General features: G+C 38.2%; 1 protein-coding gene across 1 annotated transcript; it reads right to left on the bottom strand.

Annotated features, from left to right (window-relative positions):
• Positions 1–15,332: 15,332 nt before the first annotated feature.
• LOC139144615 (SH3 domain-containing kinase-binding protein 1-like) lies at positions 15,333–38,445 on the bottom strand. Its single transcript, XM_070715324.1, has 8 exons — positions 38,206–38,445; positions 35,579–35,633; positions 31,435–31,637; positions 28,823–28,877; positions 24,700–24,902; positions 22,110–22,164; positions 17,990–18,192; positions 15,333–15,404 (listed from the first exon to the last, which is right to left on the bottom strand). Exons 1-8 carry the CDS (start codon positions 38,443–38,445, stop codon positions 15,333–15,335), a joined length of 1,086 nt encoding a protein of 361 aa, XP_070571425.1.
• Positions 38,446–72,089: the final 33,644 nt, after the last annotated feature.

The following is a 72,089-nucleotide window of genomic DNA, read 5'->3' as shown; positions in this document are numbered from 1 at the left end:
GTCGAACGCACAACTCGTTTCGGGGTTTACAACAATCTCTGAACAGGTAAACTGAAAGGGTGTTTGGCTTGACACTTGGGTCTCAAATCTATTTATTGGACGGTAGGATGGAAGTACCGGAAACATGGAAAATGGGAAATGGAAAATGAAATCCGCAATATGAAGCATAGTGCAATTTCGGAAAATTTGAAAAAACTCAGTTCTGCATTTGACGTACTGACGTATTCATCCTTTTGATTTCGCTGTCTCCCAGCTTGCTGTCTAAAATGTCACTATCTTTAAACTTTCTCAGTCTTCTCAAAAGAGGAAGATGAAAGACGGAGCGCAGAACAGAAAAAATTGTTATGGTGTTATATAAAAAGCGGTCAAACCATCCACCAAAAACGATAGTAAAAAGTTAAACAAAAGTAAACAAGTATCAGATTATAGGGGCGCTATGAAGGTGTGGTTTGTTATGACAGTGCTCGCTGCATCTCTATCCAGGGATCGTGATCTGTCAAAGTAGAATGAGAGAGAAAACAAAACGGCTTCCAAAAATCATTTTTTTATTCCATTTCTACAAATGCCTATCAAGTCGATTCAAGTATGCATGGTAGCTCGCCCTACAAGACCCTTGGTTCGTGTTTTATTAAAGGAAAGTTGCATTGGCCCTCTGTCATACTTCAACCCTCCTCCTGTAGCTAACCTTGAGAACTTCTGCAACATCTGAGATTTAATGCAGCCGAAGAAAAATCAATAATTTGGTTTAAAATTTGCACATTTGGATAAATTTAACCTCGAAGATATGTAACAAATTATTATGTTTCTCATTATTATGGCAGCTTGAATGAAGAGTTATTCAGCCAAACGTCAAAATGCAAATAAAACCTCGACATGTTATGGGTGTGTCAGTGTGTGATCCCCTGACTGTGAATTATCAATAGCAGGCATAAAGTTCTCGCGCGGAAATTTACAAATTTGCATACGAAGGTGCGAGCGGGAACTTTCGGAAATTTGCACATGCGCGCCAAAAGGAACACATTTACTGACCGTTGACCTGATGAGGTAAGTTATTAAGTATTTGGGCAAGCAAAGGGGTGGAACGCCCACAGATACATAGTATGCGCATCATAATAAACCATCCTTCTTTCCACTAGTCAGGTTTCATGCGACTACTGGACTTGTAAAATAGTGATCAAAATGTAGCACACAGTGTACTTCTTTATTTCAAATACTAAATTCATGAATGAATATAAACAAATGCATGAAAAAATCAACTGATGAAATGTTGTTCAGTGATGTATCATTGACACCAGATATATACTTATGCATATAGAAATACCAAGCCTACAAATATAGCATAAATAAAGTTTGCACCTCTTGAATATTTAGGGCTGCCTAGATATCAGTATTTGATAAATATATCTATTGCTCGGTATATTTTCGCAATACTGGTGCAGAATGAATGAAAGTCAAAGTGAGGAAGTTTTAATATGATTGCTAACCACATTTATATGCGCTCTACTAGTGACTGCAGACACATTAGACACAGAGTGCCTGGGCATTTCAACAATTAATCAAAGATCAAAATGGAATGGAATCGAGAAAAAATTCCATAGTCCCCAAATAGTCCTGTAAATTAAAAAAAATATCAATAACACACAACAATCATAAATGGCTTATTCATATCATGATCTCCAAGCAAATCCTTTCAAAGCGGTTACACTTCAATTGTTGTATCATGAATGTGCGACTTTGTAGTCAACTCGGTGTATATTTCAAGTGGGATACCATTTTGTGAAGTTTTTTGCCGATAAAAGTAACTCGCGAACCAACTTTATAATTTTACAACTTTACATAAAGTAAAGCAAAAGTAGGCTTAGATTTTCTTTTTGGCTATCGATATTGGCGATGACTTTCACCTTTAATCCAAGACACTTAAGCAACTTTGGATCTGACGCTTCTCAATTTGTTGGCAATGCACATATCTTTTAAACAAACACTGCTACTGAAAAATCGGGAACTATTTCATTTAGCAGGGTTCTGCGAATATCTTGTAAATATAAGAAATAAAGGCTACTTCACACATCGGAGGTACCATTGTTAGTGATACAATATAATGAGTCTATCGACGTGGGTTCATTATAATGGGAAACAGTGGGGACACCAGTAAGACTGTAGTGCTTTGACCCTGGTTATGTGATCTGGGTCCCCGGTAACACGGGCTTTATGTTTTGATGCTTCACCGTGAGGTTCATTTATCAGTCGCTATGTTGTTATGAAACTCCTCCATTGGATTGAGTGATAGTCATCTTCCCTCGAAGAGGAGAAGCCAGATTCGTTGTTAAGAGTTAGTCACTGTCGACTGACTCTAAAGTGAACCACCCGGTGTGTAGTATCATAATTAAGCTGACCAGTCTTCAACAAAATTTGTCGACGCTATGACTTCTAGTTTTGAGGTAACTTTGAGCGTAATTAGTGCTCGTTGCGTTAACAGTAAATGTTGTATTAATGATTCAACGATTAGCTTGTTTTAGGCACTTAGATGGATTAACCGAATGTTTGGCTATGTGTTAATTTTTCTGCATTTAATACATTTCTAGTCAAAACTAGCGCCTGCAATCTAGTGTTTGAAAAGTAGGTTGTTAGAGGCTGTTTCGAGAAATACCACATCTTATGTCTCTTTTTTAGCCTTCCCCCGGTTTTGTTGTTCTATTAACATTACCAGCTGTAGACGGCGTTACAAATAAGTTAAGTTAGTGGAGAGTTTCGATTTATTTAGTTCAAGCCGCCAAAATTGATTTGTGAAATTGCAGGTTTTTGGTTTTAATTTTCTTTGCTGAATGAGTTTTTCCTCTGCTCAACAATCTTGTTAGTTTTGGTTGTTTGTAGTACCGAAGGGGTGATAGATTGCATTTGGTATTATACGATGAGTTGTGACAGAAAAATAGGAAAAGGTAAGCAAAATGAATTTGCCGCACAGTCCTTGTAGTTTATGCCACTATCGCGAATTCTTTTGCAGTTTGAGCAATGTGGGCAAAGTATGGTTGAATTTATTCACCAGATTTCAGTTTTCGATCCGGATGACAAACGTATACTTACTTTTTCACAAGTTGTTCAAGATTTATGTAACGAGCAGTGATTTTGTAAGAAGGAATTGTATTAGTTGCTCTTTTTTATCAGACCATGAGAAGTATCGTCAAAAAACCTAATCGACGGTTGATACCTATAATTTTACAGTGTTTTTTTAGCTCACATGTGTAAACACATGGGCTAATGTCATAGCGATGTCTGTCTGTCCGTATGTGTTTAGTGTGTGTGTCTGTCTGTCTGTCTGTTTACACGATAACTCAAAGCGCCTGAACGGATTCAAGTCAGATTTGGTACACAGGTACCATATGCTACTTGCAAGTACTGATTAGATTTTCGTTAGTGTGGCTTGTATAGAAGTTATGCAATATCGTTTTTTTCCATACAATGGTTTCCCTATGGAGACGGTAATGACAGTATAATTAGATATATATCAGATCAATATTTGTTGCAGGTATCATCAAGTTTGGTGTAGGAATTTCAGAATTAAGTCACCAATAACAAAAGTTTATTAAATATGCGAATAAGCAGATAATTGACATGACACTCAAAGTATCTTTTAAATGTTCTGAGATTGTCATCTGTGAAAAGTTTCATGAAATTTGGTGCAGTATTTCTTGATATATATCTACACTGTCATTACCGTCTCCATAGGGAAACCATTGTACGGAAAAAAATGATATTGCATAACTTCATTAATATGCAAGCCACACTAACCAAAATCTAATCAGTACTTGCAAGTAGCATATGGTACCTGTGTACCAAATCTGACTTGAATCTGTTCAGGCGTTTTTGAGTTATCGTGTAAACAGACAGACAGACAGACAGACAGACAGACAGACAGACAAACACACACACACACACACACACACACGGACAGACAGACAGACATCGCTATGTCATTAGCCCATGTATTCACACACGTGAGCTAATTACAGCATTAAATTTAATGAAACGTGCTTCAAATGTTGATTTGATGGATATCTAATTGTCCCATGAAGCATCGAGCAATGTCAAGTTAATTAACAGCTCATTTGCATATTAAATGAAGTTTAGTAATTAGTGATTAAACTCTGAGAGTAGTGTGCGATGTTGAAAAAACCCTGCTAAATATAGTGATAACATATATATTGTTGTTCTGTGAGCGTACTACTATTAATGAACCTGTTGTAAAACACGTGAGCATATTCAGTTCATATCTGGTTGTTTATTCTGCTGTGTAGATACTGTCAGCATTGTACCCTTCTTTACGCGCGTGGTTGATACGATGACTTGCTCGTTCTTAAGTCTCCGCTATCTGTGCTAATCTAAGACTGGTTTCACGAGACATTGAGGCAACAATGCAGTCTACAATGAACTTTCTTAACTACAGTGATAATCCACAAATACTGCCTTAAATTTGATGAAACTTGGTGCAGGTTTTGATCTCATAGTGTTGTAAATACAAATCAATGACATTTAGTGGTATCATTTATACATATACATTAATTGCTAGTTTGCATTTACATAATAGATTTTTGTTTTTAGGGTGAATGTCCAAAGTACTGCATCAAACTTTATGAAATATGATACCGGTGATAATCTGTCAGTGTAAGGAAAGGATGCAAAATGTCTGGCAGCATCCTGTCGATAAAGTACCAATTGATTCAATTTAATGGCATTTTGAAATTAGTATTGCGGCTTACATTGGTTTATATTTTCACCACCATGGAACTCATTTTGGTCATTAAGCCCAATCTGTATCGCAGTATTTTTAATCAGAGACCTAATTAATGAAGAGGACTCTTTCGTCTCAGGGGACTTGTAATTAAAGTGCCCATTGTCCCCATTATCAATGAATTGTTTATCAGTGAACTGAATGTTTATTTGTTTTATTCCATGCTGTGCTCTCCTTAGTTCTTCAAAGTTGTTATTAAATTTATGAATTCGGCTCGAAAAAATAGCACAAATTATGTAATACTTAGGGTCCTCATTATAACAATCACTTCTGGTATTTAATGAATTATTTCAAGAAAACCAACATGATGGATAAATTGGAGAATCAGATAGACAAAAGCAAATGAAAATTCCTTTGTTTGCTTTCAGTTAAAGTATGATTTTTTATTATCACTCGTCACTCAGAATTTGATATGCATTTCCAAAGATCCATCGAATCACAGTGCATCGAAGGTCATGAAAACTTGTAACACCACCCATGTCTTCCTTACTGAGGGATATCCTCTGTTACGAGGAAAGAATTATGTTATCATTATATTTATATTCATTTACTCTTATGCATCATATAATTACGGAATCTTATTAGTTATTTATAGGTCAATTACCTTGGACCTAAACGGACGTCAGTATTAACAGAGCTCTAAGAGTATAAGTGATACAGCAAACTTTAATCTTAGAGGAGATATCTTGCTTTAAATAGAAAGTATGTCTGAAGGAACTGTCAAGGACTGTTACAAAACCGGCTTTAATTAAGTACAAACCAATCACTCTATGTAATTTTGACACCTTAACATTATTTGGAACTATATTTCAATCTCTATCCAATGGATGACCATTTTAGTGAATTCGTACAATTATATAATAATTTATCTCTTTAAGGGAGAATTTAATGAGAAAGAGTAGAACACGATCCTGCTTGGCACATTACTGTATGGTGTAACTACGCCAATAACCGTCCTCATACCAGTCTAACTACTTGTGAGCCTCTGCTTTGTTGATCGCCAAGTACCTCATCGCACGAGTTCCCCAAGTTAAGGATACGTCAGTATCACATGGTGGAAATATCAGACGGGTAACAAGCAAGCTCACAGAAGTATATAAAATCAAGGAGTGGACTACGATATACAAGAATGGCTGGCGAACAAGCATATGCACCAGCAGCAGAAGCGCCAGAACTGACTGAATGGCAACAAGGCATCAATACCCAGCTCAACGGCATCATAAAGAAACCAACGCTTGATCCTGAAATTCTCAAAAACTTCCGTCTAATCTCAAATCTACCATTTCTTTCCAAGGTACTTGAAAAAGTAGTTGCTGCTCAACTGAAAGACTTCTTAAAGAAAAACAATCTATTAGAGCCACTTCAATCTGCTTACAAGCATCACCACAGTACTGAAACAGCACTTCACCTTGTTCACAATGATATTCTGACAGCACTTGACTTCAGTCACATTGTTCTTCTTGTTTTATTGGACCTATCGGCAGCGTTTGACACCATCGATCACCACATGTTATTACAGCGTTCATCAAATCTTGGGATTACATCGACTGCTCTTCATGGCTCCATTCATACCTCACAGACAGATCCCAGTTAGTTTCAATAAATGGAAAATACTCCCCTGCTCAATTGCTACGATTTGGAGTACCCCAGGGATCTGTCCTGGGACCACTATTATTTACGCTGTATATTTCACCTCTTGGTCAGCTTATCCGCCATCATAAAATTCAGTTTCATCTATTTGCCGATGATAACCAACTGTACCTGTCCTTTAAGAAATCTGCTATCACCACTGCTGTTTCCTCTGTCGAAGATGCGGTTAAAGATATAATGAGTTGGATGACACAAAACAAACTCAAGTTGAATGACTCTAAGACAGAAGTCATCTTAATACGTTCCAAATTTGATCGGTCACCGTCTCTACTCACCAACATCAACATCTGTTCAAGTGTTATTAAACTACAACCTCTGCAAGGAACATTGGTGTTGAATTCGATGATAACTATACATTTCAACAACATGTCAGTGCCACCTGCCGTGCTATCCACTTCCACCTCCGCAAATTGGACGCATAAGGAAATACTTGTCTAAAGATTCCTGTGCTACCCTCGTCCAGGCCATTATTCTGCGCATGCAAAGCTGGATTACTGCAATTCCTTACTATATGGTTTGCCTGACGCTCAGCTTCAACGCTTACAACATGCCCAAAACACAGCAGCCAGAATTGTTACACTGACCAGGAAATCTGAACATATTACCCCTGTCCTTAGGCAACTTCACTGGCTTCCGGTATCCTATCGCATTGTCTTCAAGCTTTTGCTCCTAACCTATAAAGCCCTAAATGGACTCTCCCCACTATACATCAGAATTTAATCATGCCTCATTCTTCATCACGCATTCTCCGTTCATCTGATCAATTTCTTCTGCACACACCTAGATGGAAGATGACTTCTTACGGTCGCCGCTCCTTTTCTTCAGCAGCTCCAGTTCTTTGGAATTCTCTACCCATTGACATTAAAACCTCCGCTAACATTAACATTTTCAAAAGACGAGGGCGCTTTTGGTTCTTGTGGAGTGAGCCACGTTTTCACATGGCTCCTGGTTTTTGACGTCGAAACCAGGGATATTTGCTGACTAGAGACCTGTAAGGTAGTCAGAAAGACATGGTTTGGTAATAGTCTACTGACTGCATGTGTTTCCAATGCCGAAACGTTCCAGAAGAAAAAAATTCTCCAAAAGTGTGAGCAGTTCCAGTGACAGTGGTGGTGTGACTCCGAAACGTGTCAAGATGGCTGCAACAGGTGTGAGTAAAACCAGTCCTTCACATTGTTCTGTTTCTGAGAGTCCTGGTAGTCTAGAGCAGTCTCCTTGTTCAAAAAATATGGAAATGTCTCTACAAGATGTATTTACTAGACTAATGGACAAACTTGATTCAGTTTCTACAGAACTTAGCACCGAAATACGGGATTTGAAAAAGAGCCTTCGTATTGGACGACACTGTTACCGCACACGACGTAAAAATCTTGGCCCTAGAAAATGAGGTGAGCAAAGATAAAGAAGAAATTCAACAACTCAAAGAAAGACAGAGAGATTCTGAACAATATCATAGAAGATACTCGTTGGAAATTCATGGATTATACACGGAAAATAAAACGTTTGATGAAATTAGTGCAGCGGTTTGTAAAATAAGCCAAGCAGCTGGTGTCGCTATATCAGTCAACGATATAGACAATTGCCACCCTCTGCCGCGATCCAGTCAAGATTTGCCCGTGTATGTGGTTAAATCAAGTCAAGCCATCTTGCAGCTAAGTTTTACGCAGCTAGAACTAAACTACGTCATGTCAAAAACACTGACATTGGAATTTCGCTACGGTCGAAACAAGTCTACAAACGAGAGTTTAACAAAGGAAAATGCTGGAATTTTTCAGAGAGCTCGAAAGATGAGAAAGGAGAGGAAATGGTTCAGTGTATGGACAAAGTTCGGCACGACCTTCGTGAAAACTGCTAAAAGCGGCAGAGCAGTAAAATTCAATGAACTCAATGTGTAAGGAATCATTGAAAATGAGTATCAGACTATTTCCTTATATCAGTTTTTAGTCATTGGCTACAGTGATTTGAGAATGACGCATGTTAAGAGCATGTTCAGCTAATATCTTGCTTTCTTCTTTGCTTGCGTCCTGTTTTCTGTGTTTCTGTGCCCTCGTCTTTTGTTTTTTATATTTTTCCCCTTGGTTTTTCTTGTTCACTGCGGTTTTTTTGGGTTTTTTTGGCTGTTCGTTTTTCTTGCTTGTTTTTTTCATGTTGGGTTTAAATTTCTTTATTGTCACTAGCATTGTATCAAGAAATAGAAGTTATTTTTCTAGTTCATGCCAATTACAATTACAGTTTAATTGTGATGATCGCAAACAAACTTTAACACATGTAACTTATGAGTCATAACTTGAGTATTATTTCTTTAAATGTACGTGGTTTGCGTGACACGTCCAAGAAAAGACGTGATGAATTGGTTACGTAAAAAAGACGCCTCCATTTTTTGTTTGCAAGAAACCCACTGCTGTTCAGAAAACGATTTTACCAGGTGGCGCCTAGAATGGGGTGCACCTGTTTACTTTAGTGCAGGTGACAGTAATAGCAGAGGTGTGATGATACTGCTCAAAAATAATTTTGAGTTTCAAGTTCATTTTGAAGAGAGTGATCAAAACGGGCGTTATATTCTTCTTGACTTAAAGCTGAAGGATTTCGTTTTACTTTAGTTTGTTTGTATGGTCCCAATGAGGATGACCCTACGTTTTTTGTAAATATCAAAGAGAAGATCGACATGATAGGTAACGATTCAGTTATTGTGGTTGGGGATTGGAATGTTGTCAGAGATTTCGATAGTGATACTGCTGGGCGTACAAAAGATTCCCATCGCGATTCGCGCTGTGAAATTGATCTCCTTTGTGATGAGTACAACTTTACCGACATCTGGCGAATGACACACGAGACCACCTGTCAATTTACATGGCGCAGGCGTAACCCTACTTTTATCCAAAGTAGGTTAGATTATTTTCTTATTTCTCCAGATTTTGTTCATATGACTTATTCAGCCTCTATTCGTGCCGGTTATCGAGTGACCACTCTATGATAAGCTTGACACTGTGTTTAAATCAAATCAGCGTGGTAAGGGCTTTTGGAAATTTAATACTTCGCTCCTTCGCGATGATACGTACGCTGAGTTGGTAAAAAATACTATTCGTGAAACAGTCAATGAGTATAGAGTAGTAGATCTTAATGAAGGCACTTTAGATTTTAGTATTTCCGATGAGTTGCTGCTTGATATGATTAACATGAAAATTCGCGGTGCCACTATCCCGTATGCAGCCAGGAAAAAGGCTGAGCAGATTCAAGCTGAGAAAAAGTTGCAAGCAGAGATTGAGGTTTTAGAAAAGCAGGTTAATTTTTCATCCTTGGTGGCACCGTTAGATGAGCTACATGCAAAACAGGAGCAGTTAATTGAGCTTCGTAGAAGGCAGGTCGAAGGCAGTCGAGTTAGGGCACAGGCTAGATGGTCAACTGAGGGTGAAACCTACCAAGTACTTTTGTTCTTTAGAAAGAGAAATTTTATAACAAAACCATTGGTAAGCTTACTTTAGAAGACGGTAGTACTGTAACAGATGTCCATGCTATAAGTAATGCGCATCCGCGTTCTATAAAAGTCTCTATTCTATGCCTGGGTATTTGGATAATAGTGTCGAAGGTTTGAATAATTTCATGACGCATGGGAACACACTTCCAAAGTTGAGTAAGGAGGATAGGGACAGTTTTGGAAGGGCCTCTTACTATGCAAGAATGCGAATGCGTTTTACGCTCCATTGCCAATAACAAGTCTCCCGGTAGGGATGGTTTTCCTGCTGAATTTTACAAGTTTTTCTGGCAAGATATCGGCGACTATGTCGTTCGTGCACTAAACTCTGCTTACCATACTGGTCAGATGTCCATTTCGCAAAGGAGGGGAATTATTACATGCATTCCGAAACCTAACAAAAATAGGTTCCTTATGGAAAATTGGCGCCCCATCACCTTACTTAATACTGATTACAAAATAGCCTCGGGTGTTATGGCGAATCGCATGAAGAAAATTTTGCCTACCATTATTCATTCTGATCAGAAAGGGTTTTTAAGGGGAGATTCATTGGGAAAATATTAGGTTGATTTACGATGTGTTGCTGACTTCGCAATTGGATAACATTCCTGGTTTACTTGTTTTGTTAGACTTTGAGAAAGCATTTGATACTCTTTCATGGAAATTTATAGATAATGTGCTTAACTATTTTAAGTTTGGGCCGACTTTTCGTAAATGGGTCAACGTTTTCTATTCAAATACTACCAGTTGTGTAATTAATAATGGTAACTTTTCAGATTTTTTTCTTTGGAAAGAGGCGCGTCCGCCAAGGTGATCCGCTATCTCCTTATTTATTCATCACGTATGTAGAAATTCTATCTCATGAAATTAGAGCAAACACGAACATAAAGGGTATCAAGCTGAGAGATGAAGTTTTTCTTCTTGGGCAGTACGCAGACGATACATTTTCATTTTGGATGGGACTGAAAATTCATTGAGAAATTTGTTAAATGTTTTACGTGACTTTTCAGAGTTATCTGGTCTTCGCATCAACTACGAGAAAACAAAACTGGTCTGGATAGGTTCTAAACGCCATTCCAAGGATATTTTGTTACCTGACATGAATTTGCTTTGGGTTGATGAACCCTTAACTGCACTTGGTATCGTTTTCAGTGTTGATTTAGACAAACTTGAGAATTTGCATTTCATACAAAGGATGCAGGAAGTGAAAGTTCTTTTAGATAATTGGGCATGGCGTCCATTGTCGTTATGTGGTAAAATTACTGTAATCAAGACTCTAGCTCTTTCAAAATTAATTCATATTTTTTCGTCTTTACCTCCTTTGTCTAATAGTAATTTAACTATTTTGTCGAGAGTTTTTTATAATTTTATTTGGAATTCAAAACAAGATAAAGTAAATAAGATTATGCCTCTGTTGTGATTACGAACACGGTGGCTTACGAATGACGCATCTCCCTTCTTTTATACAAGCAGTTCATGTGTCATGGGTTCACAGGATGATGTTAATCAAGATTCACAGTGGGCTAAATTGTTTACTATTTGGGGTGGTATCAGTCTCACTTACCTTTCACATTTTTCGGCCGACCAAACTATAGATTTTGCAAAGAAAAGATTTTCGAGACATAATTTCTGGTACTCAGTTTTGCTAAGTTGGTCCAAATACAGTGTAAGAAACTCAAGAATTATGTATCCCCAAAGTGTATTTGGTTTAACCCGGATGTGAAGGTGAATAATGACACGTCTTTTATTCAAGTTGGTATCAGAATGGAGTCAAGTATTTGTCAGATCTGTTAGATGAGACTGGCTCTTTTTTCACATTTCAAAGTTTTTGCGATAAATATAGTTTTACTCCTAACTTTTTAAAATAAATGGGATTAATAAATGCAGTTCCAAGACGTTGGTTAAGGCATTTCCGTCAGTCACGTTTTAATTATGTAAATGATACACTTCCCAATATATTTTTGTCAAGGGGATCATGTAAAAAAAGTTATGCTATGCTTTTTGAGATTTTTTCAATGGAACACTTGAAACCAATGAAATGCAAACAGAAATGGGAACGCCAATTTGGGCACTTTGATTCTAATATATTTTTTTCTTTACCATTTACTATTACAAGTGACTGTACTTTACGCAATTTTCAATATAGAATTATCTGTAGAATTCTGACCACTAACAAATTTTTGAAAATAAGAGGAAAGGTCGATTCAGACAAATGTTCATTTCTGTGGTAATTTAGAGGAAAGCATTCTACATCTTTTTTTGAGTGTGAATATGTATTAGATCTATGGAAACATGTAGAGATTAGATTACAGAATAAGTGCAACATAACGATTGAGATTTCACCTTTTGATGCTTTGTTAGGTATTAGAAAAGATTCTGATCTGTACTTGTCCAAGAAAACTTGGAAATCAATGAATTATTTCTTATTGCTGGTCAAGAAGTTTTTGTTTAATCGCCGCTGTAAAAAAGTGAAGCCAAGTATGAATGGACTGATATCTTTTCTGAATATTGTACAAAGCGCAGACGCTTATCAGGCAAAAGTGATGGGAAATGACATCCATCTGAAATACTGGAGTGATTTCACGCATTTTCTTGATTTAATTAAGTATTATATATTCAGTAATGTAACGGTTTTGAGTAAGTGACAATAAAGGGGAAAAAAAAAAACATTTTCAAAAGACGCTTAAAAGTTACATGTTTCAGAGAGCCTTCTTTATGAACTCTTAGCGCCACTGAGCATTGATATTTACCTTTGATATTTGGCGCTTTATAAATTTGTTAGATAGATAGATAGATAGACAATCGAGCAATGATAGCATCTCCGATATAGGACCCGGAATTTTCAGATTGGAGGAAAAACAGAATGCTCGAAGATGATGGAATCAGTACTCTGATTTTGTACAGCTCCATGGCTGGCCCGAGGAGAAACGGCTCCAAGGCATTTGGTTTATATCTAAAAGGTGAGGCCGAAAGATGGTATAGGAGTCAACCTGATGAGACCAAGACCAATATAAAGACATTTGGAGAAGCCTTTATGTTATATTAATGACATCATTATTTATTTGGCGACAAGTTTGAATCACACCTCAAACACATCGGCGATGCCTTATCCAGATAACGGTATGTAGGGAATGCCAATTCATGCGCAAGACCGTTAAATTTTGGGGCACATAATTAATAGGGAGGGAGTGTCTGTTGACTTGAGTAAAGAAGAAGTTGTTCAGAATTATCCCCGTCCTCACACTGTCACCCAACTTTAAGCGTTTTGGGGACTGTCTAAATTATTTCCGTAAATTTGTAAGACATTTCTCAATCATTGCCACGCCCCTAAACAAATTATTTACAATGTGAAGAGGCTTTTAAGGAATTGCAAAAGGTCTTGTCTTAATTTGACAGATAACTTTGTAATATATAGTGATAGTTCCACACCTGGTCTGGGGCTTTTGTTAGCCAGCGGCAATGACGTGGAGCGAGTGATTTTGATTTTGATCCCTGAGTTAGAGACGCTTGCTGTTATACATGCAACTAGATATTGTGCTCCATACATAAGGAGCAATGATATAATCACAGTAGGTGATCATAATAACCTCACCTAAATGATAGAACATAAATTCCTAAAGGTCGAATTGCGCCCCAAAGCCCCCTTTCATTTCAGCAGTAATCGAAACTCAGATCTCTGTTGGCCTTCCCTCTCAAAGTTCGCCTTTTGACAGGGTATCAAAATTCCGAAATATTTTCCAAAGTTCAGTCGATGAATTACCAGGATGAAGTTGCCCAGTTATGCAAACTATCAACTGAATTGGTAGATTCTGCGCAGCGAGATCTTAAAGTTCAATTCAACTTGAGAGTAAGTCCTATTGAAGGGGACCCTGATGCAATAGATAAGAAAGTCCCTTCTGAATCAGGAACCATTAAAAAGGCCAAGAAATGGGGATCAACTCTAAGCCGACAATGATCCTTTGCGACAAAATTTGGTTTCATGAATCCCTTCGCCACGATAGACGAAAACTCCGATGCAGTGGTTATTTGGAAGTATGGAACATGAAACTCCGAAGTTTAGTAGGCGTTAGTGCAACAGACCGGCCAGGACGGCCCTCAAAGAATCCAAAAAGATACAAAGAGAAAAAGCGCTTAGTGAAAATCGAAAAAGCAAGTGAATTCTCGTCTCCCTTAGTTTGACAGAGTGGCCATTGAGCAGTACGGCACGCCCCTTAACCTGTGAACTTTGAATTGATGTTATGGTATGGTTAAAGAAGTTTAGTATTAAGCTGACGTCTCATTTATCATATTATGTAGTTATTTGAACTTCGATTTCACTTACTTAAAGTATTATGTCACCTGTGTTCATTACCATATACCTCGAGCCAAGTTCCTGTGGGAAAAGACGCCCTTACAGTTGTGCATTACGTTGCCGTATCACGCCATGGAAAATTTTGCTTAAATACTGGCAAGTGCTTGCATTTAGAACTAGCTTAATTCTGGTCACCACGTGCGTTGCTATCAGAAAGTTCCATTCGTAAAAAAACGCCAGCTTAAGATTCTAACGTCTCCTTTGTTCTGATCGTACGGCGAAAGTGAAGTTATCGAAATCTGATGATATTTCTCATGGTTTCATATTAAAATCAAGTGACGACTAAGCACATAATCGATAATATCTGAGTGTTTCAAAGATTTGAAAGTGAACTGAGTGTGAACTTAATCGCGTGCGATCATTTGACAGGTAAGCTAAGCCTAGCCGTGACCCATCGCCCAGCTTCAAGTACGTAGTCATTTCATCACGAAATCCAATAAAATTGAAGGTACAATATTTCTTTCAATCGAGCTTTCCGTTGATGATTGCATCTCGCTGCAGGTGCAAAGTACTTGTCTGTGAGAAAACATGAATGCAAAGCAGTCATTCCGTAATATAAAAGAAGTATATTATTTAGATGTTCTTCACGTCGAGTAAAAAAACTGATGCTTATATCTGTACCGAAATATTTGAATACAGAGCAAGGCAGACAAACCGTACACAAATCCTTACGCATACAAAGTAAAACTACATAGATGCCACTTCAACATAATTTCCAACACTATTCTTCAACGTATATGAACACAAAAGTCTTCACTTAATTTCACAAAAATGACATTAACAGGAACAACTGAGGAACACTTTCTTTGCATAATCAGAGATGTTGCTCTCTGGGAAAAATCAGCTGGGACCAAAAGATTCAGGTTCTAAAAGCTGGAATACTTTGATGATAAAGGGAAGCGCTGTAGAGACTGTCAGAGAAATAAATGCATGCTTGCCACAGGCAAGAGGTACATGTGTGCTTGCATGAAAGAAATCACTGCATGAAAGCAGGTTATGATTGGTGTTAAGAAAGCATATGGCTGAAGGAGAAATATGACTGCAAGGCAGTGGCAAATTGACATATTTACATATTAAGAGCGGGGCTCACCTGATGCTGGCTTAGATTTTGATAGAGGTGGTGGCTTCTGTGGTTGGTCCGGATGCTGAAACTTAATGGAACAGAACTTATTCAGTAGAACGAAACACAATGGTAGAATTCACGAAATATCTGTGGAATTTTCACTGTTTTGACGTTAATAGACATTCAGCTAAAGGGTCATAGGTCAGACTTCACTGTAAATCTGTATCAAGCCACCGTCCCTCCAGGACGGTGATCAAGCATAAACACGTTTCCTGTAAAACCTTGAAGAACAATTTCTATAATTTTGAACTGGAACGACACTAAAATTCCATTGTTTTTTATATCAAGATTTATTCTTGAGTTTCTCATTTACAAAAATCATTTTAGTCATCACAGATAGACCAGTATGCAGGGGTTGCACTAGCGCTCGCCACATTCGCAAAATGCGAAAGAAAGTGCTGGGTGGCGAATAAAATGCCTTCTCGCTTTGCTACGCTCATGAAAAGTGTGGCGAACTGGCCTCAAACTCAAGACCCCGGTCAAATTCACGGTGGACGATGCGATACTATCAGGTGATGAAATCAATGTGACTATACTCTCGCTCTCAGCGCCACTTCATTTTACAATACCCGACAGTGGTTGCGTACATATGCGTTCTGTCCAGCTTAGGTACGCATCAGGCCTGGGTACGCATCACCGAACTCGGCAAGCCATAAAGCTTTTTCTTTACCCTTTGAACCCAGTTTAGTACCATATAAGGACTAAAATAAAGACATCATCCACCCTAACAATAGAGAGTTCCAGTAATTTATGCGAACTTTCAGAGAAGGGGTCAGTGGTTTACGTGAATATTCAATCAGGTCGGCTGCCCCGCTGCCTTCCACTCAACAAGAGTCGAGAGACCTTATGATAACTTTCCGCAACTCAGACACAGAAGATAATCATATCATGTACAGCTATTGCTCTCTGAGTGATAGAAACGGTAGACTTTACCACTTTTTTGATAATATTCTATGGAAAAATGGAGCGATTTGCCAGAAAAGTTGATTCCGATTGAACTTAGCGTTTGATGGCAGCATGGCCATCATTGAGTGACGCTGAACGCTCCAGATGGTCCCCGCGTGGTTAAGGTTTTCTTTGAATGTGCATGATGAAGAAATTAGTAAGATTTTAGTCAAACTGAAGTGTATTTCGTTGATTTTCAAGCGACCTACAATCGATAAGCTCATGCAAACTGTTGATATCGTTGCCCTTTCCAGCCTGTAGCGAGAGAGCCATGACAGTCGACCTAGTTTGTTTACAAATTTATGTGTTGCTACTGTTGACATTGTGACATAGTTCCTACATCGCGTCGCGTCTGACATGTGTCTGTTGCATCTCCACAAGGTGACAGGAAACCGTATTTTGTGAGTTCGAAGCCAATTGAAAACACTGTATTTTTTAACTGAAATCGGGCATGAAACTTTTATCTCAATACTTTGTGGTTTCCTTCTATCTAAAGACCGCTTAGGCGACTGATGCCGTATGTTGTGGGTTCGAACCCGATTGAAAACTTGCCGTATTTGGTATGCTTGTCAAAATACGTGATCCAACTTTGAAAACAGATTGACTAACACAGTATGACTACAGACACAATTAAACAAAGGAAAGTTATCGAAAGCATATGTTGAACGTACGTGAATCAAACTAATGTCAGTTGGTCCAAACACCAAATTTAATCAATAAAAAAATAGTTAACTGTTTTGTCTTCAGCTCTTGATTCTATTATACTTGCATTTCAAACGAAGGGGAAAGGAATGGTATATTGTGTGTATGTGTTGCACAATAGTTACCTCTTTAAGTTGTACTAATTGAATCATATGGGTTGCTAGGATTCCTTATAACATAACAGAAAATGAACTGCGCCAGTCTTTTTGAAGAAGTGTAACAAGCAGTTGCGTTCAAAAAGTCCTTGTCTGAGAAGAGGGGGGAAGGGGGTTAGGGCTGGATTGCATGTGAAGTCTATGGCACTTCAAACAGGATGAGACCTTAAATATTTTTGTTTTGATTTTATTGTACAAAAGTTTTGTGTGGCTAAAGAAAGTTGTGTGTGGCTAACAAGATGTATGACCATTTCGCCATGCAAGGAATCTGTGGCAAACAACTTGGAAATCCTGGCGCTACCCCTAAGTATGGAATAACACAAATCATACACATATGGTAACAAAATGTCTCGAGAGAACTGGAATGAATTAATGAAATTTAAGCTGATATTCACATTAGATATATATATATATATATAATATATATATATATATATATATATATATATATATATATATATAATATATATATATATATATATATATATATATATATATATATATATATATATATATATATATATATATATATATAATCGAATGCGCAGTATCATGGCCCAGCAATTACTGTACCAGACTCACCACCAAAAGATGGTGAGCTGGAGACCTGGTTATGACAAAAGTAGCAAACTCACTTCAGAGGTTGGTGAGTTCAAGACTCTAGCCTTACGGTAGAGCCCTTGCAAGTTAGTCTATTCCTAATTGCTCAGACAGAATACTGGGTAATGGATATCTGATCCTGCACATGGGCTTTCGGTCCATTGGGCGACTGAGTGGATAAATCACACAATGAAATAATACTTACATGTACGAGGCCTCTTTCGGGTTCGTCTTCGATGAGTTTGACAAAGTTATCAGGGAAGACGCCAACCTTGCCCTTAAGTTCGCCTTTCCACCAGCCATGGTCGCCTCCGTCCTCTGACAAGACTGTGACGATGTCACCTTCATTAATACCTAGCTCATCCGGTTTCTCTGGTGTGTATTGGAATAACGCTTTTGCACGTTTCACTGCGTTCGCAAGAAAGAAAGACGTTGATAAGTGCATCAACTAGATTGTACAGCACATGACTTGAGGTATTCGCCAATATTTATGATATCTTTTCATTCTGGTTTTGCACCAGGTCACTGTCACTGTTACAAATGGTTCTAATCCCAAATAAAAAGGATCACAACACGCTGTGCTATCACACTCCGATATTGTACGCCTCATTGTTGTGGTATGTACGTAGATTGCCCTTCAAATTTTTCAGTAAACAAATGACATCATTATGTATATCAGTGGGCGATAGGATACGGCCATCCCTGTTCCCAAAAAAAATACAAAAATGGCGATCAATGGTTGACATTACACGACTTTCTACCTCCTCATCTTTGCATATTCATCATTGCCTAACGTATTTGATAAAAGGTTTATGGCTCTGATAAGTGTTTTTTTTGAAAACCGGTCGTATGGCATAAGGACTCTGGCACGCTCAGGCCCTTTCGCTGTACAATCTAGGTCTGCAAAAACCGTATTTAGGGCAGTAAAGATTAACATTTTACGACATGTCTTGTAATATATTTCCTTCTTCTTTCCTGCTTTTTCTTAAAATATCTATGCTCTGTATAATTTTTTTCTTTTCAAATTTTAACAAGTAAACATCTAAAAAAGACCACTAACAATTTTTGAAAATAAGAGGAAAGGTCGATTCAGACAAATGTTCATTCTGTGGTAATTTTGAGGAAAGCATTCTACATCTTTTGTTTGAGTGGGAATATGTATTAGATCTATGGAAACATGTAGAGATTAGATTACAGAATAAGTGCAACATAACGATTGAGATTCTCCTTTTGATACTTTATTAGGTATTAGAAAAGATTCTGATCTGTACTTGTCTGTACTTGAATTATTTCTTATTGCTGGTCAAGAAGTTTTTGTTTAATCGCCGCTGTAAAAAAGTGAAGCCAAGTATGAATGGACTGATATCTTTTCTGAATATTGTACAAAACGCAGACGCTTATCAGGCAAAAGTGATGGGAAATGACATCCATCTGAAATACTGGAGTGATTTCACGCATTTTCTTGATTTAATTAAGTATTATATATTCAGTAATGTAACGGTTTTGAGTAAGTGACAATAAAGGGAAAAAAAAACATTTCAAAAGACGCTTAAAAAGTTACATGTTTCAGAGAGCCTTTTTTATGAACTCTTAGCGCCACTGAGCATTGGTATTTACCTTTGGATATTTGGCGCTTTATAAATTTGTTAGATAGATAGATAGATAGACAATCGAGCAATGATAGCATCTCCGATATAGGACCCGGAATTTCAGATTGGAGGAAAACAGAATGCTCGAAGATGATGGAATCAGTACTCTGATTTTGTACAGCTCCATGGCTGGCCCGAGGAGAAACGGCTCCAAGGCATTGGTTTATATCTAAAAGGTGAGGCCGAAAGATGGTATAGGAGTCAACCTGATGAGACCAAGACCAATATGAAGACATTTGGAGAAGCCTTTATGTTATATTAATGACATCATTATTTATTGGCGACAAGTTTGAATCACACCTCAAACACATCGGCGATGCCTTATCCAGATAACGGTATGTAGGGAATGCCAATTCATGCGCAAGACCGTTAAATTTTGGGGCACATAATTAATAGGGAGGGAGTGTCTGTTGACTTGAGTAAAGAAGAAGTTGTTCAGAATTATCCCCGTCCTCACACTGTCACCCAACTTTAAGCGTTTTGGGGACTGTCTAAATTATTTCCGTAAATTTGTAAGACATTTCTCAATCATTGCCACGCCCCTAAACAAATTATTTACAATGTGAAGAGGCTTTTAAGGAATTGCAAAAGGTCTTGTCTTAATTTGACAGATAACTTTGTAATATATAGTGATAGTTCCACACCTGGTCTGGGGCTTTTGTTAGCCCAGCGGCAAGATGACGTGGAGCGAGTGATTTGTATGGGAACGTAGCTTGAATTGCTATGAGAGAAATTGTTCCATCCCTGAGTTAGAGACGCTTGCTGTTATATATGCAACTAGATATTGTGCTCCATACATAAGGAGCAATGATATAATCACAGTAGGTGATCATAATAACCTCACCTAAATAATAGAACATAAATTCCTAAAGGTCGAATTGCGCCCCAAAGCCCCCTTTCATTTTCGTAGTATTTGAAACTCAGATGCATGTTAGCCTCCCCTCTCCGATTTCGCCTTTTGACAGGGTATCAAAATTCCGCCATATTTTCTGAAGTTAAATCTATGAATTACCCGGATGAAGTTGCCTAGTTACACAATATATCCTCTGAATTAGTAGATATGCGCAGCGAGATCTTAAAGTTCAATTGAACTTGAGAGTAAGTCCTATTGAAGGGGACCCTGATGCAATAGATAAGAAAGTCCCTTCTGAATCAGGAACCATTAAAAAAGTCCAAGAAAGGGGGATCAACTCTAAGCCGACAATGATCCTTTGCGACAAAATTTGGTTTCATGAATCCCTTCGCCACGATAGACGAAAACTCCGATGCAGTGGTTATTTGGAAGTATGGAACATGAAACTCCGAAGTCTTCTAAAGTAGGCGTTAGTGCAACAGACCGGCCAGGACGGCCCTCAAAGAATCCAAAAAGATACAAAGAGAAAAAGCGCTTAGTGAAAATCGAGAAAGCAAGTGAATTCTCGTCTCCCTTAGTTTGATAGGGTGGCCATTGAGCAGTACGGCACGCCCCTTAACCTGTGAACTTTGAATTGATGTTATGGTATGGTTAAAGACGTTTAGTATTAAGCTGACGTCTCATTTATCATATTATGTAGTTATTTGAACTTATGTCACCTGTGTTCATTACCATATACCTCGAGCCAAGTTCCTGTGGGAAAGACGCCCTTACAGTTGTGCATTACGTTGCCGTATCACGCCATGGAAAATTTTGCTTAAATACTGGCAAGTGCTTGCATTTAAGAACTAGCTTAATTCTGGTCACCACGTGCGTTGCTATCAGAAAGTTCCATTCGTAAAAAAACGCCAGCTTAAGATTCTAACGTCTCCTTTGTTGTGATCGTACGGCGAAAGTGAAGTTATCGAAATCTGATGATATTTCTCATGGTTTCATATTAAAATCAAGTGACGAATAAGCACATAATCGATAATATCTGAGTGTTTCAAAGATTTGAAAGTGAACTGAGTGTGAACTTAATCGCGTGCGATCATTTGACAGGTAAGCTAAGCCTAGCCGTGACCCATCGCCCAGCTTCAAGTACGTAGTCATTTCATCACGAAATCCAATAAAATTGAAGGTACAATATTTCTTTCAATCGAGCTTTCCGTTGATGATTGCATCTCGCTGCACGTGCAAAGTACTTGTCTGTGAGAAAACATGAATGCAAAGCAGTCATTCCGTAATATGAAAGAAGTATATTATTTAGATGTTCTTCACGTCGAGTAAAAAAACTGATGCTTATATCTGTACCGAAATATTTGAATACAGAGCAAGGCAGACAAACCGTACACAAATCCTTACGCATACAAAGTAAAACTACATAGATGCCACTTCAACATAATTTCCAACACTATTCTTCAACGTATATGAACACAAAAGTCTTCACTTAATTTCACAAAAATGACATTAACAGGAACAACTGAGGAACACTTTCTTTGCATAATCAGAGATGTTGCTCTCTGGGAAAAATCAGCTGGGACCCAAAAGATTCAGGTTCTAAAAGCTGGAATACTTTGATGATAAAGGGAAGCGCTGTAGAGACTGTCAGAGAAATAAATGCATGCTTGCCACAGGCAAGAGGTACATGTGTGCTTGCATGAAAGAAATCACTGCATGAAAGCAGGTTATGATTGGTGTTAAGAAAGCATATGGCTGAAGGAGAAATATGACTGCAAGGCAGTGGCAAATTGACATATTTACATATTAAGAGCGGGGCTCACCTGATGCTGGCTTAGATTTTGATAGAGGTGGTGGCTTCTGTGGTTGGTCCGGATGCTGAAACTTAATGGAACAGAACTTATTCAGTAGAACGAAACACAATGGTAGAATTCACGAAATATCTGTGGAATTTTCACTGTTTTGACGTTAATAGACATTCAGCTAAAGGGTCATAGGTCAGACTTTACTGTAAATCTGTATCAAGCCACCGTCCCTCCAGGACGGTGATCAAGCATAAACACGTTCCTGTAAAACCTTTGAAGAACAATTTCTATAATTTTGAACTGGAACGACACTAAAATTCCATTGATTTTTATATCAAGATTTATTCTTGAGTTTCTCATTTACAAAAATCATTTTAGTCATCACAGATAGACCAGTATGCAGGGGTTGCACTAGCGCTCGCCACATTCGCAAAATGCGAAAGAAAGTGCTGGGTGGCGAATAAAATGCCTTCTCGCTTGCTACGCTCATGAAAGTGTGGCGAACTGGCCTCAAACTCAAAGACCCCGGTCAAATTCACGGTGGACGATGCGATACTATCAGGTGATGAAATCAATGTGACTATACTCTCGCTCTCAGCGCCACTTCATTTTACAATACCCGACAGTGGTTGCGTACATATGCGTTCTGTCCAGCTTAGGTACGCATCAGGCCTGGGTACGCATCACCGAACTCGGCAAGCCATAAAGCTTTTTCTTTACCCTTTGAACCCAGTTTAGTACCATATAAGGACTAAAATAATGACATCATCCACCCTAACAATAGAGAGTTCCAGTAATTTATGCGAACTTTCAGAGAAGGGGTCAGTGGTTTACGTGAATATTCAATCAGGTCGGCTGCCCCGCTGCCTTCCACTCAACAAGAGTCGAGAGACCTTATGATAACTTTTCCGCAACTCAGACACAGAAGATAATCATATCATGTACAGCTATTGCTCTCTGAGTGATAGAAACGGTAGACTTTACCACTTTTTTGATAATATTCTATGGAAAAATGGAGCGATTTGCCAGAAAAGTTGATTCCGATTGAACTTAGCGTTTGATGGCAGCATGGCCATCATTGAGTGACGCTGAACGCTCCAGATGGTCCCCGCGTGGTTAAGGTTTTCTTTGAATGTGCATGATGAAGAAATTAGTAAGATTTTAGTCAAACTGAAGTGTATTTCGTTGATTTTCAAGCGACCTACAATCGATAAGCTCATGCAAACTGTTGATATCGTTGCCCTTTCCAGCCTGTAGCGAGAGAGCCATGACAGTCGACCTAGTTTGTTTACAAATTTATGTGTTGCTACTGTTGACATTGTGACATAGTTCCTACATCGCGTCGCGTCTGACATGTGTCTGTTGCATCTCCACAAGGTGACAGGAAACCGTATTTTGTGAGTTCGAAGCCAATTGAAAACACTGTATTTTTTAACTGAAATCGGGCATGAAACTTTTATCTCAATACTTTGTGGTTTCCTTCTATCTAAAGACCGCTTAGGCGACTGATGCCGTATGTTGTGGGTTCGAACCCGATTGAAAACTTGCCGTATTTGGTATGCTTGTCAAAATACGTGATCCAACTTTGAAAACAGATTGACTAACACAGTATGACTACGAGACACAATTAAACAAAGGAAAGTTATCGAAAGCATATGTTGAACGTACGTGAATCAAACTAATGTCAGTTGGTCCAAACACCAAATTTAATCAATAAAAAAATAGTTAACTGTTTTTGTCTTCAGCTCTTGATTCTATTATACTTGCATTTCAAACGAAGGGGAAAGGAATGGTATATTGTGTGTATGTGTTGCACAATAGTTTACCTCTTTAAGTTGTACTAATTGAATCATATGGGTTGCTAGGATTCCTTATAACATAACAGAAAATGAACTGCGCCAGTCTTTTTGAAGAAGTGTAACAAGCAGTTGCGTTCAAAAAGTCTTGTCTGAGAAGAGGGGGGAAGGGGGTTAGGGCTGGATTGCACGTGAAGTCTATGGCATTTCAAACAGGATGAGACCTTAAATATTTTGTTTGATTTTATTGTACAAAAGTTTTGTGTGGCTAAAGAAAGTTGTGTGTGGCTAACAAGATGTATGACCATTTCGCCATGCAAGGAATCTGTGGCAAACAACTTGGAAATCCTGGCGCTACCCCTAAGTATGGAATAACACAAATCATACACATATGGTAACAAAATGTCTCGAGAGAACTGGAATGAATTAATGAAATTTAAGCTGATATTCACATTAGATATATATATTATATATATATTATATATATATATATATATATATATATATATATATATATATATATATATATATATATATATAATCGAATGCGCAGTATCATGGCCCAGCAATTACTGTACCAGACTCACCACCAAAAGATGGTGAGCTGGAGACCTGGTTATGACAAAAGTAGCAAACTCACTTCAGAGGTTGGTGAGTTCAAGACTCTAGCCTTACGGTAGAGCCCTTGCAAGTTAGTCTATTCCTAATTGCTCAGACAGAATACTGGGTTAATGGATATCTGATCCTGCACATGGGCTTTCGGTCCATTGGGCGACTGAGTGGATAAATCACACAATGAAATAAATACTTACATGTACGAGGCCTCTTTCGGGTTCGTCTTCGATGAGTTTGACAAAGTTATCAGGGAAGACGCCAACCTTGCCCTTAAGTTCGCCTTTCCACCAGCCATGGTCGCCTCCGTCCTCTGACAAGACTGTGACGATGTCACCTTCATTAATACCTAGCTCATCCGGTTTCTCTGGTGTGTATTGGAATAACGCTTTTGCACGTTTCACTGCGTTCGCAAGAAAGAAAGACGTTGATAAGTGCATCAACTAGATTGTACAGCACATGACTTGAGGTATTCGCCAATATTTATGATATCTTTTCATTCTGGTTTTGCACCAGGTCACTGTCACTGTTACAAATGGTTCTAATCCCAAATAAAAAGGATCACAACACGCTGTGCTATCAACACTCCGATATTGTACGCCTCAATTGTTGTGGTATGTACGTAGATTGCCCTTCAAATTTTTCAGTAAACAAATGACATCATTATGTATATCAGTGGGCGATAGGATACGGCCATCCCTGTTCCCAAAAAAATACAAAAATGGCGATCAATGGTTGACATTACACGACTTTCTACCTCCTCATCTTTGCATATTCATCATTGCCTAACGTATTTGATAAAAGGTTTATGGCTCTGATAAGTGTTTTTTTGAAAACCGGTCGTATGGCATAAGGACTCTGGCACGCTCAGGCCCTTTCGCTGTACAATCTAGGTCTGCAAAAACCGTATTAGGGCAGTAAAGATTAACATTTTACGACATGTCTTGTAATATATTTCCTTCTTCTTTCCTGCTTTTTCTTAAAATATCTATGCTCTGTATAATTTTTTTCTTTTCAAATTTTAACAAGTAAACACCTAAAAAAGACCACTAACAAATTTTTGAAAATAAGAGGAAAGGTCGATTCAGACAAATGTTCATTCTGTGGTAATTTTGAGGAAAGCATTCTACATCTTTTGTTTGAGTGTGAATATGTATTAGATCTATGGAAACATGTAGAGATTAGATTACAGAATAAGTGCAACATAACGATTGAGATTTCTCCTTTTGATACTTTATTAGGTATTAGAAAAGATTCTGATCTGTACTTGTCTGTACTTGAATTATTTCTTATTGCTGGTCAAGAAGTTTTTGTTTAATCGCCGCTGTAAAAAAGTGAAGCCAAGTATGAATGGACTGATATCTTTTCTGAATATTGTACAAAACGCAGACGCTTATCAGGCAAAAGTGATGGGAAATGACATCCATCTGAAATACTGGAGTGATTTCACGCATTTTCTTGATTTAATTAAGTATTATATATTCAGTAATGTAACGGTTTTGAGTAAGTGACAATAAAGGAAAAAAAAACATTTTCAAAAGACGCTTAAAAAGTTACATGTTTCAGAGAGCCTTTTTTATGAACTCTTAGCGCCACTGAGCATTGGTATTTACCTTTGGATATTTGGCGCTTTATAAATTTGTTAGATAGATAGATAGATAGACAATCGAGCAATGATAGCATCTCCGATATAGGACCCGGAATTTTCAGATTGGAGGAAAAACAGAATGCTCGAAGATGATGGAATCAGTACTCTGATTTTGTACAGCTCCATGGCTGGCCCGAGGAGAAACGGCTCCAAGGCATTGGTTTATATCTAAAAGGTGAGGCCGAAAGATGGTATAGGAGTCAACCTGATGAGACCAAGACCAATATGAAGACATTTGGAGAAGCCTTTATGTTATATTAATGACATCATTATTTATTTGGCGACAAGTTTGAATCACACCTCAAACACATCGGCGATGCCTTATCCAGATAACGGTATGTAGGGAATGCCAATTCATGCGCAAGACCGTTAAATTTTGGGGCACATAATTAATAGGGAGGGAGTGTCTGTTGACTTGAGTAAAGAAGAAGTTGTTCAGAATTATCCCCGTCCTCACACTGTCACCCAACTTTAAGCGTTTTGGGGACTGTCTAAATTATTTCCGTAAATTTGTAAGACATTTCTCAATCATTGCCACGCCCCTAAACAAATTATTTACAATGTGAAGAGGCTTTTAAGGAATTGCAAAAGGTCTTGTCTTAATTTGACAGATAACTTTGTAATATATAGTGATAGTTCCACACCTGGTCTGGGGCTTTTGTTAGCCCAGCGGCAAGATGACGTGGAGCGAGTGATTTTGTATGGGAACGTAGCTTGAATTGCTATGAGAGAAATTGTTCCATCCCTGAGTTAGAGACGCTTGCTGTTATATATGCAACTAGATATTGTGCTCCATACATAAGGAGCAATGATATAATCACAGTAGGTGATCATAATAACCTCACCTAAATAATAGAACATAAATTCCTAAAGGTCGAATTGCGCCCCAAAGCCCCCTTTCATTTTCGTAGTATTTGAAACTCAGATGCATGTTAGCCTCCCCTCTCCGATTTCGCCTTTTGACAGGGTATCAAAATTCCGCCATATTTTCTGAAGTTAAATCTATGAATTACCCGGATGAAGTTGCCTAGTTACACAATATATCCTCTGAATTAGTAGATATGCGCAGCGAGATCTTAAAGTTCAATTGAACTTGAGAGTAAGTCCTATTGAAGGGGACCCTGATGCAATAGATAAGAAAGTCCCTTCTGAATCAGGAACCATTAAAAAGTCCAGAAAGGGGGATCAACTCTAAGCCGACAATGATCCTTTGCGACAAAATTTGGTTTCATGAATCCCTTCGCCACGATAGACGAAAACTCCGATGCAGTGGTTATTTGGAAGTATGGAACATGAAACTCCGAAGTCTTCTAAAGTAGGCGTTAGTGCAACAGACCGGCCAGGACGGCCCTCAAAGAATCCAAAAAGATACAAAGAGAAAAAGCGCTTAGTGAAAATCGAGAAAGCAAGTGAATTCTCGTCTCCCTTAGTTTGATAGGGTGGCCATTGAGCAGTACGGCACGCCCCTTAACCTGTGAACTTTGAATTGATGTTATGGTATGGTTAAAGACGTTTAGTATTAAGCTGACGTCTCATTTATCATATTATGTAGTTATTTGAACTTATGTCACCTGTGTTCATTACCATATACCTCGAGCCAAGTTCCTGTGGGAAAAGACGCCCTTACAGTTGTGCATTACGTTGCCGTATCACGCCATGGAAAATTTTGCTTAAATACTGGCAAGTGCTTGCATTTAAGAACTAGCTTAATTCTGGTCACCACGTGCGTTGCTATCAGAAAGTTCCATTCGTAAAAAAACGCCAGCTTAAAATTCTAACGTCTCCTTTGTTCTGATCGTACGGCGAAAGTGAAGTTATCGAAATCTGATGATATTTCTCATGGTTTCATATTAAAATCAAGTGACGACTAAGCACATAATCGATAATATCTGAGTGTTTCAAAGATTTGAAAGTGAACTGAGTGTGAACTTAATCGCGTGCGATCATTTGACAGGTAAGCTAAGCCTAGCCGTGACCCATCGCCCAGCTTCAAGTACGTAGTCATTTCATCACGAAATCCAATAAAATTGAAGGTACAATATTTCTTTCAATCGAGCTTTCCGTTGATGATTGCATCTCGCTGCAGGTGCAAAGTACTTGTCTGTGAGAAAACATGAATGCAAAGCAGTCATTCCGTAATATAAAAGAAGTATATTATTTAGATGTTCTTCACGTCGAGTAAAAAAACTGATGCTTATATCTGTACCGAAATATTTGAATACAGAGCAAGGCAGACAAACCGTACACAAATCCTTACGCATACAAAGTAAAACTACATAGATGCCACTTCAACATAATTTCCAATACTATTCTTCAGAGTATATGAACACAAAAGTCTTCACTTAATTTCACAAAATGACATTAACAGGAACAACTGAGGAACACTTTCTTTGCATAATCAGAGATGTTGCTCTCTGGGAAAAATCAGCTGGGACCCAAAAGATTCAGGTTCTAAAAGCTGGAATACTTTGATGATAAAGGGAAGCGCTGTAGAGACTGTCAGAGAAATAAATGCATGCTTGCCACAGGCAAGAGGTACATGTGTGCTTGCATGAAAGAAATCACTGCATGAAAGCAGGTTATGATTGGTGTTAAGAAAGCATATGGCTGAAGGAGAAATATGACTGCAAGGCAGTGGCAAATTGACATATTTACATATTAAGAGCGGGGCTCACCTGATGCTGGCTTAGATTTTGATAGAGGTGGTGGCTTCTGTGGTTGGTCCGGATGCTGAAACTTAATGGAACAGAACTTATTCAGTAGAACGAAACACAATGGTAGAATTCACGAAATATCTGTGGAATTTTCACTGTTTTGACGTTAATAGACATTCAGCTAAAGGGTCATAGGTCAGACTTCACTGTAAATCTGTATCAAGCCACCGTCCCTCCAGGACGGTGATCAAGCATAAACACGTTTCCTGTAAAACCTTTGAAGAACAATTTCTATAATTTTGAACTGGAACGACACTAAAATTCCATTGTTTTTTATATCAAGATTTATTCTTGAGTTTCTCATTTACAAAAATCATTTTAGTCATCACAGATAGACCAGTATGCAGGGGTTGCACTAGCGCTCGCCACATTCGCAAAATGCGAAAGAAAGTGCTGGGTGGCGAATAAAATGCCTTCTCGCTTCGCTACGCTCATGAAAGTGTGGCGAACTGGCCTCAAACTCAAAGACCCCGGTCAAATTCACGGTGGACGATGCGATACTATCAGGTGATGAAATCAATGTGACTATACTCTCGCTCTCAGCGCCACTTCATTTTACAATACCCGACAGTGGTTGCGTACATATGCGTTCTGTCCAGCTTAGGTACGCATCAGGCCTGGGTACGCATCACCGAACTCGGCAAGCCATAAAGCTTTTTCTTTACCCTTTGAACCCAGTTTAGTACCATATAAGGACTAAAATAATGACATCATCCACCCTAACAATAGAGAGTTCCAGTAATTTATGCGAACTTTCAGAGAAGGGGTCAGTGGTTTACGTGAATATTCAATCAGGTCGGCTGCCCCGCTGCCTTCCACTCAACAAGAGTCGAGAGACCTTATGATAACTTTTCCGCAACTCAGACACAGAAGATAATCATATCATGTACAGCTATTGCTCTCTGAGTGATAGAAACGGTAGACTTTACCACTTTTTTGATAATATTCTATGGAAAAATGGAGCGATTTGCAAGAAAAGTTGATTCCGATTGAACTTAGCGTTTGATGGCAGCATGGCCATCATTGAGTGACGCTGAACGCTCCAGATGGTCCCCGCGTGGTTAAGGTTTTCTTTGAATGTGCATGATGAAGAATTAGTAAGATTTTAGTCAAACTGAAGTGTATTTCGTTGATTTTCAAGCGACCTACAATCGATAAGCTCATGCAAACTGTTGATATCGTTGCCCTTTCCAGCCTGTAGCGAGAGAGCCATGACAGTCGACCTAGTTTGTTTACAAATTTATGTGTTGCTACTGTTGACATTGTGACATAGTTCCTACATCGCGTCGCGTCTGACATGTGTCTGTTGCATCTCCACAAGGTGACAGGAAACCGTATTTTGTGAGTTCGAAGCCAATTGAAAACACTGTATTTTTTAACTGAAATCGGGCATGAAACTTTTATCTCAATACTTTGTGGTTTCCTTCTATCTAAAGACCGCTTAGGCGACTGATGCCGTATGTTGTGGGTTCGAACCCGATTGAAAACTTGCCGTATTTGGTATGCTTGTCAAAATACGTGATCCAACTTTGAAAACAGATTGACTAACACAGTATGACTACGAGACACAATTAAACAAAGGAAAGTTATCGAAAGCATATGTTGAACGTACGTGAATCAAACTAATGTCAGTTGGTCCAAACACCAAATTTAATCAATAAAAAAATAGTTAACTGTTTTTGTCTTCAGCTCTTGATTCTATTATACTTGCATTTCAAACGAAGGGGAAAGGAATGGTATATTGTGTGTATGTGTTGCACAATAGTTTACCTCTTTAAGTTGTACTAATTGAATCATATGGGTTGCTAGGATTCCTTATAACATAACAGAAAATGAACTGCGCCAGTCTTTTTGAAGAAGTGTAACAAGCAGTTGCGTTCAAAAAGTCCTTGTCTGAGAAGAGGGGGGAAGGGGGTTAGGGCTGGATTGCATGTGAAGTCTATGGCACTTCAAACAGGATGAGACCTTAAATATTTTGTTTTGATTTTATTGTACAAAAGTTTTGTGTGGCTAAAGAAGTTGTGTGTGGCTAACAAGATGTATGACCATTTCGCCATGCAAGGAATCTGTGGCAAACAACTTGGAAATCCTGGCGCTACCCCTAAGTATGGAATAACACAAATCATACACATATGGTAACAAAATGTCTCGAGAGAACTGGAATGAATTAATGAAATTTAAGCTGATATTCACATTAGATATATATATATATATATATATATATATATATATATATATATATATATATATTATATATATATATATATATATATATATATATATATATATATATATATATATAATCGAATGCGCAGTATCATGGCCCAGCAATTACTGTACCAGACTCACCACCAAAAGATGGTGAGCTGGAGACCTGGTTATGACAAAAGTAGCAAACTCACTTCAGAGGTTGGTGAGTTCAAGACTCTAGCCTTACGGTAGAGCCCTTGCAAGTTAGTCTATTCCTAATTGCTCAGACAGAATACTGGGTAATGGATATCTGATCCTGCACATGGGCTTTCGGTCCATTGGGCGACTGAGTGGATAAATCACACAATGAAATAAATACTTACATGTACGAGGCCTCTTTCGGGTTCGTCTTCGATGAGTTTGACAAAGTTATCAGGGAAGACGCCAACCTTGCCCTTAAGTTCGCCTTTCCACCAGCCATGGTCGCCTCCGTCCTCTGACAAGACTGTGACGATGTCACCTTCATTAATACCTAGCTCATCCGGTTTCTCTGGTGTGTATTGGAATAACGCTTTTGCACGTTTCACTGCGTTCGCAAGAAAGAAAGACGTTGATAAGTGCATCAACTAGATTGTACAGCACATGACTTGAGGTATTCGCCAATATTTATGATATCTTTTCATTCTGGTTTTGCACCAGGTCACTGTCACTGTTACAAATGGTTCTAATCCCAAATAAAAAGGATCACAACACGCTGTGCTATCAACACTCCGATATTGTACGCCTCAATTGTTGTGGTATGTACGTAGATTGCCCTTCAAATTTTTCAGTAAACAAATGACATCATTATGTATATCAGTGGGCGATAGGATACGGCCATCCCTGTTCCCAAAAAATTACAAAATGGCGATCAATGGTTGACATTACACGACTTTCTACCTCCTCATCTTTGCATATTCATCATTGCCTAACGTATTTGATAAAAGGTTTATGGCTCTGATAAGTGTTTTTTTGAAAACCGGTCGTATGGCATAAGGACTCTGGCACGCTCAGGCCCTTTCGCTGTACAATCTAGGTCTGCAAAAACCGTATTAGGGCAGTAAAGATTAACATTTTACGACATATCTTGTAATATATTTCCTTCTTCTTTCCTGCTTTTTCTAAAACATCTATGCTCTGTATAATTTTTTCTTTTCAAATTTTAACAAGTAAACACCCAAAATGACCACTAACAAATTTTTGAAAATAAGAGGAAAGGTCGATTCAGACAAATGTTCATTCTGTGGTAATTTTGAGGAGGCATTCTACATCTTTTGTTTGAGTGTGAATATGTGTTAGATCTATGGAAACATGTAGAGATTAGATTACAGAATAAGTGCAACATAACGATTGAGATTTCTCCTTTTGATACTTTATTAGGTATTAGAAAAGATTCTGATCTGTACTTGTCTGTACTTGAATTATTTCTTATTGCTGGTCAAGAAGTTTTTGTTTAATCGCCGCTGTAAAAGAGTGAAGCCAAGTATGAATGGACTGATATCTTTTCTGAATATTGTACAAAACGCAGACGCTTATCAGGCAAAAGTGATGGGAAATGACATCCATCTGAAATACTGGAGTGATTTCACGCATTTTCTTGATTTAATTTAGTATTATATATTCAGTTATGTAACGGTTTTGAGTAAGTGACAATAAAGGGAAAAAAAAAAACATTTTCAAAAGACGCTTAAAAAGTTACATGTTTCAGAGAGCCTTTTTTATGAACTCTTAGCGCCACTGAGCATTGGTATTTACCTTTGGATATTTGGCGCTTTATAAATTTGTTAGATATATAGATAGATAGACAATCGAACAATGATAGCATCTCCGATATAGGACCCGGAATTTTCAGATTGGAGGAAAAACAGAATGCTCGAAGATGATGGAATCAGTACTCTGATTTTGTACAGCTCCATGGCTGGCCCGAGGAGAAACGGCTCCAAGGCATTGGTTTATATCTAAAAGGTGAGGCCGAAAGATGGTATAGGAGTCAACCTGATGAGACCAAGACCAATATGAAGACATTTGGAGAAGCCTTTATGTTATATTAATGACATCATTATTTATTTGGCGACAAGTTTGAATCACACCTCAAACACATCGGCGATGCCTTATCCAGATAACGGTATGTAGGGAATGCCAATTCATGTGCAAGACCGTTAGATTTTGGGGCACATAATTAATAGGGAGGGAGTGTCTGTTGACTTGAGTAAAGAAGAAGTTGTTCAGAATTATCCCCGTCCTCACACTGTCACCCAACTTTAAGCGTTTTGGGACTGTCTAAATTATTTCCGTAAATTTGTAAGACATTCTCAATCATTGCCACGCCCCTAAACAAATTATTTACAATGTGAAGAGGCTTTTAAGGAATTGCAAAAGGTCTTGTCTTAATTGACGGATAACTTTGTAATATATAGTGATAGTTCAACACCTGGTCTGGGGCTTTTGTTAGCCCAGCGGCAAGATGACGTGGAGCGAGTGATTTTGTATGGGAACGTAGCTTGAATTGCTGTGAGAGAAATTGTTCCATCCCTGAGTTAGAGATGCTTGCTGTTATACATGCAACTAGATGTTGTGCTCCATACACAAGGAGCAATGATATAATCACAGTAGGTGATCATAATAACCTCACCTAAATAATAGAACATAAATTCCTAAAGGTCGAATTGCGCCCCAAAGCCCCCTTTCATTTTCGTAGTATTTGAAACTCAGATGCATGTTTGCCTCCCCTCTCCGATTTCGCCTTTTGACAATGTATCAAAATTCCGCCATATTTTCCGAAGTTAAATCTATGAATTACCCGGATGAAGTTGCCTAGTTACACAATATATGCTCTGAATTAGTAGATATGCGCAGCGAGATCTTAAAGTTCAATTGAACTTGAGAGTAAGTCCTATTGAAGGGGACCCTGATGCAATAGATAAGAAAGTCCCTTCTGAATCAGGAACCATTAAAAAAGTCCAAGAAAGGGGGATCAACTCTAAGCCGACAATGATCCTTTGCGACAAAATTTGGTTTCATGAATCCCTTCGCCACGATAGACGAAAACTCCGATGCAGTGGTTATTTGGAAGTATGGAACATGAAACTCCGAAGTCTTCTAAAGTAGGCGTTAGTGCAACAGACCGGCCAGGACGGCCCTCAAAGAATCCAAAAGATACAAAGAGAAAAAGCGCTTAGTGAAAATCGAGAAAGCAAGTGAATTCTCGTCTCCCTTAGTTTGATAGGGTGGCCATTGAGCAGCACGGCACGCCCCTTAACCTGTGAACTTTGAATTGATGTTATGGTATGGTTAAAGAAGTTTAGTATTAAGCTGACGTCTCATTTATCATATTATGTAGTTATTTGAACTTCGATTTCACTTACTTAAAGTATTATGTCACCTGTGTTCATTACCATATACCTCGAGCCAAGTTCCTGTGGGAAAAGACGCCCTTACAGTTGTGCATTACGTTGCCGTATCACGCTATGGAAAATTTTGCTTAAATACTGGCAAGTGCTTGCATTTAAGAACTAGCTTAATTCTGGTCACCACGTGCGTTGCTATCAGAAAGTTCCATTCGTAAAAAAAACGCCAGCTTGAGATTCTAACGTCTCCTTTGTTCAAATCGTACGGGCGAAAGTGAAGTTATCGAAATCTGATGATATTTCTCATGGTTTCATATTAAAATCAAGTGTTGACTAAGCACAAATCGATAATATCTGAGTGTTTCAAAGATTTGAAAGTGAACTGAGTGTGAACTTAATCGCGTGCGATCATTTGACAGGTAAGCTAAGCCTAGCCGTGACCCATCGCCCAGCTTCAAGTACGTAGTCATTTCATCACGAAATCCAATAAAATTGAAGGTACAATATTTCTTTCAATCGAGCTTTCCGTTGATGATTGCATCTCGCTGCAGGTGAAATGTACTTGTCTGAGAGAAAACATGAATGCAAAGCAGTCATTCCGTAATATACAAGAAGTATATTATTTAGATGTTCTTCACGTCGAGTAAAAAAACTGATGCTTATATCTGTACCGAAATATTTGAATACAGAGCAAGGCAGACAAACCGTACACAAATCCTTACGCATACAAAGAAAAACTACATAGATGCCACTTCAACATAATTTCCAACACTATTCTTCAGAGTATATGAACACAAAAGTCTTCACTTAATTTCACAAAGATGACATTAACATGAACAACTGAGGAACACTTTCTTTGCATAATCAGAGATGTTGCTCTCTGGGAAAAAATCAGCTGGGACCCAAAAGATTCAGGTTCTAAAAGCTGGAATACTTTGATGATAAAGGGAAGCGCTGTAGAGACTGTCAGAGAAATAAATGCCTGCTTGCCACAGGCAAGAGGTACATGTGTGCTTGCATGAAGAAAATCACTGCATGAAAGCAGGTTATGATTGGTGTTAAGAAAGCATATGGCTGAAGGAGAAATATGACTGCAAGGCAGTGGCAAATTGACATATTTACATATTAGAGCGGGGCTCACCTGATGCTTGCTTAGATTTTGATAGAGGTGGTGGCTTCTGTGGTTGGTCCGGATGCTGAAACTTAATGGAACAGAACTTATTCAGTAGAATGAAACACAATGGTAGAATTCACGAAATATCTGTGGAATTTTCACTGTTTTGACGTTAATAGACATTCAGCTAAAGGGTCATAGGTCAGACTTCACTGTAAATCTGTATCAAGCCACCGTCCTCCAGGACGGTGATCAAGCATAAACACGTTTCCTGTAAAACCTTTGAAGAACAATTTCTATAATTTTGAACTGGAACGACACTAAAATTCCATTGTTTTTTATATCAAGATTTATTCTTGAGTTTCTCATTTACAAAAATCATTTTAGTCATCACAGATAGACCAGTATGCAGGGGTTGCACTAGCGCTCGCCACATTCGCAAAATGCGAAAGAAAGTGCTGGGTGGCGAATAAAATGCCTTCTCGCTTCGCTACGCTCATGAAAGTGTGGCGAACTGGCCTCAAACTCAAAGACCCCGGTCAAATTCACGGTGACGATGCGATACTATCAGGTGATGAAATCAATGTGACTATACTCTCGCTCTCAGCGCCACTTCATTTTACAATACCCGACAGTGGTTGCGTACATATGCGTTCTGTCCAGCTTAGGTACGCATCAGGCCTGGGTACGCATCACCGAACTCGGCAAGCCATAAAGCTTTTTCTTTACCCTTTGAACCCAGTTTAGTACCATATAAGGACTAAAATAAAGACATCATCCACCCTAACAATAGAGAGTTCCAGTAATTTATGCGAACTTTCAGAGAAGGGGTCAGTGGTTTACGTGAATATTCAATCAGGTCGGTTGCCCCGCTGCCTTCCACTCAACAAGAGTCGAGAGACCTTATGATAACTTTTCCGCGACTTAGACACATAAGATAATCATATCATGTACAGCTATTGCTCTCTGAGTGATAGAAACGGTAGACTTTACCACTTTTTTGATAATATTCTATGGAAAAATGGAGCGATTTGCCAGCCAAGTTGATTCCGATTGAACTTAGCGTTTGATGGCAGCATGGCCATCATTGAGTGACGCTGAACGCTCCAGATGGTCCCCGCGTGGTTGAGGTTTTCTTTGAATGTGCATGATGAAGAAATTAGTAAGATTTTAGTCAAACTGAAGTGTATTTCGTTGACTTTCAAGCGACCTACAATCGATAAGCTCATGCAAACTGTTGATATCGTTGCCCTTTCCAGCCTGTAGCGAGAGAGCCATGACAGTCGACCTAGTTTGTTTACAAATTTATGTGTTGCTACTGTTGACATTGTGACATAGTTCCTACGTCGCGTCGCGTCTGACATGTGTCTGTTGCATCTCCACAAGGTGACAGGAAACCGTATTTTGTGAGTTCGAAGCCAATTGAAAACACTGTATTTTTTAACTGAAATCGGGCATGAAACTTTTATCTCAATACTTTGTGGTTTCCTTCTATCTAAAGACCGCTTAGGCGACTGATGCCGTATGTTGTGGGTTCGAACCCGATTGAAAACTTGCCGTATTTGGTATGCTTGTCAAAATACGTGATCCAACTTTGAAAACAGATTGACTAACACAGTATGACTACGAGACACAATTAAACAAAGGAAAGTTATCGAAAGCATATGTTGAACGTACGTGAATCAAACTAATGTCAGTTGGTCCAAACACCAAATTTAATCAATAAAAAAATAGTTAACTGTTTTTGTCTTCAGCTCTTGATTCTATTATACTTGCATTTCAAACGAAGGGGAAAGGAATGGTATATTGTGTGTATGTGTTGCACAATAGTTTACCTCTTTAAGTTGTACTAATTGAATCATATGGGTTGCTAGGATTCCTTATAACATAACAGAAAATGAACTGCACCAGTCTTTTTGAAGAAGTGTAACAAGCAGTTGCGTTCAAAAAGTCCTTGTCTGAGAAGAGGGGGGAAGGGGGTTCGGGCTGGATTGCATGTGAAGTCTATGGCACTTCAAACAAGATGAGACCTTAAAATATTTTGTTTTGATTTTATTGTACAAAAGTTTTGTGTGGCTAAAGAAAGTTGTGTGTGGCTAACAAGATGTATGACCATTTCGCCATGCAAGGAATCTGTGGCAAACAACTTGGAAATCCTGGCGCTACCCCTAAGTATGGAATAACACAAATCATACACATATGGTAACAAAATGTCTCGAGAGAACTGGAATGAATTAATGAAATTTAAGTAAAATATATAATATATATATATATTATATATATATATATATATATATATATATATATATATATATATATATATATATATATATATATATATATATATATATATATATATATAATATATATATATATATATATAATCGAATGCGCAGTATCATGGCCCAGCAATTACTGTACCCGACTCACCATCAAAAGATGGTGAGCTGGAGACCTGGTTATGACAAAAGTAGCAAACTCACTTCAGAGGTTGATGAGTTCAAGACTCTAGCCTTACGGTAGAGCCCTTGCAAGTTAGTCTATTCCTAATTGCTCAGACAGAATACTGGGTAATGGATATCTGATCCTGCATATGGGCTTTCTGTCCATTGGGCGACTGAGTGGATAAATCACACAATGAAATAAATACTTACATGTACGAGGCCTCTTTCGGGTTCGTCTTCGATGAGTTTGACAAAGTTATCAGGGAAGACGCCAACCTTGCCCTTAAGTTCGCCTTTCCACCAGCCATGGTCGCCTCCGTCCTCTGACAAGACTGTGACGATGTCACCTTCATTAATACCTAGCTCATCCGGTTTCTCTGGTGTGTATTGGAATAACGCTTTTGCACGTTTCACTGCGTTCGCAAGAAAGAAAGACGTTGATAAGTGCATCAACTAGATGTACAGCACATGACTTGAGGTATTCGCCAATATTTATGATATCTTTTCATTCTGGTTTTGCACCAGGTCACTGTCACTGTTACAAATGGTTCTAATCCCAAATAAAAAGGATCACAACACGCTGTGCTATCAACACTCCGATATTGTACGCCTCAATTGTTGTGGTATGTACGTAGATTGCCCTTCAAATTTTTCAGTAAACAAATGACATCATTATGTATATCAGTGGGCGATAGGATACGGCCATCCCTGTTCCCAAAAAATTACAAAAATGGCGATCAATGGTTGACATTACACGACTTTCTACCTCCTCATCTTTGCATATTCATCATTGCCTAACGTATTTGATAAAAGGTTTATGGTTCTGATAAGTGTTTTTTTTGAAAACCGGTCGTATGGCATAAGGACTCTGGCACGCTCAGGCCCTTTCGCTGTACAATCTAGGTCTGCAAAAACCGTATTAGGGCAGTAAAGATTAACATTTTACGACATATCTTGTAATATATTTCCTTCTTCTTTCCTGCTTTTTCTTAAAATATCTATGCTCTGTATAATTTTTTTCTTTTCAAATTTTAACAAGTAAACACCCAAAAATGTTTTTCCGCGAGGTAGAACTAAACTAATCCTCATTGTCGTTGCTACATTTCTGTCCTGTAATTTCCGTTTTTGTCCCAAAGCAGGACACATTCCTTAAAAAGGGGAAGTGTTACAAGGCAATTATTATTTACTATCATTCAGAATTTGATATGCATTTCCAAAGATCCATTGCATCACAGTGCATCGTAGGTCATGAATACTTGTAACACCACCCATGGCTTCCTTACTGAGGGATATCCTCTGTTACGAGGAAAGAATTATGTTATCATTATATTTATATTCATTTACTCTTATGCATCATATAATTACGGAATCTTATTAGTTATTTATAGGTCAATTACCTTGGACCTAAACGGACGTCAGTATTAACAGAGCTCTAAGAGTATAAGTGATACAGCAAACTTTAATCTTAGAGGAGATATCTTGCTTTAAATAGAAAGTATGTCTGAAGGAACTGTCAAGGACTGTTACAAAACCGGCTTTAATTAAGTACAAACCAATCACTCTATGTAATTTTGACACCTTAACATTATTTGGAACTATATTTCAATCTCTATCCAATGGATGACCATTTTAGTGAATTCGTTCAATTATATAATAATTTATCTCTTTTAAGGGAGAATTTAATGAGAAAGAGTAGAACACGATCCTGCTTGGCACATTACTGTATGGTGTAACTACGCCAATAAACCGTCCTCATACCAGTCTAACTACTTGTGAGCCTCTGCTTTGTTGATCGCCAAGTACCTCATCGCACGAGTTCCCCAAGTTAAGGATACGTCAGTATCACATGGTGGAAATATCAGACGGGTAACAAGCAAGCTCACAGAAGTATATAAAATCAAGGAGTGGACTACGATATACCAGAATGGCTGGCGAACAAGCATATGCACCAGCACCAGCAGCAGAAGCGCCAGAACTGACTGAATGGCAACAAGGCATCAATACCCAGCTCAACGGCATCATACAGAAACCAACGCTTGATCCTGAAATTCTCAAAAACTTCTGTCCAATCTCAAATCTACCATTTCTTTCCAAGGTACTTGAAAAAGTAGTTGCTGCTCAACTGAAAGACTTCTTAAAGAAAAACAATCTATTAGAGCCACTTCAATCTGCTTACAAGCATCACCACAGTACTGAAACAGCACTTCACCTTGTTCACAATGATATTCTGACAGCACTTGACTTCAGTCACATTGTTCTTCTTGTTTTATTGGACCTATCGGCAGCGTTTGACACCATCGATCACCACATGTTATTACAGCGTTCATCAAATCTTGGATTACATCGACTGCTCTTCAGTGGCTCCATTCATACCTCACAGACAGATCCCAGTTAGTTTCAATAAATGGAAAATACTCCCCTGCTCAATTGCTACGATTTGGAGTACCCCAAGGATCTGTCCTGGGACCACTATTATTTACGCTGTATATTTCACCTCTTGGTCAGCTTATCCGCCATCATAAAATTCAGTTTCATCTATTTGCCGATGATAACCAACTGTACCTGTCCTTTAAGAAATCTGCTATCACCACTGCTGTTTCCTCTGTCGAAGATGCGGTTAAAGATATAATGAGTTGGATGACACAAAACAAACTCAAGTTGAATGACTCTAAGACAGAAGTCATCTTAATACGTTCCAAATTTGATCGGTCACCGTCTCTACTCACCAACATCAACATCTGTTCAAGTGTTATTAAAACTACAACCTCTGCAAGGAACATTGGTGTTGAATTCGATGATAACTATACATTTCAACAACATGTCAGTGCCACCTGCCGTGCTATCCACTTCCACCTCCGCAAAATTGGACGCATAAGGAAATACTTGTCTAAAGATTCCTGTGCTACCCTCGTCCAGGCCATTATATCTGCAAAGCTGGATTACTGCAATTCCTTACTATATGGTTTGCCTGACGCTCAGCTTCAACGCTTACAACATGCCCAAAACACAGCAGCCAGAATTGTTACACTGACCAGGAAATCTGAACATATTACCCCTGTCCTTAGGCAACTTCACTGGCTTCCGGTATCCTATCGCATTGTCTTCAAGCTTTTGCTCCTAACCTATAAAGCCCTAAATGGACTCTCCCCACTATACATCAGGAATTTAATCATGCCTCATTCTTCATCACGCATTCTCCGTTCATCTGATCAATTTCTTCTGCACACACCTAGATGGAAGATGACTTCTTACGGTCGCCGCTCCTTTTCTTCAGCAGCTCCAGTTCTTTGGAATTCTCTACCCATTGACATTAAAACCTCCGCTAACATTAACATTTTCAAAAGATGAGGGCGCTTTTGGTTCTAGTGGAGTGAGCCACGTTTTCACATGGCTCCCGGTTTTTGACGTCGAAACCAGGGATATTTGCTGACTAGAGACCTGTAAGGTAGTCAGAAAGACATGGTTTGGTAATAGTCTACTGACTGCATGTGTTTCCAATGCCGAAACGTTCCAGAAGAAAAAAATTCTCCAAAAGTGTGAGCAGTTCTAGTGACAGTGGTGGTGTGACTCCGAAACGTGTCAAGATGGCTGCAACAGGTGTGAGTAAAACCAGTCCTTCACATTGTTCTGTTTCTGAGAGTCCTGGTAGTCTAGAGCAGTCTCCTTGTTCAGAAAATATGGAAATGTCTCTACAAGATGTATTTACCAGACTAATGGACAAACTTGATTCAGTTTCTACAGAACTTAGCACCGAAATACGGGATTTGAAAAAGAGCCTGTCGTATTTGGACGACACTGTTACCGCACACGACGTAAAAATCTTGGCCCTAGAAAATGAGGTGAGCAAAGATAAAGAAGAAATTCAACAACTCAAAGAAAGACAGAGAGATTCTGAACAATATCATAGAAGATACTCGTTGGAAATTCATGGATTATACACGGAAAATAAAACGTTTGATGAAATTAGTGCAGCGGTTTGTAAAAATAAGCCAAGCAGCTGGGTGTCGCTATATCAGTCAACAATATAGACAATTGCCACCCTCTGCCGCGATCCAGTCAAGATTTGCCCGTGTATGTGGTTAAATTCAAGTCAAGCCATCTTGCAGCTAAGTTTACGCAGCTAGAACTAAACTACGTCATGTCAAAAACACTGACATTGGAATTTCGCTACGGTCGAAACAAGTCTACGTAAACGAGAGTTTATTAAAGGAAAATGCTGGAATTTTTCAGAGAGCTTGGAAGATGAGAAAGGAGAGAAAATGGTTCAGTGTATGGACAAAGTTCGGCACGACCTTCGTGAAAACTGCTAAAAGAGGCACAGAGCAGTAAAATTCAATGAACTCAATGTGTAAGGAATCATTGAAAATGAGTATCAGACTATTTCCTTATATCAGTTTTTAGTCATTGGCTACAGTGATTTGAGAATGACGCATGTCAAGAGCATGTTCAGCTAATATCTTGCTTTCTTCTTTGCTTGCGTCCTGTTTTCTGTGTTTCTGTGCCCTCGTCTTTTGTTTTTTATATTTTTCCCCTTGGTTTTTCTTGTTCACTGCGGTTTTTTGGTTTGTTTTTTTTGGCTGTTCGTTTTTTCTTGCTTTTTTTCATGTTGGGTTTAAATTTCTTTATTGTCACTAGCATTGTATCAAGAAATAGAAGTTATTTTTCTAGTTCATGCCAATTACAATTACAGTTTAATTGTGATGATCGCAAACAAACTTTAACACATGTAACTTATGAGTCATAACTTGAGTATTATTTCTTTAAATGTACGTGGTTTGGGTGACACGTCCAAAAGAAAAGACGTGATGAATTGGTTACGTAAAAAGACGCCTCCATTTTTTGTTTGCAAGAAACCCACTGCTGTTCAGAAAACGATTTACCAGGTGGCGCCTAGAATGGGGTGCACCTGTTTACTTTAGTGCAGGTGAGAGTAATAGCAGAGGTGTGATGATACTGCTCAAAAATAATTTTGAGTTTCAAGTTCATTTTGAAGAGAGTGATCAAAACGGGCGTTATATTCTTCTTGACTTAACAGCTGAAGGATTTCGTTTTACTTTAGTTTGTTTGTATGGTCCCAATGAGGATGACCCTACGTTTTTTGTAAATATCAAGAGAAGATCGACATGATAGGTAACGATTCAGTTATTGTGGTTGGGGATTGGAATGTTGTCAGAGATTTCGATAGTGATACTGCTGGGCGTACAAAAGATTCCCATCGCGATTCGCGCTGTGAAATTGATCTTCTTTGTGATGAGTACAACTTGACCGACATCTGGCGAATGACACACGAGACACCTGTCAATTTACATATCACAGGCGTAACCCTACTTTTATCCAAAGTAGGTTAGATTATTTTCTTATTTCTCCAGATTTTGTTCATATGACTTCTTCAGCCTCTATTCGTGCCGGTTATCAAAGTGACCACTCTATGATAAGCTTGGCACTGTGTTTAAATCATAATCAGCGTGGTAAGGGCTTTTGGAAATTTAATACTTCGCTCCTTCGCGATGATACGTACGCTGAGTTGGTAAAAAATACTATTCGTGAAACAGTCAATGAGTATAGAGTAGTAGATCTTAATGAAGGCACTTTAGATTTTAGTATTTCCGATGAGTTGCTGCTTGATATGATTAAAATGAAAATTCGCGGTGCCACTATCCCGTATGCAGCCAGGCTGAGCAGATTCAAGCTGAGAAAAAGTTGCAAGCAGAGATTGAGGTTTTAGAAAAGCAGGTTAATTTTTCATCCTTGGTGGCACCGTTAGATGAGCTACATGCAAAACAGGAGCAGTTAATTGAGCTTCGTAGAAGGCAGGTCGAAGGCAGTCGAGTTAGGGCACAGGTAGATGGTCAACTGAGGGTGAAAAACCTACCAAGTACTTTTGTTCTTTAGAAAAGATAAATTTTATTAACAAAACCATTGGTAAGCTTACTTTAGAAGACGGTAGTACTGTAACAGATGTCCATGCTATAAGTAATGCGCAATCCGCGTTCTATAAAAGTCTCTATTCTATGCCTGGGTATTTGGATAATAGTGTCGAAGGTTTGAATAATTTCATGACGCATGGGAACACACTTCCAAAGTTGAGTAAGGAGGATAGGGACAGTTTGGAAGGGCCTCTTACGGGTTCGAATCCCGTTTGGGTTATGGTAAAAATTTGTATTACTATGCAAGAATGCGAATGCGTTTTACGCTCCATTGCCAAAAACAAGTCTCAAGGATGGTTTTCCCGCTGAATTTTACAAGTTTTTCTGGCAAGATATCGGCGAATATGTCGTTCGTGCACTAAACTCTGCTTACCATACTGGTCAGATGTCCATTTCGCAAAGGAGGGGAATTATTACATGCATTCCGAAACCTAACAAAAATAGGTTCCTTATGAAAAATTGGCGCCCCATCACCTTACTTAATACTGATTACAAAATAGCCTCGGGTGTTATGGCGAATCGCATGAAGAAAGTTTTGCCTACCATTATTCATTCTGATCAGAAAGGGTTTTTAAAGGGGAGATTCGTTGGGGAAAATACTAGGTTGATTTACGATGTGTTGCTGACTTCGCAATTGGATAACATTCCTGGTTTACTTGTTTTGTTAGACTTTGAGAAAGCATTTGATACTCTTTCATGGAAATTTATAGATAATGTGCTTAACTATTTTAAGTTTGGGCCGACTTTTCGTAAATGGGTCAACGTTTTCTATTCAAATACTACCAGTTGTGTAATTAATAATGGTAACTTTTCAGATTTTTTTTTCTTTGGAAAGAGGCGTCCGCCAAGGGGATCCGCTATCTCCTTATTTATTCATCACGTGTGTAGAAATTCTAGCTCATGAAATTAGAGCAAACACGAACATAAAGGGTATCAAGCTTAGAGATGAAGTTTTTCTTCTTGGGCAGTACGCAGACGATACATTTTCATTTTTGGATGGGACTGAAAATTCATTGAGAAATTTGTTAAATGTTTTACGTGACTTTTCAGATTTATCTGGTCTTCGCATCAACTACGAGAAAACAAAACTGGTCTGGATAGGTTCTAAACGCCATTCCAAGGATATTTTGTTACCTGACATGAATTTGCTTTGGTTGATGAACCCTTAACTGCACTTGGTATCGTTTTCAGTGTTGATTTAGACAAACTTGAGAATTGAATTTCATACAAAGGATGCAGGAAGTGAAAGTTCTTTTAGATAATTGGGCATGGCGTCCATTGTCGTTATGTGGTAAAATTACTGTAATCAAGACTCTAGTTCTTTCAAAATTAATTCATATTTTTTCGTCTTTACCTCCTTTGTCTAATAGTAATTTAACTATTTTGTCGAGAGTTTTTATAATTTTATTTGGAATTCAAAACAAGATAAAGTAAATAGATTACGCCTCTGTTGTGATTACGAACACGGTGGCTTACGAATGACGCATCTCCCTTCTTTTATACAAGCAATTCATGTGTCATGGGTTCACAGGTTGATGTTAAATCAAGATTCACAGTGGGCTAAATTGTTTACTATTTGGGGTGGTATCAGTCTCACTTACCTTTCGCATTTTTCGGCCGACCAAACTATAGATTTTGCAAAGAAAAGATTTTCGAGACATAATTTTTGGTACTCAGTTTTGCTAAGTTGGTCCAAAATACAGTGTAAGAAACTCAAGAATTATGTATCCCCAAAGTGTATTTGGTTTAACCCGGATGTGAAGGTGAATAATGACACGGTCTTTTATTCAAGTTGGTATCAGAATGGAGTCAAGTATTTGTCAGATCTTTTAGATGAGACTGGCTCTTTTTTGACATTTCAAAGTTTTTGCGATAAATATAGTTTTACTCCTAACTTTTTAAAATACATGGGATTAATAAATGCAGTTCCAAGACGTTGGTTAAGGCATTTCCGTCAGTCACGTTTTAATTATGTAAATGATACACTTCCCAATATATTTTTGTCAAGGGGATCATGTAAAAAAAGTTATGCTATGCTTTTTGAGATATTTTCAATGGAACACTTGAAACCAATGAAATGCAAACAGAAAAGGGAACGCCAATTTGGCACTTTGATTCTAATATATTTTTTTTTTACTATTTACTATTACAAGTGACTGTACTTTACGCAATTTTCAATATAGAATTATCTGTAGAATTCTGACCACTAACAAATTTTTGAAAAAAAGAGGAAAGGTCGATTCAGACAAATGTTCATTCTGTGGTAATTTTGAGGAAAGCATTCTACATCTTTTTTTTGAGTGTGAATATGTATTAGATCTATGGAAACATGTAGAGATTAGATTACAGAATAAGTGCAACATAACGATTGAGATTTCTCCTTTTGATGCTTATTAGGTATTAGAAAAGATTCTGATCTGTACTTGTCCAAGAAAACTTGGAAATCAATGAATTATTTCTTATTGCTGGTCAAGAAGTTTTTGTTTAATCACCGCTGTAAAAAGTGAAGCCAAGTATGAATGGACTGATATCTTTTCTGAATATTGTACAGAACGCAGACGCTTATCAGGCAAAAGTGATGGGAAATGACATCCATCTGAAATACTGGAGTGATTTCACGCATTTTCTTGATTTAATTTAGTATTATATATTCAGTTATGTAACGGTTTTGAGTAAGTGACAATAAAGGGGAAAAAAAAATAAAAAATTTCAAAAGACGCTTAAAAAGTTACATGTTTCAGAGAGCCTTTTTATGAACTCTTAGCGCCACTGAGCATTGTATTTACCTTTGGATATTTGGCGCTTTATAAATTTGTTAGATAGATAGATAGATAGACAATCGAGCAATGATAGCATCTCCGATATAGGACCCGGAATTTTCAGATTGGAGGAAAAACAGAATGCTCGAAGATGATGGAATCAGTACTCTGATTTTGTACAGCTCCATGGCTGGCCCGAGGAGAAACGGCTCCGAGGCATTGGTTTATATCTAAAAGGTGAGGCCGAAAGATGGTATAGGAGTCAACCTGATGAGACCAAGACCAATATGAAGACATTTGGAGAAGCCTTTATGTTATATTAATGACATCATTATTTATTTGGCGACAAGTTTGAATCACACCTCAAACACATCGGCGATGCCTTATCCAGATAACGGTATGTAGGGAATGCCAATTCATGCGCAAGACCTTATAGGGAGGGAGTGTCTGTTGACTTGAGTAAAGAAGAAGTTGTTCAGAATTATCCCCGTCCTCACACTGTCACCCAACTTTAAGCGTTTTGGGGACTGTCTAAATTATTTCCGTAAATTTGTAAGACATTTCTCAATCATTGCCACGCCCCTAAACAAATTATTTACAATGTGAAGAGGCTTTTAAGGAATTGCAAAAGGTCTTGTCTTAATTGACAGATAACTTTGTAATATATAGTGATAGTTCCACACCTGGTCTGGGGCTTTTGTTAGCCCAGCGGCAAGATGACGTGGAGCGAGTGATTTTGTATGGGAATGTAGCTTGAATTGCTATGAGAGAAATTGTTCCGTCTCTGAGTTAGAGACGCTTGCTGTTATACATGCAACTAGATATTGTGCTCCATACATAAGGAGCAATGATATAATCACAGTAGGTGATCATAATAACCTCACCTAAATAATAGAACATAAATTCTAAAGGTCGAATTGCGCCCAAAGCCCCCTTTCATATCGTAGTATTTGAAACTCAGATGCATGTTTGCCTCCCCTCTCCGATTTCGCCTTTTGACAGGGTATCAAAATTCCGCCATATTTTCGAAGCTAAATCTATGAATTACCCGGATGAAGTTGCCTAGTTACACAATATATCCTCTGAATTAGTAGATTTGCGCAGCGAGATCTTAAAGTTCAATTGAACTTGAGAGTAAGTCCTATTGAAGGGGACCCTGATGCAATAGATAAGAAAGTCCCTTCTGAATCAGGAACCATTAAAAAGTCCAAGAAAGGGGGATCAACTCTAAGCCGACAATGATCCTTTGCGACAAAATTTGGTTTCATGAATCCCTTCGCCACGATTGACGAAAACTCCGATGCAGTGGTTATTTGGAAGTATGGAACATGAAACTCCGAAGTCTTCTAAAGTAGGCGTTAGTGCAACAGACCGGCCAGGACGGCCCTCAAAGAATCCAAAAAGATACAAAGAGAAAAAGCGCTTAGTGAAAATCGAGAAAGCAAGTGAATTCTCGTCTCCCTTAGTTTGACAGGGTGGCCATTGAGCAGTACGGCACGCCCCTTAACCTGTGAACTTTGAATTGATGTTATGGTATGGTTAAAGAAGTTTAGTATTAAGCTGACGTCTCATTTATCATATTATGCAGTTATTTGAACTTCGATTTCACTTACTTAAAGTATTACGTCACCTGTGTTCATTACCATATACCTCGAGCCAAGTTCCTGTGGGAAAAGACGCCCTTACAGTTGTGCATTACGTTGCCGTATCACGCCATGGAAAATTTTGCTTAAATACTGGCAAGTGCTTGCATTTAAGAACTAGCTTAATTCTGGTCACCACGTGCGTTGCTATCAGAAAGTTCCATTCGTAAAAAAACGCCAGCTTGAGATTCTAACGTCTCCTTTGTTCTGATCGTACGGCGAAAGTGAAGTTATCGAAATCTGATGATATTTCTCATGGTTCATATTAAAATCAAGTGTTGACTAAGCACAAAATCGATAATATCTGAGTGTTTCAAAGATTTGAAAGTGAACTGAGTGTGAACTTAATCGCGTGCGATCATTTGACAGGTAAGCTAAGCCTAGCCGTGACCCATCGCCCAGCTTCAAGTACGTAGTCATTTCATCACGAAATCCAATAAAATTGAAGGTACAATATTTCTTTCAATCGAGCTTTCCGTTGATGATCGCATCTCGCTGCAGGTGCAATGTACTTGTCTGTGAGAAACATGAATGCAAAGCAGTCATTCCGTAATATAAAAGAAGTATATTATTTAGATGTTCTTCACGTCGAGTAAAAAAACTGATGCTTATATCTGTACGAAATATTTGAATACAGAGCAAGGCAGACAAACCGTACGCAAATCCTTACGCATACAAAGTAAAACTACATAGATACCACTTCAACATAATTTCCAACACTATTCTTCAACGTATATGAACACAAAAGTCTTCACTTAATTTCACAAAAATGACATTAACAGGAACAACTGAGGAACACTTTCTTTGCATAATCAGAGATGTTGCTCTCTGGGAAAAAATCAGCTGGGACCCAAAAGATTCAGGTTCTTAAAAGCTGGAATACTTTGATGATAAAGGGAAGCGCTGTAGAGACTGTCAGAGAAATAAATGCCTGCTTGCCACAGGCAAGAGGTACATGTGTGCTTGCATGAAAGAAATCACTGCATGAAAGCAGGTTATGATTGGTGTTAAGAAAGCATATGGCTGAAGGAGAAATATGACTGCAAGGCAGTGGCAAATTGACATATTTACATATTAAGAGCGGGGCTCACCTGATGCTGGCTTAGATTTTGAAAGAGGTGGTGGCTTCTGTGGTTGGTCCGGATGCTGAAACTTAATGGAACAGAACTTATTCAGTAGAATTAAACACAATGGTAGAATTCACGAAATATCCGTGGAATTTCACTGTTTTGACGTAATAGACATTCAGCTAAAGGGTCATAGGTCAGACTTCACTGTAAATCTGTATCAAGCCACCGTCCCTCCAGGACGGTGATTAAGCATAAACACGTTTCCTGTAAAACCTTTGAAGAACAATTTCTATAATTTTGAACTGGAACGACACTAAAATTCCATTGTTTTTTATATCAAGATTTATTCTTGAGTTTCTCATTTACAAAAATCATTTTAATCATCACAGATAGATCAGTATGCAGGGGTTGCACTAGCGCTCGTCAAGTTCGCAAAATGCGAAAGAAAGTGCTGGGTGGCGAATAAAATGCCTTGTCGCTTCGCTACGCTCATGAAAGTGTGGCGAACTGGCCTCAAACTCAAAGACCCGGAACAAATTCACGGTGGCCTATGCGTTACTATCAGGTGATGAAATCAATGTGACTATACTCTCGCTCTCAGCGCCACTTCAGTTTACGATACCCGACAGTGGTTGCATACATATGCGTTCTGTCCAGATTAGGTACGCATCAGGCCTGGGTACGCATCACCGAACTCGGCAAGCCATAAAGCTTTTTCTTTACCCTTTGAACCTAGTTTAGTACCATATAAGGACTAAAATAATGACATTATCTACCTTAACAATAGAGAGTTCCAGTAATTTATGCGAACTTTCAGAGAAGGGGTCAGTGGTTTACGTGAATATTCAATCAGGTCGGCTGCCCCGCTGCCTTCCACTCAACGAGAGTCGAGAGACCTTATGATAACTTTCCGCAACTCAGACACAGAAGATAATCATATCATGTACAGCTATTGCTCTCTGAGTGATAGAAACGGTAGACTTTACCACTTTTTTGATAATATTCTATGGAAAAATGGAGCGATTTGCCAGCCAAGTTGATTCCGATTGAACTTAGCGTTTGATGGCAGCATGGCCATCATTGAGTGACGCTGAACGCTCCAGATGGTCCCCGCGTGGTTGAGGTTTTCTTTGAATGTGCATGATGAAGAAATTAGTAAGATTTTAGTCAAACTGAAGTGTATTTGTTGATTTTCAAGCGACCTACAATCGATAAGCTCATGCAAACTGTTGATATCGTTGCCTTTCCAGCCTGTAGCGAGAGAGCCATGACAGTCGACCTAGTTTGTTTACAAATTTATGTGTTGCTACTGTTGACATTGTGACATAGTTCCTACGTCGCGTCGCGCCTGACACGTGTCTGTTGCATCTCCACAAGGTGACTGGAAACCGTATTTTGTGAGTTCAAAGCCAATTGAAAACACTGTATTTTTTAACTGAAATAAACTTTTATCTCAATACTTTGTGGTTTCTTTCTATCTAAAAGACCGCTTTTGTTATGCTTGTCAAAATACGTGATCCAACTTTGAAAACAGATTGACTAACACAGTATGACTACGAGACACAATTAAACCAAGGAAAGTTATCGAAAGCACATGTTTAACGTACGTGAATCAAACTAATGTCAGTTGGTCCAAACACCAAATTTAATCAATAAAAAAAAATTAACTTTTTTGTCTTCAGCTCTTCATTCTATTATACTTGCATTTCAAACGAAGGGGAAAGGAAGCCCTGTAATTGTGTGTATGTGTTCCACAATAGTTTACCTCTTTTGGTTGTACTTATTGAATCATATGGGTTGCTAGGATTCCTTATCACATCGCAGAAAATGAACTGCACTGGTCTTTTTAAAGAAGTGTAACAAGCAGTTGCGTTCAAAAAGTCCTTGTCTGAGAAGAGGGGGGAAGGGGGTAGGGCTGGATTGCATGTGAAGTCTATGGCATTTCAAACAAGATGAGACCTTAAATATTTTTGTTTTGATTTTATTGTACAAAAGTTTTGTTTGGCTAGAGAAAGTTGTGTGTGGCTAACAAGATGTATGACCATTTCGCCATGCAAGGAATCTGTGGCTAACAACTTGAAATCCTGGCGCTACCCCTAAGTATGGAATAACACAAATCATATACATATGGTAACAAAATGTCTCGAGAGAACTGGAATGAATTCATTAAATTAAGCTGATATTCACATTAGATATATATAATATATATATATATAATCGAATGCGGAGTATCATGGCCAAGCAATTACTGTACTCGACTCACCATCAAAAGATGGTGAGCTGGAGACCTGGTTATGACAAAAGTAGCAAACTCACTTCAGAGGTTGGTGAGTTCGAGATCTAGCATTACGGTAGAGCCCTTGCAAGTTAGTCTATTCCTAATTGCTCAGACAGAATACTGGGTAATGGATATTTGATCCTGTACATGGGCTTTCGGTCCATTGGGCGACTGAGTGGATAAATAACACAATGAAATAAATACTTACATGTACGAGGCCTCTTTCGGGTTCGTCTTCGATGAGTTTGACAAAGTTATCAGGGAAGACGCCAACCTTGCCGTTAAGTTCGCCTTTCCACCAGCCATGGTCGCCTACGTCCTCTGACAAGACTGTGACGATGTCACCTTCATTAATACCTAGCTCATCCGGGTTCTCTGGTGTAAATTGGAATAACGCTTTTGCACATTTCACTGCGTTCGCAAGAAAGAAAGACGTTGATAAGTGCATCAACTAGATTGTACAGCACATGACTTGAGGTATTCGCCAATATTTATGATATCTTTTCATTCTGGTTTTGCACCAGGTCACTGTCACTATTACAAATGGTTGTAATCCCAAATAAAAAGGATCACAACACGCTGTGCTATCAACACTCCGATATTGTACGCCTCAATTGTTGTGGTATGTACGTAGATTGCCCTTCAAATTTTTCAGTAAACAAATGACATCATTATGTATATCAGTGGGCGACAGGATACGGCCAACCCTGTTCCGAAAAAAATACAAAAATGGCGATCAATGATTGACATTACACGACTTTCTACCTCCTCATCTTTGCATATTCATCATTGCCTAACGTATTTGATAAAGGTTTATGGTTCTGATAAGTTTTTGTTTTCGAAAACCGGTCGTATGGCATAAGGACTCTGGCACGCTCAGGCCCTTCCGCTGTACAATCTAGGTCTGCAAAAACCGTATTAGGGCAGTAAGATTAACATTTTACGACATGTCTTGTAATATATTTCCCTCTTCTTTCCTTCTTTTTCTTAAAATATCTATGCTCTGTATAATTTTTTTCTTTTCAAATTTTAACAAGTAAACACCCAAAAATGTTTTTCTGCGAGGTAGAACTAAACTCATCCTCATGGTCGTTGCTACATTTCTGTCCTGTAATTTCCATTTTGTCCCAATGCAGGACACATTCCTTAAAGGGGGGAAGTGTTACAAGGCAATTATTATTTACTTTTTATATTCATATTTATTTACTCTTAATGTATCGAATAATTACGAACTCTTATTAGTTATAGTTGTAGGTCAATCGCGTGGTACTTAAACGGACTTTAGTATTAGCAGAGTGAAAGAAGTATAAGTGATTCAGCAAACTTTTGTTTTACAGGAGATATCTTGTTATAATAAAAAGTATATCTAAATGTGGAGCTGCATATTAAGGTACAGCTGCATAAATTAACACTTATTAATCACGCAATTTACGACTGCGTTACAAGCTTAAAGGTGAACCCAACCAATATTTTCATCATTGATAACAAATTAAGTAAATTTTAATGAATATTTGCGAAAACGTTATACTTGAGCAAAATGCGCTGTGTCGGATGCAGCGGTCCCTTAAGGTAGCTTTCCACCTTTATCAGGATATTCATGTCGTAAACGCGAATTTTTTCCCTGAAAAGTATTCCTCTAATATTGATCTTGAAATGTGAAGAATATCTTGGCCTGAAAGTTCCTGTTTCTTTCTAAAATTTCGAGATAAAAATTTACAAGAGGAACAGATGAACGTTTTATCGTTTTGTGACTACTGTAAAGTCTTGATTGATTAGGTATAAGCTATGCAGCAGCGTCTTAGTATTATCGTATGCACTTGAACAACATACGCTGTGAAAATCAAACTGACGTCAACTGTTCACAGCGTGTCAGGACCATAGTGTGCATGACTATGTATGTAGCAATCAGGCGTAGCAAGGTGGATCGTACATTTTTTCACATAGAGTGGCCGCTCCCTAGAGACGGCAACTTATAAGTATTAGCCTGACGGGTGTAGCATGGTAGCAGGGTACGCTTACCCATTGCAGACACCTGGTACCACTTCTAACTATCAGTGGTTCAGGATGATCCTACTTCAATTTGTAATGTATTACCTTGAATGGAAATGATTATTGAACCTGTTTAATGTCACATATAAGTATAGCCACACAACGAGACCAGCATAATCCGAGTCAGACGAGTCCTGTCGGCGAGCCGTGTATTTGTAGTTGCTTTGCCACATATAGAGTGTTTTATTTGAGACATTTTTGCGGTTTTGAAAAAGCACCCGGAGCAGTGGATACATTTCTTAATGTTCAACATCTTTTGGATAAGTCCCAGCCGCCCCATATACATAAATGGTACGTTCCACTAGAGGCCGTAGCGATAGCGAATACCTGAATACCGCAACACACCCGTACATATTCATCATTCAAGGCAGAGACAGAACAGCATTGTGAAAGGTTGAAAACGAAAAGGGGTCCTTAAAAGTCCACAACAACCACATCGATGTCCACAAATATAAAGACAGCCTACGAATATCAGAAAAAGGATCATATAGCAACCAAACGCCGATGCTCGATTATTTGTCGTTCGATTAGAGCATTTGTAGTGATGCCGGTGACACGCATTTTTTAAGATACCCCTCGACGAGAACAGCGGCTCAGATGATATGACGTTCTTGTCTTTATGTTCAAGTTTACTCAAATTCTCTACTTTGACGTGGCTACCACTTACTGGCATTTGGTTATGTCAGGCAAAATGACTCCAAAAGCGATCTTCACCACAGAAATGTTGTAAGCGAAGGCAAACTATTGTCTGAGAAACTGGAAGTTGAGTAGTGTTAATCTGTTTTCAAGGCGCGTGAAGTTCAAAAAAAAAATCAGCTCACTGAAACACACCATTGAGGTGTTTTAACCCCCATGATCACAGACACTGCTAATTTATATCTACCTATACAAATGCAGGTATTTTTGTTGTGTTATCAACCAGTATTTTATTCGCTATGTCACTCATTATCGGGATCGCATGATCAGAACCTTGCGTGGCTATTGTCAACCCTTTCCGAGATCAAATGCTAACATAAAATTACATGTACATTAAATTTACGCTTGTGTAGACGGCATCGAGACGCCGTAGCAGTCCCGACAGTTATGTCGAACAGTTAATAATATACCTTGATATCACAGCTTATCCGTCAACAATTGTGAATGATCCCCATTTGGGCACTCCTCAAGTTTAATTTTGTCATCGGCCAATGTGTCCATTGTGCTCTGAAAGGAAACATTGCTCCCGACACTCACCCTTTTCAGTCTTATTTCAACCGTTGACACTGATTTCAATAAGTGGAAAAGCTACCTTAAGGAACGACCAATGACTGTTGCAAAACAGGCGTTAATTACGTACGAACCAATCACTAGAGGTAATTTTGAGACCTTTACATTCTATGGAAATATATTTTAATCTATGTCCAATGGACTATAATTTTAGTGAATCAGTACGATTAGATAGTGATTTCCCTCTCTTAAGGAAGGATTTAATGAGTATGGCAGCAAAAGCTTACTCGAAGGATGAAGTTGATTTGTATTTTCGGGTGAAAGTCTGAAGTATCGTATTTATATGACAAAAAATTCATTTACGTCAACGACTTGACACTATTTCCTGAAATATTATAGTGTACTTGAGAGAAAGAATATATGTATAAAAAACGACAATTTTATAGTGCGTTATCTAACCTCATTTTAAAATGGCAGGGTTAAAAGACTGACACTCAAAATAGGGATTCAAATCATGATTAGCAAAATAAAATAACCTCTTATTCACAATATAAGAAATTTACTGTTAAACAAAACGGTCTTTTTTACATAGTGTTAAAAGAACATAATCAGTCCGGGTCAGCTCCAAAATTTGAGCGCTATACCACCATATTTCCCCACTCTCATTAGCCAATCAGCGGCCAGCGCGCCATCAGTAAAAATTGTATTTCCTGGCAACCTCCATATGCGTCCTTCATTACGTACGCCATACTGTGTCGAACTCCCGCGCCGTATTCTGTCATAATGTCGAACAGTTGTGTGGCCACTCTGTCAAAACACAATTTCAAAGGCGCGTACCAGTTTTATTCTGGCTAAGACAACCAAACCCCATATATCGCTGTGATTCCTAGACTCTGGCTTGAAGTCCTGCGAAATATAAATCGTGTACCTACACAGATCGTTCAGAATACCCCATTTGTATCGGTGATGGCAGCGATACAAATTCTACCGTATGGGGAACAGTTGTGTGGCCACTCTGTCAACACATTTTCAAAATCGCGTACCATTTTTAGTCTGCGTTTGACAACTACAAAACAGGTATCGTTTTAAAGCTCTGACATTGCTCTTCTTCCTTGCAAAATGTTATACGCGTACCTACACAAATAACCTTTATAACAGTATTTCTAATAGAGATGACGAACATCCACAAAATGATTCTCGGTACTTGAGCGAAATCGATAAACTGGGGGTAGAAATGAATCGTCAATATTTCGAATATTTGTTCACTAATCGGACTCCTTGTTGGACATGACCTTCTGCAGAACACGTGGATTATGTTGACTGTCGAAATTCGTCGAAATTCACAAGACAGGGGCTTAATAAGCGGCCCAAAACTGCCGATCACACTTGGTGGGTAATTTGTGACCCAGCGTGACCTGTACTTTATTAATGATGTAATCTGGTCGATGATTGGCTGAATGCCGGAATACGTTATCATAATGAGTCTCCAATTTTGGAGCTGACCCGCACTGATAATGTGAAACCTCGAGCAAAGTGATCCTAGCTTGAATAGAGTTAAATGCTTTTAAAATCTTAAAATTTAGAGAGAAAAAAGAAGTGAGTAAATCAGGTGATTTGCATACATTGGCATAAACTACCACCTCTTTATCACGCAACATATGACTGCTTGAAAAGCTCAAAGGTGTACCGGACCGATATTTTAATCTTGGGCTAACAAATTAAGTTTAATGAATATTTGTAAAAAAGTGATATTTGAGCAAAATGCGCTTTGTTGGGTATTGTGTTGGGTCACTCCTTGTGAGCCTCTGCTTTGTTGATCGCCAAGTACCTCATCGCACGAGTTTCCCAAGTAAACGATACTTCAGTATCACATGGTGGAGATATCCGACGAGTAAAAATTAAGCTAACAGAAGTATATGACAACAAGGAGTGGACTAAGATATACCAGAATGGCTGACGAACAAGCATCTGCACCAGCAGCAGCAGGCGAAGCACCAGAACTGACTGAATAGCAACGAGGTATCAACACCCAGCTCAACGCCATCAAAGAATCGAGTGATGACAGCACCTTCTGAAGGGGACCCGGAAATTTCCGAGGAGAGGAAAGAAAGAATGCTCAAAGATGATGGCAATGGTACTCTTACTTGGTACAGTTCCATGGCTGGCCCGAGGAGAAGAAGCTCCGAGGTATTAGCTTATTAAGACTGATTGAGAGATCTTATACTTTTCCACTAATAGTTTAAGGTTTCAGGTTCAAGCTTTTGTTGCTAGTTAAGCATCGGGCGATTTTGCCACGGCTTATTTAAATGCAAAGAGGGCAAAAGTGCTGACCAGCCTTCCCTCGGAAGACAAAGATGGGTCCGACAGAGATCATAGTGCATTTGAAGGACATCAAAATAGACTTGGCCGAGTTAATATTCAAGCCTCGCGGTCAAGGGACCATTGATTAAAGATGGAGAATCCAAGCCCAGAACATCCGATGAATACCACCTACGGGGCCATGATATCAGGAATGTGCAATCCGTGATATCAGTAACGCGTAATCGTTGTTTTCAAATAAGATATAATCCGACTAACTGTCCACGTAAGGGCAGTTTCCAATAGTGATATGGCCGAAAATTTAATGATAAACTATTTTGAGGGTGGATTTTCTCTTATTTTAGCTTATAAGACTTCATTAGAACTCGATAGTCTGTTGAGCCGAAGGCTCTTCTCACACAGTGTGGAGATGCAAGAAAAATACATTATGTACATTAAAAAATATAAAAAACAGAACAGAGAAAAACAAACATAAGACAGCAAGAAACAGACGACAAAATGTAGAAGAACCGGCAAAAAATGGCTTTACAATTACATTTTGCTCAAAAGATAAGACTCACATTTTATTTTAAAAGAATGAATAGTAGAGCAAAATTTGACATCAGCTGGTAAACTATTCCACATTTTGACACCGTTATAAAAAACTCCTCTTAAAAGTTTGAGTTCTGTGTCTCGGAATGTATAATTCATTTCTGTCTGCAGATCTTGTACTACGACTGTGGACGTTCTGGCCACTTCTAAAAACATTCAAATATTCAGGAGCTAAATTATTTTGGACTTTGTACATTAAGACTGATTCATTCAAAACGATCCTTTGTCTAAATGGTAACCATTTAAAATGTCGAATAATTTACGGCTAGGTGTGGTAAAATCGGAGTCTAAAAGTACTCTGGATACAGCTTAATGTAGTCTTTCAACACGAAGTAAAAGTTTGTTAGAACAATAGTCAACATAGGGTAATATAAAAAAATGTAAAATGTCATCTTAGCTCTCTGAGTAAAAATGGGACGAATACGTTTGAGATGCAGCATTTTAAAGGCTACCATACTACAAACTGAATTTCTTTTCTTTTCTGAATTTGAGGGTGTCGTCAATATCCGATGAATACTACCTACGGGGGCCGTGATATCAGGAATGGAAAGGTACAGTGCAATCGTTGTTTTCGAATGGGACAGAGTACCACTACATGTCCACATAACCATCCTAATAATAACATTGACACTCGGACATGTTATTAGTGCGGGGAACAAGGGCACATTACCCATCGATATCCTAATAAAGGGGGTCATTTAAACGAATAGGGCCCGATCGGGTATTCAAAGTCTAAAGATTCAAGGGCAGTTCCCGATAGTGATATGGCCGAAAATTTAGTGATAAACTATTTAGTGGGTGGATTTTCTCATTAGAACGGGTCCATAATTAACTTCAGTGTCTCTATCAGATTGAATAGTTAAATCATTAGTTGACACAGGGGTTCATGGTACTGTTGCACCGAGGCGAATTGTTAGATTGAATTCCTTCACTAGAAAATTATCCACTTTACAAATCCTGTACAAACGGCAGATAAAAACAGAATAAATGTAATTGGGTTCATCAAGTTACCAGCTTGGTTGAAAATTTACACCATGATTCGATTTTTGATCAGATTGTATGAAACAATAAGGTACTCTGATTAATTACAATTCAAGGCCTATGGCATTGCAATCAAATGTATGCCTTCGTACAAGCAGTGAAGTGGTAATCCCTTGTTAATGCGAAACGCTGAATTCTGTGGAAACTCTATACCGTTATTCTGACAGTATTTCAGGCCATTTAACAACGACCAAAACAAGGTTAGCACGTGGCATTTTGGCAGCCAAGCGTTGGCATAGTCTAGCGCACATCATTTTCCTTTGAGAGTGTCAACACTCTAGACACCGACGTCAAAGTATTAGAGAGTACCGTCAGTGCTATGTTTTCTTCTTTACTTAAGGGGAGTACAATTACCCCCATAGAAACACCTACTGTTCGTAAATCTTTCAAGCGTTTCATCTCAGACTGATTATCAATACAATTACTTGTTAAATCAATTGAATTTAGAAGAGTTAATTTTCACTGAATAACAGAGAAATGACACAAGAATGTGTTTTGGGGCAATTCTAATGCATTTGTTGATTCTATTGACCGATTGGGTCATTGTGATATCATCAAACATCAGATTAAGTTGAAAGAGGGTACTGTACCGTTTAGACGCCAACCTTACAGAGTTTCCCCAGGAAAGAGAATAGAATAAGAGCGCCGAGTGGGTCAGTTATTAGGACAAGGTATTATAGAGCTTGCTACCGCTGGTTTTGCAAGCCCATTTGTTTTGGTCAAACAGGCGGTAAACTCGTGTCGTTTCTGCATAGACTCTCCCCATTTATTGATGTATTAATGTAACAGTTCCTGATGCATTTCCCATGCTCAGAAGTTAGAAATGTTCGGTAAAAATGAATCTAAATATTGGTCCTCTTTAGATTAACATACAAGGTCTTTTTTCAATTATAATTTGATGACGCGAGTAGGCCAAAACCGCTTTTGTTAAAATGAGGGGTTTTATCTATACAGACGACATGCCCGTTGTTTTCAGGTTCTCAACATACCATGCAAAACGTATTATGGAATGTTATGTTGCAATACCTTTTATGTTATATTGATGACATCATTTGTATTTGTCGACACCTGTGAATTTGAAGTTAACACCAGTGAAATTTCAATTCATGCGCAAGACACTTAAATTTCTGGGGCACATATTAATTCATCGGGAGGTAATGTCTGTTGCCCAGAATAAAGTAGAAGCTGTTAAGAATTATCCCAGTCCCAACCTTGTCACCCAACAGAGATCGGTTTGGGACAGGCTTATTATTACTGTAAATTGGTAAGAAATTTCTCAATCATTAAAAATGTCTTGTCCTAATTTGACGGATGACTTTGTGATAAAGATAAATACTGATAGTTCCACACATGTTCGGATCAACTCTCAGCAGACAATTATCCTTTGAGACTAAATTTTGTGTCATGAATCCCTTGGCCACGATAGACGAAAACTCAAATGCAGTGGTTATATGTGTGAAACCTGAAACCCCGAAGTATTCTAGAGTGAATGTTAGTGCAACAGACCGGCCAGGACGGCCTCAAATATTCCAATAAGATACAAAGAAAAAAGATATAAGTGAAATTCGAGGAAGCAAGTGCATCCTCTCCCCCTAGGTTTGGAGGCCATTAAGCAGTACAATACGCCCAATTATAATTAACTCGAGAACTTAGGAATTGATGTATGCTCTGGTGATAGTATATTTAAATAAGTTTTGTATTAAGCTGACGTCACATTTATCATATTATGTAGCGATATGAACTTTTGATTTATTTAGTTAAGGAAATTTGTAATCTGTGTTCATTATCTTATACCTAGAGCTACGTTCCTGTGTTACGCTGTTGGAAAAGATGCGCTCGCATTTGTGTAATATGTTGCCGTACCACGCCCAGGCACACTTTGAACAAGTATGGACAAGCGCGTGCATTTCACAACTAGCTTCATTATGGTTACCAAGCGCGTTGCTAGCAGCAAACGTTCCACTTGTAAACAAAGTCAACGCGAGATTCGAACGTCTGCTCTGTTCTGATCGTATGGGAAAAAGTGAAGTTAGCAAAATAGGGTGATATTTCAAAGGGTTTCATATTAAAATCCAGTGTTGACAAAGCACACGATCGATGATATCTGCGTCTTTGAAAGATTTGAAAGTGAACTGAGTACGAATTTAATTGCTTGCGATCATGCGACAGATAAGCTAAGCCTAGCTGTCACCGGTCGCCCAGCTTCAAGCACGTAGTCATTTCATCGCGAAATCCTAATAAAATTAAAGGCACAATATTTCTTTCAATCGAGCTTTCTGGTGAGGATCGCATCTTGCTGCAGGTGCAATGTAGCTGACCGTGGGAAAAATATGAGTAATATTAACACTTTTTTAGAATAAGTTTCAGTTTTAAAGATAATTTTAATTATGCTATTGATACTTCTCTAATTTCATTCCACGAAATAAAAAAGTAGTTATTTAGTTTTTCTTCGGGTATCATTAAAAAACAATGCCAATATCTGTACCGAAATATTTGAATACAGTGCAAGGGAGAAAGACCGTACACAAATCCTTACAAATACAAAGTACAACTACATACATGACACTTCAACATATATTCCAACACTATTCTTCAACTTATCTGAACTCTTCACCTGATTTCTCAAAATCGACATTAACAGCAACAAGTGAGGAAGACTTTATTTGCATGACCAGAAATGCTGCTTTCTGGAAAAAAATACTGTAACATACAAAAGCTTTGGGTTCTAAAAGCTGGTCAGGAATACTTTTATGAGAAAGGGAAGCATTTTAAAAGACAATATTAGAGAAATAAAAGCCTGCTTGCCACAGCCAAGAGATACATGTATGCTTGCATGAAAGAAAACACTGCATAGGAGCAGGATATGATTGGTGTAAAGAAAGCATATGACTTATAAGGAACAAGATATGAACTGAAAATGCTCACGTGTTTCATTATACATTGCAGTTGTGCGTAAAGTTAAACTTTTGCCACTTGTTTGCAACTTCATTGAAAGTGAACAATATTCACCATAGATTAATTATATAGATCATCAAGAATACAAATATGTAATCAGCTGAAATAAAAATACTTAATTTCTTTGACTGCTCTCATTGTATCACAACTTTATATAGCAAGTGTAATTGCCTTTGGTCAAGTTCATCAAGCTATACATGCCAAACTGCGAAAGCTCATTAGATATGCAAATTAATAATTAGCTGACATGAAATGCTACATGACTTTCAATATTGTTTTCATCCGGTATCATCGATGAACATAGCATGTTTTGCCAACTTTGGTCCAGTAAATCCTGCCATATATCCCTTGAGAGGAAAGATAATTAAATATGCAAATAAGGAATAAGTTGCTGTATAATTCGAAAATAACTTTCAATAATGTTGCATCATGGTATTTTCCATGTAAATAGCAAGTTCCATCAAGTTTTGTCAAGTCAATCAAGATACATAACCCTAATTAGGAACGTTTATTGAATATGCATATAAGGAATTAGTGGCAGTAAAATTTTAAAATAACTTTCGATAATGGTGTACCATAGTATCTTCTATGTACATGGCAAGTTTCGTCAAGTTCGGTCAAGGCCAAATATATAACCCTAACTAGGAAAGATTCATTAAATATAACATGGGGCCCGGGGGCACCGACGTCCTTTGTGCTTCCTTAGTGTTTATTATTTGTCATAAATGTGAAGTTTGTCAAAAAGTCAAATTGTTTGGACATAAATAAACTGGTTTGTTACTGCTCAGGCGTGGAATATAAGTATCAACAGCCTTTATATGTGTGAGAGTGACTGAAGAATAAGAGAAGGGACTCAATAGGATCAACAATATCTAAAACAGGAAAGGGTGAACTTATATAATGCAGAAGGGGAGAAAATTTAGCCACAAACTATTGTAATATAATGGACAATGGCTAATCTAAACCAAATCACTTAAACTGTATTGTGGCATTGATTACACATGTCTCGAAATAAATTTGGGCCATTGACAAAAAACATTTGCTTGTTACATTCACTACTTGTACCAAGTATTTGGAGTGTACACCTCTCTACAATACATGTTCAATGAACAAAAGTTTGGACACTGTAGGTCAACAGTGCATCTTAATCTATGAAACTAAATAAGCTTACCCGTATAAGGCAAAAACAATATTTAATTTTAAATTACGTAGTGCAGGAAAGGACATACAATATGGTGAAAAGCAAACTATATATAAAACTGAATATACAATGATATGGAAATGTTGTCTCACGGTCATAAGTATCTGGTGTGTGCCAAGAGACAAATATTAAAATTGGACAGCATCATCCTGACGACAGTTTCTCTGACTGGTTTGTTTCCTTCTGATTTTCTGACACAGTGATAGGTACAAAATATTTATATTATGCTGCTATTCACGATAGTATACAGCATAGCTTTCATTTTGTTCACAGTAGAACTGAGTTTTACATATAAAATAACTTTCTCATAAACTGGCTTCGGGCTACTCAAACGTCGCAATACTACATTTTTTGGATACCATACAGAGTGACTTGTAGTTGCACACATATATGCAATATGCAGTGACAGTCGATGTAATTCATAGTATGAGAGTCACGCATAGTGATGTTGACAATTACATGCATGCCAGTGCACGATTTCAAGTAGCCACGAGGAAATTCTGATGGTCTTTTAGTGGAAATATAGGTAACAACAGTGAAACAAACAACATTAGTTATCGTGACCGTGCTAAAGTGCAATCTCAGATCATGTATGATCTGATGATCACGCCAAATTGCCATGTCGGATTATGCCGTGATTTTGAAGTGCGCGTACTTCCTAAGTAAATCGGTCAAAATATAAGCACACGCTGTCTTTAGCGATCGAAGTCAACAATGATGTCAAAATCAACGCACAACTGACGAAATTACCCAAAATAAGCAACAGTAAACTAAAAGTTATCAATGTGTAGAAAGACATTACATCAACATAAAACGATGCCAACTAGTTATGTGCCCATTCTCTCACCTAGCTCTATAGTACGGGTCGCCGTTGCGATATTGCCTCGGTAGAACTAATACAGGTACCCGGGTGAGTACAGAGTACTGGGGCCATCATTCTTCAGTCGATCGAAGGCGCTTTTCGTACCAAAAAATACACGACACTATGAAACATATTCAAATACACACTGAAACGTTTAAGACATAAAAAATGTGACCAGACCGAGAAACAGGACGGCGTCAGTTTGATTTTTCAAATTCCTTGCAAAACATGTTATATTCGCATGCGCATATTGAGGGGGAGACCCATTTGATTTCGGGGGGAGGGATATGCAGGAAGTGGGTATGGGAACTTTTTTTAGTCAGAGTAGTCAGAGAGACAGCATTTTTTTATTTCTACTGTCAGACCTGCATCAATTTTTTTTTGAAATAGTAGCAGTGCAATTTTTCAAATTTAAGCCAGTGTTTCACATATCACAGGATGGTTCTATGTATTCATTTTACATTGCAACAAATTAAAACAAAACGGAAATTCTAGCTTTAAAATTATAGAACATTTTTCTGGTAAAATCAACTCTGATAAGTACTATGCCGGCTTTTCTTTAAAACAGTCAATTCCTTTTAAGTTATCAGGGGAGATGCTATCTACTGTGGTCAGAGAAACAAGGCTCACACATTGTATTTTAGTATATTTGTTGTTCCTCAATTTTTCATTGTCAAATTTTAATCTTTCTAACACATTTATATTGAGAGAATAATATATTGGTTTTAAAACCAGTTTATTGAATCCCTGTCCTGTGTTTTAAATTTTCACAATTTACAGAAGTCAAATAGTCCCGTTTAGATATTGCCTATGCCATTGAGATATTGCAACAGAAATCCTGAAATATGATTTCTTGGGTCAGAAAAGGGAAGGAAAACATTGAGTGCACTGAGGTGTAAAGTAGTGCATGCTTATATCATAAGCGCTGGAAAAAAACATAAGAATTGCTTGTGGTAAAACTATTTGCGCCACCTATGGCGGCACACCAGCAAAGAATACATGAGAATGAAGTTCCCAAAATTTTGCTCATTTCAGGTGCATTGTGACAATTTTTTTTTACTTCTGTCTGTTATGAGATTTTTTTTCTCAAGCCATTACAGGCTTAATTTTTTTCTTCTATTTCACCTGGTGACAATTTTTTTCTCTCAAAATCTTCCGTACCCCCCTCCTCAGGAAATCAAGTGGTTCTCCCCTAAGTGTGGCACTAACCTATACGGGCCAGTGGATTTATTTCCTCAGTAGGCCGGTGATTATCGCCTAAGGAGCCATCATTCTTCAGTCTATTGAAGGCACCTTTCATACCAAAAAATACGCGACAGCGACAAAAGTACCATTACTATATACTTCATAACTACGAAGCATATTCAAATACACACTGAAACGTTTACAACGTAAAAAATGTGACCAGACCGAGAAACAAGATGGCGTCTGTTTCGAATCTTCAACTCAGATTTTTTCGTACAGTTGTGCGCATGCGCAGATGGTAGCTTTAGCAAAAGTGAGGAAAAATCAAGTAAATATAAACTAATACAAGACATGTATCACCAAACTTTGAACATTTTTGATGGCATTTCAACTATACGAACACCCATGCCAAACATCAAAATGATCAAGTCGGTGGTTTTGAGGACAAATTGAAAATACTGGTTTTCACAAAAAAAGCTAAAAAAGTGGCTTTAAAATGATTCAATCAAAGACAGAGAAAAGACCGTCAGACCAAATTTCAGGGCCCACATGGCATACGGCCCAATATGTTGGGCATTTAGGCCGCGCCATCACATAAGTACTTTGGGCCCACAGGGCACAAAGTAAAAAAAAATGGTAATTTCGGAATTTAGGTGTTTCTCTCAGCAGTGATGGCTCCATGTCAAATCATATAAGTCAGATCTGCAGGAATGGTTATTTTTCATTATCTAGGATTAGCAAGATACGTAATTTACTGGATAAAGCAACCACAGAGAAATTAATCCACGCATTTGTCACTTCCCGATTGGACTATTGTAATAGTCTCCTCTATGGTGTCCACAAAGATCAACTTGCACGTCTTCAATCAGTCCAAAACGCTGCAGCTCGCCTCGTTAGCCGTACACGTAGATTTTGTCACATCACACTCCAGTTTTAACTGATCTGCATTGGCTTCCAATAGAGGCTCGCATTATATTTAAAGTTTTGCTACTTACCTTTACAGTTGTTCATGGAATCGCACCACTTACTTGAAAGAACTGACCGAAATGTATGTCCCATCCAGAGACCTGCGATCATCGAACTCCGTACGGTTAGTGCCACCACGAGGGAAGTTTAATAAAGCGTACGGTCAAAGAGCCTTTTTCTGTGTGTGCACCTGATTTATGGAATTCTTTGCCGCTTGAAATTCGTACTGCTCAAACTATTGACTGTTTTAAACGTGGTTTAAAGACACATCTTTTTACTAAATACTATTCATAGGTCCATTTATGTTTTTACAGGGACTACTCAATTCTATATTTTATTCTATTGGACTCGGTTTTACTGGACACTATATTTTAATTCATTTCTAATTTTTAAATCATCATTTTAAATTTTAAGTCAATTCTGAGCTGTTTTATTATTTGATAACTTTGTCTATTTTTGTCCTTTATGGTATGTACAATGCACTGAGACGTATGTGTAGTGCGTTTTACTTTCATTAATGTTGTATCATAGTGTCTTCCAAGTACATAACATGTTTGGTCAAATTTGGTTAAGGCAATCAAGATATATAACCCTAATATGGAAAGTTGATAAAATATGCAAACTAGGTATTGCCTGAAATAAAAATACTTAATAACTCTCAACTATGTTATATCATAGTGCCTTCAATGTACATAGCAAGTTTCGTCAACTTTGGTCAAGTCAATTCAGATAAAATATTCCTAATTAGGAAAGTTTATTAAATATGCAAATTAAAAATATATCTTTAATGTCAACCCTTAATATCTTTCAAACCGGATACAGCTTGATACGATCAACATTTGTAGCAAATCCCATCAAATTGTGTGCAGTCGTTCCAAATGTATATCCGTTTTTACGAAAATGGATAATTATGCAAGTGAGCAAAAATATGCAAGCATCAAAACATAAAAAATTAATCAGTTCTTGATATTTTCTAATTCAATCTTTATGAAAGATTTGATTCTCATCTGACAGGCTGTTTTTGAGATATCGGACCAACAGACAGACAGACAAACAAACAGACACACGAACAGACAGACAGACACACAAACAGACACACGAACACACAGACAGACATCGCTATGACATAAGCTTGAGGTGTGTGAACACCTGAGTCAAGAACAAGACTGCAATGCAGTGACAAATTGATATATTCTGATTTCGCATCTTAACAGCAGGGCTCACCTGGTGCTTTCTTAGGTTTTGGTGGTGGAGGAGGTGTGGCTCTTTGGTTTGTCCGGATTCTGAAACTGAATAACCGAAACTCTTTCAGTAAAATGAAACTGAATGGTAGAAATCACACAATATCTGTGGAAATTTCACGCAATTTTTACGTCAACAGACATTCAGGTAAAGCGTCACAGGTCAGACTTCACTGCAAATCTGTATCAAGCATAAACATGTTTCCTACATAACCTTTGCAGAGGATTTTTTCATTTTGAACTGCGAAAACACTAAAGTCAAAATAATTTTACTTATCAAAACATAGATCAATACGGAATGACATAAATCATATACAGAAGATGAGATAATGTCAATAGAGAACTGGAATCAATTCATGAAATTTAAGCTTATATTCACTTTCGATATTTGGTAGTCTAATCGAATGAGGAAGTATCATGGGCCAGCGACAACTGTACTGCTTTATCATCAAATGACGGTTAGCTCGAGACCTGGCTCTGACAAAAGTAGAAAACTCACTTCAGAGATTGGCGACTTCGAGACTCTAGCACTACTGTACTGCCCTTGAGCAAGTCACTCTATTCCTAATTGGCTAGATAGATTACTGGGTGGTGGATACCTGATCCTCTACATGGGCTTCCCGTCCATTGAAGGAGTGAGTGAATAAATCACACAATGAACTAAATACTAACATGTACTTGATGTGTTTCTGGTTCGTCTTCTATGAGTTTCACAAAGCTATATGGGAAGACGCCAAACTTGCCGTTAAGTTCGCCTTTCCACAAGCCATGGTCGCCTCCGTCCTGTGACAGTACTGTGACGATGTCACCTTTATTTAAACCAAGCTCATCCGGGTTCATTGGTGTGTATTTGAATAATACCTTTGCACGTTTCACTGCATTCACAAGAAGAAAAGACGTAAATGCATTTCTAGATTATATTGTACATGACTTGAGGCATTGTATAATATTTATGATGCCTTTTTATTCTGGCTTTGCACAAGCTCACTGTCACCTTTCACAAATGGTTCTACTCCCGAATAAAAAGGATCACAACACGTCGTGGTATTAACATTCCGATTTTATACGCCCGATATTTTGTTCGTATAGACGTAGATGTCTCTACTTATTTTAATAAACAAATGATGTCATTATGCAAAGCTCTGTGCGAAGGGATAGGGCCATCGCCGTACCGAACAATTACAAAAATGGCGATAAATGGTTGACATTGCATGCGTTTCTATCTTCAAATCTTTCCACAAAATTTTCAAGTACATAATCATCATTAGATAAAGTATATGATGAACTTTTATGGCCCTGATACGGGTTTTTAAAACCTTGGTCCTACGGCTCTCGCACGCTTGGGTTGTTCTTATTCGCTTTCTTTTTCTTATAATATTTATACTATGTATATTTCTCTTAATTTTGCTAATTTTAACAAGTAAGCATCCAAGTGTGCTTTCCCATGGGGTACAACTAAAATACTGCCCATTGTCGTTGCTACTTTTCTGTGATTGTAACATCTTTTCTGTTCTGTCATTTTAATATTCATCCCAATGCGGGACGCATTGCTTTAAAGTAGGGAAGTGTTAAAGGCAAAAATAACTATGTACTCTTTATATTCATATTTATTTACTCTTAATGTTTCAAATAATTACGGTTTCTAATTATTATAGATATAGATCAATTACCTGGGGCTTAAACGAACTTCATTATGTGCATAGTTCAAGGAATATAATTGATTTAGCAAAATTATATCTTACAGGAGATATCTTGCTATAATAGAAAGTATATCTTAAGGTCCAGCTGCATATTGCCAACACATTTTTTTCACAGGAATATTTCCCATCAAAGATAACAAGACAACACCGTAATACTATGTATTTCAAAACGCAGAGACTCTAAAGTTTAGTAAGGCAGCAAAAGCTTACTCGAAGGATGAAGTTGCTTTGTATTTTCGGGTGAAAGTCTGGTATTTATATGACAAAAATCCATTTACGTCTAAAACCTGACACTATTTCCTGAAATATTATATAGTACTAGAGAGAAAGCTTATATATTATATATATATATATATATATAAAACGAAAATTTTATAGTGCGTTATCTAACCTCAATTTAAAATGGCAGGGTTCGATACTCAAAATAGGGATTCAAATCATGATTAGCAAAATAAAATTGCCTCTTATTCACAATATAAGAAATTTACTGTTAAACAAAACGGTCTTTTTATGTAGTGTTGAAAGAACATAATCTGAAACTTCGAGCAAAGGGATCCCATCTTGAAATTTGGAGAGAAAAAAGAAGTGAGGAAATAAGGTGATTCGCATACATTGGCATAAACTACCACCTCTTTATCACGCAACTTATGAGTGCTTGACAAGCTCAAAGGTGTACCGGACCGATATTTTAATCTTTGGCTAACAAATTAAGTTTAATGAATATTTGTAAAAAAGTGATATTTGAGCAAAATGCGCTTTGTTGGGTACTGTGTTGGGTCATTACTTGTGAGCCTCTGCTTTATTGATCGCCAAGTTTCTCATCGCACGAGTTTGCCAAGTAAATGATACGTCAGTATCACATGGTGGAGATATCCGACGAGTAAAAATTAAGCTAACAGAAGTATATGACAACAAGGAGTGGACTAAGATATACCAGAATGGCTGACGAACAAGTATATGCACCAGCAGTAGCAGCGGACGCACCAGAACTGACTGAATAGTAACAAGGTATCAACACCCAGCTCAACGCTCAAAGAATCGAGCAATGACCGCACCTTGTGAAGGGGACGCGGAAACTTCCGAGGGGAGGAAAGAGAGAATGCTCGAAGATGGTGGCAATGGTACTCTTATTTGGTACAGTTCGGTGGCTGGCCCAAGGAGAAGAAGCTCCGATGCATTAGCTTATATGTGATGGTCGAGACCGAAACCTCGGAGCCATTCTGATGAGCCCAAGACCAATATGGCGACATTTGGAGAAGCTTTCTTGGATAGATTTTGTAGGAGCGGCCCTTTGTGGCTCTATGACCAAATGCTTTTCCAATTAAAGCAGCAGCCAAACTCAACCGTAGATCACTATGTTGCACTACTGAAGGAGAAAACTGAGAAGCCTCAGAAGACTGATTGACAGATCTATTTTGCCGGAGAAGCCCCGGGCGATTTCGCAACTGCTTATTTAAAGGCAAAGACGGCAAAAGTACTGACCAGCAGAAGCTGTGCAGTCCGACCGAGAGATCATAGCACACTTGAAGGACATCAAAAGAGACTTGGCAGAATTAATATTCAACCTTCGTGATCACGGGACAACCGATGAAATGAATGAATGCACAGGGACAGTGCATTCAGTGTTTTCAAATAAGACATAGTACCACTAACTGTGTACGTAACCACCCGATAATTGACAGGTTTGGCTACATGTTTTTACATGAACCTGAACGCGTAGAATCCATGTTGGCGTTGGCGTACATGTTCAAAAATACGTTTGGCTATGCGTTACTTCACCCGTTCGTGTGGCATGAGCAAGAAATGATTCGGCTAGGCTTCGGTCTCAGTAGTGTGTTTCCGCGTCGCAGGGATACCTCATTTGTTTATCCAGTATGCCAAGAATCGACCAAGAATTTTTGCATAAAATAACAAAAATACATGAATATCTTTCAGGATGTCACTACAATATATCCAACTAACAAGTGCATGAATGATTCACAGTTTATATAATGTTTTCATCCTAAAGTTGAGAATAAATTTACACGTTTACAAATTACGTGAAAACAGCTGTGTCCACGGAAATACGCGAGGCCAGCTCCGTGTACGTCGAGATCTTATGCACAAGTTGATGACATCATTGCAGAAATTCTTGACCTTACGCGTTCACGTTCATGTAAAAGGTGTAGCCACACCTGTCTAATGACACTCGGATATGTCTTAACTGTGGGGAACAAGGGCACATTGCCCAACGATGCCCTAATAATAGACATCATTACAACGAACAAGGCATGATCGGGGATTCAAAGTCAACCAATTCAAGGGTGAATTTTCTCATGAGAGAGGTCAACGATTTTTAAAGGAATTTTACTTCAGTGTCTATATCAAATAGAGTAGTTAAATCATTAGTTGACACAGGGTTTCATGTTACTGTTGCATCGATGAGAATGTTAGATGTCATTCCTTCATTACAATATTATGCACTTTATATATACCGATACGGCAGATAACACAGAATTAAAGTAACTGGTTCATCAAAGTGCCGGCTTGGTTGAAAATTTACACCATGATTTGATTTTCGGATTCGATTTTATGAAATGATAGGGTACAAGTGATTAATTTTAATTCCAGGCCTACGGGATTGCAAACAAATGAAACTCTTCGTACAAGCAATTAAGTGGTAATCCCTTTAAATGCGAAACGCGAATTTCAGAGAAAACCCATACCGTTACTCTGAGAGTATTGTAGGTCATTTAACAACGACAAAAACAAGGTAAGCACCTGACATTTTGGCAGTCAAGCGTTGGAATATTCTAGCATAAAGCATATTCCTTTCTGCACAGAAGTTGTCAACACTTTGGACACCGACGTCAAAGTTAGAAAGAATACCGTTAGTACCATGCATGTTTTCTCTTTATTTAAGGGAGGTACATTACCCCCTTAGAAACACCTACTGTTAGTAATTTTTTTTAAGTGTTTTCAATCAGGCTTATTATGAATGCTATAACTTGTTTAGGCAATTCAAATTTGAAGGATTAGATATTACTCAACAACAAAGAAACGACTTAAGAATGTGTTAATGATGATTCAGATGCATTTGTTGATTCTACTGTTCGATTGGG

The sequence above is a fragment of the Ptychodera flava genome, chromosome 1 (assembly GCF_041260155.1).
Source record: "Ptychodera flava strain L36383 chromosome 1, AS_Pfla_20210202, whole genome shotgun sequence".
Lineage (NCBI taxonomy): Eukaryota > Metazoa > Hemichordata > Enteropneusta > Ptychoderidae > Ptychodera > Ptychodera flava.
Note: the sequence above shows the minus strand (reverse complement) of the source record. Positions and strands in the feature narration are given on the sequence as shown.

Excerpts from the sequence above, each read along its gene's own strand:
- LOC139144615 (XM_070715324.1), bottom strand. The coding sequence starts at position 38,445 with ATGCACTTATCAACGTCTTTCTTTCTTGCGAACGCAGTGAAACGTGCA. Across the intron at positions 22,165-24,699 it reads CCGAAAGAGGCCTCGTACAT|CATCCGGACCAACCACAGAA; the intron begins GTAAGTATTTAT and ends ATTAAGTTTCAG. Across the intron at positions 15,405-17,989 it reads CCGAAAGAGGCCTCGTACAT|CATCCGGACCAACCACAGAA; the intron begins GTAAGTATTATT and ends ATTAAGTTTCAG.